At 50.4% G+C, this 72,089-nt stretch overlaps 1 protein-coding gene across 2 annotated transcripts; it reads left to right on the forward strand.

Moving 5' to 3' along the window:
• Nucleotides 1-12,147: 12,147 nt before the first annotated feature.
• On the forward strand, nt 12,148-55,807 carry LOC141078994 (uncharacterized). Of its 2 annotated transcripts, none has more exons than XM_073565259.1 (10): nt 12,148-13,819; nt 13,895-14,011; nt 14,315-14,437; nt 15,892-15,995; nt 16,132-16,190; nt 16,286-16,455; nt 28,180-28,314; nt 28,456-28,498; nt 29,008-29,045; nt 55,367-55,807. In XM_073565259.1, exons 1-10 carry the CDS (start codon nt 12,292-12,294, stop codon nt 55,480-55,482), a joined length of 2,433 nt encoding a protein of 810 aa, XP_073421360.1. In that variant the 5' UTR covers nt 12,148-12,291; the 3' UTR covers nt 55,483-55,807. The 2 variants fall into 2 exon arrangements, with proteins under 2 accessions (XP_073421360.1, XP_073421361.1); XM_073565260.1 differs by lacking the exon at nt 55,367-55,807 and adding an exon at nt 31,110-31,490.
• Nucleotides 55,808-72,089: the final 16,282 nt, after the last annotated feature.

Below are 72,089 nucleotides of genomic sequence, written 5' to 3' on the forward strand. Positions count from 1 at the left end.
CATGAAGCCACATGTAAGTTACGCCATGCCTGTGTGTACTTAACCAGTGACCTGTAGAGGTCCCTAGTACGTACACAAATTAGGAGGGGAAGGGATTGTCATGATTTGTAGTCTTGCCCTGTCCTGTATTTTGTATAATAGGTCATTTAACTTTCCTCTGATTCATTTGCTGTAAATTAACCATGTCTCCTTCCCCCAATACTTTGCAATGTCTTGTGATGTACCTGGACCATAATCTAATTTAGGCTTGTGTCAACAGCTAGTGGAACTTTGGCTATTGTTTTCCTAAGCAGAAGATAACCTACAATACACATCCTGTAGACTAAGTGGAGCCCTTACATTTCTAGAATCTTCTGATGGACCAAACCATTGAATAGTAGGTGTGACCCCTACCCCCCTTCAGATGGACTGATCCCAGGAGCCCTGACAATACATTCTTGCTTTAAGATCAGATGTGAGTTGGATGCTAAAAGAGAAGGATGAGGCTGTCTGAGGAAGCTTCGGCCTCTGTGTGATCGTGGTGGATTTCTGGGACTCTTAAAGGACTATGGTTTTGTGATCTGGCACAAGGATTGTCGGGAGGTGCCCCCGAATCAGTTTCCTGTGGACTTATTTTGGGACTCTGCAAATTACCTTCGTGTTGTTCCTGTTTTTTGGTCAATAAATCTGTTGGATTATTCCCAGGCCTGTTGTCCCTCCTTGCTCTGGAGAATACTCCCGTCACAGACGACCAGCTGTCTTTCCCTCAACCACTCCTTTTTAGGATCTCCGGGTACTGTCTCCCGGTACAACCTTCCTCGTTCCCAGAACACCCTCTCCTTATCAGACTTGGAGGTGGGCGTCTCGGCGAGACCTCTCAATTTCTCCAGGCTGGCATCTGAGTGCAGAGCAGCCTGGAACTCCATGCTGGAGGCTGCCAGAAGTGACGTCAGGGTCCCCTCTTTACTGGGACCCTCTGGAACCGGCTCTGGGTTCACCTCTGGTTCAGTCTCTCCTGTAGCAGCAGAGGGTCCAGAAGACAGTGCGTTACCTGCGATCTGGGCACTCTGACTGCGTGTGACAGCTGCTATGTATGCTGTCTCCCTGGGGATTTCTGCAGACCCACCAGCCGGTGCTGCCCTGGGCTCTCCCTCCCCATCCACCCCCAACACTTTAGGAGCAGTGCTACTTATGAGCCAGTTACCTTCCTCGGTGGCACTGGTCAGCTGCATGGCATTACCTTCCTCATGGTCCCCATGCACCTCCCCATTCTCTTGAGCACCGTTGCTTGCTCCTGCCAGGGGTTCCTCAGCCGTCTCACTCCGCAGAGTGACGGGGCTGAGCACCTCGGTACCTGTGGACACATCTACCGTTTCAAAGAAAGGGTTAACGTGTTCAGTCGGCACAGATACATCAACATCATCATTCCTAGGAAAAGAATGGTTATCAGTTTGCTTTGGTACATTCACATCAGCATCAGCATCATACCTTGGGAAAGAATGGTTGTTAGTTGCATCATTACTCATCAAGGCATTAGCAGGTAACACATTCAGTTTCCCATCATCAACATCATCAGGGTTAACGTTACCCTTATTATCAGTTTGGGGAAGGGTGTCAGGGACATAGTATGCCACCATCCTCCCCAAGTCAGTCCCCAATAAAACATCAGTGGGCAAATTTTCAGACACTCCCACCTCCCTCAACCCGCTCCCGGCACCCCAATCAAGAAAAACTCGTGCCACTGGCAAGGGACAACGGGTGCCTCCAATCCCGGTGACAGTCAGGGTTTTCCCCTCAACAAACTCTTCAGGGGCCGCCAGTCCAGGACGGATGAGGGTTCGTTCAGCCCCGGTGTCCTTGAGGCCTGTAGCAAGACGGGCCCCCACCTGAACAGGTTGAACGTTGTCGTCAGCCCTCCCAACCACACCTCCCACCAAAAGAACAGAGGCGTTGGGCCCGGGGGCCTTGGCTGGGGGGTTCTTCGGCCTATCCGGACAGGTGTAAGAGAAGTGACCAGGCCGCTTGCAGTGGTGACACAGGCGACTGTCAGTAGCCGGCCTGTTGTTGGCAACAGGGACAGGGCCTCCGGAGGGACGGCTAGCTGGGGCATTGGGGTTGGTTGCTGGCTTACCCCCTTTCCAGCTGGTGGCGACTGGCCTCCGCGTCTCGGGCTTCCGGTTGGCCTCGTGGTTGTCGGCGATCTGCGCCGCTTTGTCCGCGTTCGTTGGTTCGCAGTCCAGGATGAACTGTCGGACCTCAGCTGGGCAGAGATGCAGGAACTGGTCTTTGATCATCAGGTCCCGTAGCTGCTCAAAGGTTTCAACGGACAGTCCATGGATCCACTGGTCAAAGTGGGTCCTGAGTCCTTGCACCACATCACTGTAGCTATCATGTGGGCCACGTTGGAGGTGCCGGAACTTCTTTCGGTATACCTCAGGTGTCAGCCGGTATTTGGCGATCAGCGCCTGCTTTATGGCGTCATAGTCATCGGCTTCTGGCGGAAGAGAAGCAAATGCCTCCAGGGCTTTGCCTTTTAGCCCTGGGGTCAAGTACCTTGCCCATTGGTCTCTAGGCAGCTGGTACTGTCTGCAGGCTTTCTCAAAGGCTCGCAGAAATGTGTCCAAGTCCCCATCCTTTTCCATCACGGGAAAATGCTCTGGCCGGGGTTTAGGAGTCTGGACGCTGCTGGGCTCACTGCTTCGGGCTGTGGGGGCATTCCCACCCCGCTGGAGTACCTCCAGTTCATGGGCCCCCTGCGCCTGGCGCTCGGCTCTCTCAGCCTCAGCTTGGCGCTCACGTTCGGCTTGGGCCTCCTGCCGATATTGCTGGATCAGCCTCACCCGCCCATCCCTGTCTTCGGCGGGGAGTGCGTCCAAGGCCATTTGCAGATAGGGGTCCACCCCGTTCTGGTTGAATGTGGGGCCAGCGCTCAGGAGTGGAGCCTCTGCTGCAGCCCCATGGCAACTTGGGCCAACTTCTGCGCTCGCTGGATTCTGGTCGTTGTCCAGCTGCACTAGAGCCGCGATCATTTGATCTTTGGTTCCGCCTGCGGCGTCTATTCCTCGGTACGTGCATAACCCAGCAAGGGTGTCCTTTTTCTGCTTCTGATACCACTCCACTGTCATCGCCGCCATGGTTGCCAAATAAAAGATAGAAAAAGAAAAACGAAGAAACGGGAGGGGGATACTTGCAAGTACACACTAATGTCTCAGGACTAGTAACCACTGAGTCTGTTCTCCAAAACCTATGATGCAGGATTCCCGCAGGAACCGTGCAGGTCTTTAGTGAGAGGAATGATTGCTCAAACCAAATCACTAATGCTCTAGGATTATCCCACCGCTCTGCCACCAATATGTGACGAACAGCCCACGGCCGTTCGTCCACTTACGGGCGACGACTAACGGGGGTCCCGCTGCCACCAAAACGCGACGGACAGCGGACCCTGTGTCACCACTATGTCACAATCCCACCACTGACACCGGTGTATCAGCGGACGGAGGGACGTGACACAATGCCGGCACACGGCTATCACAGGCGCAGTGGGGCTTATCTTAGTTATCCCACCACTGGCACCATGTGACAAAAATATCCAGCAAGCTAATCTCGCTCTACAATTTGCCGCAGGGGGAGTTTAATTTGGATGCCCCACCACTGCTATCAATCTTCCAAGTACTGCGGGGATTTGTGTATATCCCACTTTCTCAGTTCCACCTTGGAACGCGCAGCTCTCCGGCGCCCCCCTTACCCTCAGGTCAGTCAGGGAACTGCACCTAGGATAATTGGTCGTCGGACGGGCTGCCTGTTGTGAACCGGCAATTAGGCTTCTGCAGTAAGGGAATTATCAATGCTGTGGCCGCAGACCCTTATTCAGCAATATAAGACCCTTCTGTACTGCCAGCAAGCCGTAATAGCCGTACACAACGCGCTGCCACCAGTCACGGTTACTTAATTCACAGTGTTAAATTAAGAGGGTCCGTGGCAAACCCCTTGAATTAGTAGCGATTATCTATCAAAGGCGTATAGTTCGATTCTTAGAGCATGGAGACAGATCTAAATAATTTCATTTATTTTCCGAAAGAGGACAGTGATTACAGATAAAAGTTGCTATAAAATTGAGACATAAAATATGTACAGTACAGGTACAAAATAAAAGTGGAGAAAACAAAGAGAGTACACTCACAGTTCCATATTGTTCCTTAGGCAGACCATGCGGCTAAGGTGGGTGGAGGCGGAGCTGCACTTCTCCGCTCATTGGGGTCCTTCTAGCACGACGACTTGAGCTGTTCTGCGCTGGTTCTGCCAGGGAATGCCTTATAGACTTTCCTATGTGACATCACAGAGAGGTGCATTCTGGGTTGATCCCACCTCTCTTATCCAAGTTATGTTTTGGCTACAAAACTTAGATTAGCTATAACTTTATGGGAGAAGCTGGTATGGACTCATCAGTGGTATCATGTTTCCCAGCGTAATGAGCCTATCAAGAAAACATCAAACATATATGGGATATGACCGTCCATTTGGGCGCAAATCATATCTCAGGTTCTGGACATCCGAGAGTTTTGCAACAGGCACCACAGCGAAGCTGGGTCTGCTCGGATCGCAGAAATATGATTTTTATATTTCTGCTGGGTATGGTTTTCGCGGGACAATCCCTTATTGTTTTATTCAAACTCCTGGTTTCAAACAAAGAGTTTAGTTCCCGCACTTTTTTTTCTCTTTCAGCTGAGAGAAGCCAAATGGTGTGAGGAAGATGGTCTAGCTAATTAACATTCCTGCTCTTCCAGAGGAAGTGGCAGGGTTGATAAAACCTGGGGGGAAGGAATTCCTACTACTGACAGTTTACAATGTCCTAGGATGGAGGATTTGTTAGCACATTGCAACAGAAAACATATCTTCGGGCATTGTACATCACAGTACCGTCCTCTGTATGTGTGAGACAGGGCAGCCCCACACTGTACCGTCCTCTGTATGTGTGAGACAGGGCAGCTCCACACTGTACCGTCCTCTGTATGTGTGAGACAGGGCAGCCCCAAACTGTACCGTCCTCTGTGTGTGTGAGACAGGGCAGCCCCACACTGTACCGTCCTCTGTATGTGTGTGAGACAGGGCAGCCCCACACTGTACCGTCCTCTGTATGTGTGAGACAGGGCAGCCCCACACTGTACCGTCCTCTGTGTGTGTGAGACAGGGCAGCCCCACACTGTACCGTCCTCTGTGTGTGTGAGACAGGGCAGCCCCACACTGTACCGTCCTCTGTATGTGTGAGACAGGGCAGCCCCACACTGTACCGTCCTCTGTATGTGTGAGACAGGGCAGCCCCACACTGTACCGTCCTCTGTATGTGTGAGACAGGGCAGCTCCACACTGTACCGTCCTCTGTATGTGTGAGACAGGGCAGCCCCACACTGTACCGTCCTCTGTATGTGTGAGACAGGGCAGCCCCACACTGTACCGTCCTCTGTATGTGTGAGACAGGGCAGCCCCACACTGTACCGTCCTCTGTATGTGTGAGACAGGGCAGCCCCACACTGTACCGTCCTCTGTATGTGTGAGACAGGGCAGCCCCACACTGTACCGTCCTCTGTATGTGTGAGACAGGGCAGCCCCACACTGTACCGTCCTCTGTATGTGTGAGACAGGGCAGCCCCACACTGTACCGTCCTCTGTATGTGTGAGACAGGGCAGCCCCACACTGTACCGTCCTCTGTATGTGTGAGACAGGGCAGCTCCACACTGTACCGTCCTCTGTATGTGTGAGACAGGGCAGCCCCACACTGTACCATCCTCTGTATGTGTGAGACAGGGCAGCTCCACACTGTACCGTCCTCTGTATGTGTGAGACAGGGCAGCCCCACACTGTACCGTCCTCTGTATGTGTGAGACAGGGCAGCCCCACACTGTACCGTCCTCTGTATGTGTGAGACAGGGCAGCCCCACACTGTACCGTCCTCTGTATGTGTGAGACAGGGCAGCCCCACACTGTACCGTCCTCTGTATGTGTGAGACAGGGCAGCCCCACACTGTACCGTCCTCTGTATGTGTGAGACAGGGCAGCCCCACACTGTACCGTCCTCTGTATGTGTGAGACAGGGCAGCTCCACACTGTACCGTCCTCTGTATGTGTGAGACAGGGCAGCCCCACACTGTACCGTCCTCTGTATGTGTGAGACAGGGCAGCTCCACACTGTACCGTCCTCTGTATGTGTGAGACAGGGCAGCTCCACACTGTACCGTCCTCTGTGTGTGTGAGACAGGGCAGCCCCAAACTGTACCGTCCTCTGTGTGTGTGAGACAGGGCAGCCCCACACTGTACCGTCCTCTGTATGTGTGAGACAGGGCAGCCCCACACTGTACCGTCCTCTGTATGTGTGAGACAGGGCAGCCCCACACTGTACCGTCCTCTGTGTGTGTGAGACAGGGCAGCTCCACACTGTACCGTCCTCTGTGTGTGTGAGACAGGGCAGCCCCACACTGTACCGTCCTCTGTGTGTGTGAGACAGGGCAGCCCCACACTGTACCGTCCTCTGTGTGTGTGAGACAGGGCAGCCCCACACTGTACCGTCCTCTGTGTGTGTGAGACAGGGCAGCCCCACACTGTACCGTCCTCTGTGTGTGTGAGACAGGGTAGCCCCACACTGTACCGTCCTCTGTATTTGTGAGACAGAGCAGCCCCACACTGTACCGTCCTCTGTATGTGTGAGACAGGGCAGCCCCACACTGTACCGTCCTCTGTATGTGTGAGACAGGGTAGCCCCACACTGTACCGTCCTCTGTGTGTGTGAGACAGGGCAGCCCCACACTGTACCGTCCTCTGTATGTGTGAGACAGGGCAGCCCCACATTGTACCGTCCTCTGTATGTGTGTGAGACAGGGCAGCTCCACACTGTACCGTCCTCTGTATGTGTGAGACAGGACAGCCCCACACTGTACCGTCCTCTGTATGTGTGAGACAGGGCAGCCCCACACTGTACCGTCCTCTGTATGTGTGAGACAGGGTAGCCCCACACTGTACCGTCCTCTGTATGTGTGAGACAGGGCAGCTCCACACTGTACCGTTCTCTGTATGTGTGAGACAGGGCAGCCCCACACTGTACCGTCCTCTGTGTGTGTGAGACAGGGCAGCCCCACACTGTACCGTCCTCTGTATGTGTGAGACAGGGCAGCTCCACACTGTACCGTCCTCTGTGTGTGTGAGACAGGGCAGCCCCACACTGTACCGTCCTCTGTATGTGTGAGACAGGGCAGCCCCACACTGTACCGTCCTCTGTGTGTGTGAGACAGGGCAGCCCCACACTGTACCGTCCTCTGTATGTGTGAGACAGGGCAGCCCCACACTGTACCGTCCTCTGTATGTGTGAGACAGGGCAGCTCCACACTGTACCGTCCTCTGTATGTGTGAGACAGGGCAGCCCCACACTGTACCGTCCTCTGTGTGTGTGAGACAGGGCAGTCCCACACTGTACCGTCCTCTGTATGTGTGAAACAGGGCAGCCCCACACTGTACCGTCCTCTGTGTGTGTGAGACAGGGCAGCCCCACACTGTACCGTCCTCTGTATGTGTGAGACAGGGCAGCCCCACACTGTACCGTCCTCTGTATGTGTGAGACAGGGCAGCCCCACACTGTACCGTCCTCTGTGTGTGTGAGACAGGGCAGCCCCACACTGTACCGTCCTCTGTGTGTGTGAGACAGGGCAGCCCCACACTGTACCGTCCTCTGTATGTGTGAGACAGGGCAGCCCCACACTGTACCGTCCTCTGTGTGTGTGAGACAGGGCAGCCCCACACTGTACCGTCCTCTGTATGTGTGAGACAGGGCAGCCCCACACTGTACCGTCCTCTGTATGTGTGAGACAGGGCAGCCCCACACTGTACCGTCCTCTGTATGTGTGAGACAGGGCAGCCCCACACTGTACCGTCCTCTGTGTGTGTGAGACAGGGCAGCCCCACACTGTACCGTCCTCTGTATGTGTGAGACAGGGCAGCCCCACACTGTACCGTCCTCTGTATGTGTGAGACAGGGCAGCCCCACACTGTACCGTCCTCTGTATGTGTGAGACAGGGCAGCCCCACACTGTACCGTCCTCTGTATGTGTGAGACAGGGCAGCCCCACACTGTACCGTCCTCTGTGTGTGTGAGACAGGGCAGCCCCACACTGTACCGTCCTCTGTGTGTGTGAGACAGGGCAGCCCCACACTGTACCGTCCTCTGTATGTGTGAGACAGGGCAGCCCCACACTGTACCGTCCTCTGTGTGTGTGAGACAGGGCAGCCCCACACTGTACCGTCCTCTGTGTGTGTGAGACAGGGCAGCCCCACACTGTACCGTCCTCTGTGTGTGTGAGACAGGGCAGCCCCACACTGTATCGTCCTCTGTGTGTGTGAGACAGGGCACCCCACACTGTACCGTCCTCTGTATGTGTGAGACAGGGCAGCCCCACACTGTACCGTCCTCTGTATGTGTGTGAGACAGGGCAGCCCCACACTGTACCGTCCTCTGTATGTGTGAGACAGAGCAGCCCCACACTGTACCGTCCTCTGTGTGTGTGAGACAGGGCAGCCCCACACTGTACCGTCCTCTGTATGTGTGAGACAGGGCAGCCCCACACTGTACCGTCCTCTGTGTGTGTGAGACAGGGCAGCCCCACACTGTACCGTCCTCTGTATGTGTGAGACAGGGCAGCCCCACACTGTACCGTCCTCTGTATGTGTGAGACAGGGCAGCCCCACACTGTACCGTCCTCTGTATGTGTGAGACAGGGCAGCCCCACACTGTACCGTCCTCTGTGTGTGTGAGACAGGGCAGCCCCACACTGTACCGTCCTCTGTGTGTGTGAGACAGGGCAGCCCCACACTGTACCGTCCTCTGTGTGTGTGAGACAGGGCAGCCCCACACTGTACCGTCCTCTGTATGTGTGTGAGACAGGGCAGCCCCACACTGTACCGTCCTCTGTATGTGTGAGACAGGGCAGCCCCACACTGTACCGTCCTCTGTATGTGTGAGACAGGGCAGCCCCACACTGTACCGTCCTCTGTATGTGTGAGACAGGGTAGCCCCACACTGTACCGTCCTCTGTATGTGTGAGACAGGGCAGCCCCACACTGTACCGTCCTCTGTATGTGTGAGACAGGGCAGCCCCACACTGTACCGTCCTCTGTGTGTGTGAGACAGGGCAGCCCCACACTGTACCGTCCTCTATGTGTGAGACAGGGCAGCCCCACACTGTACCGTCCTCTGTATGTGTGAGACAGGGCAGCCCCACACTGTACCGTCCTCTGTATGTGTGAGACAGGGCAGCCCCACACTGTGCCGTCCTCTGTATGTGTGAGACAGAGCAGCCCCACACTGTACCGTCCTCTGTGTGTATGAGACAGGGCAGCCCCACACTGTACCGTCCTCTGTATGTGTGAGACAGGGTAGCCCCACACTGTACCGTCCTCTGTATGTGTGAGACAGGGCAGCCCCACACTGTACCGTCCTCTGTATGTGTGGAGACAGGGCAGCCCCACACTGTACCGTCCTCTGTATGTGTGAGACAGGGCAGCCCCACACTGTACCGTCCTGTGTGTGAGACAGGGCAGCTCCACACTGTACCCTCCTCTGTATGTGTGAGACAGGGCAGCCCCACACTGTACCCTCCTCTGTATGTGTGAGACAGGGCAGCCCCACACTGTACCGTCCTCTGTATGTGTGAGACAGGGCAGCCCCACACTGTACCGGCCTCTGTATGTGTGAGACAGGACAGCCCCACACTGTACCGTCCTCTGTATGTGTGAGACAGGGCAGCCCCACACTGTACCGTCCTGTGTGTGAGACAGGGCAGCTCCACACTGTACCGTCCTGTGTGTGAGACAGGGCAGCCCCACACTGTACCGTCCTGTGTGTGAGACAGGGCAGCTCCACACTGTACCGTCCTCTGTATGTGTGAGACAGGGCAGCCCCACACTGTACCGTCCTCTGTATGTGTGAGACAGTGCAGCCCCACACTGTACCGTCCTCTGTATGTGTGAGACAGGGCAGCCCCACACTGTACCGTCCTCTGTATGTGTGAGACAGGGTAGCCCCACACTGTACCGTCCTCTGTGTGTGTGAGACAGGGCAGCCCCACACTGTACCGTCCTCTATGTGTGAGACAGGGCAGCCCCACACTGTACCGTCCTCTGTATGTGTGAGACAGGGCAGCCCCACACTGTACCGTCCTCTGTATGTGTGAGACAGGGCAGCCCCACACTGTACCGTCCTCTGTATGTGTGAGACAGGGCAGCCCCACACTGTACCGTCCTCTGTATGTGTGAGACAGGGCAGCCCCACACTGTGCCGTCCTCTGTATGTGTGAGACAGGGCAGCCCCACACTGTACCGGCCTCTGTATGTGTGAGACAGGGCAGCCCCACACTGTACCGTCCTCTGTATATGTGTGAGACAGGGCAGCCCCACACTGTACCGTCCTCTGTATGTGTGAGACAGGGCAGCCCCACACTGTACCGTCCTCTGTATGTGTGAGACAGGACAGCCCCACACTGTACCGTCCTCTATGTGTGAGACAGGGCAGCTCCACACTGTACCCTCCTCTGTATGTGTGAGACAGGGCAGCCCCACACTGTACCCTCCTCTGTATGTGTGAGACAGGGCAGCCCCACACTGTACCCTCCTCTGTATGTGTGAGACAGGGCAGCCCCACACTGTACCCTCCTCTGTATGTGTGAGACAGGGCAGCCCCACACTGTACCCTCCTCTGTATGTGTGAGACAGGGCAGCCCCACACTGTGCCGTCCTCTGTATGTGTGAGACAGAGCAGCCCCACACTGTACCGTCCTCTGTATGTGTGAGACAGGGCAGCCCCACACTGTACCGTCCTCTGTATGTGTGAGACAGGGCAGCCCCACACTGTACCGTCCTCTGTGTGTGTGAGACAGGGCAGCCCCACACTGTACCGTCCTCTGTATGTGTGAGACAGGGTAGCCCCACACTGTACCGTCCTCTGTATGTGTGAGACAGAGCAGCCCCACACTGTACCGTCCTCTGTATGTGTGAGACAGGGCAGCCCCACACTGTACCGTCCTCTGTATGTGTGAGACAGGGCAGCCCCACACTGTACCGTCCTCTGTGTGTGTGAGACAGGGCAGCCCCACACTGTACCGTCCTCTGTATGTGTGAGACAGGGCAGCCCCACACTGTACCGTCCTCTGTATGTGTGAGACAGGGCAGCCCCACACTGTACCGTCCTCTGTATGTGTGAGACAGGGCAGCCCCACACTGTACCGTCCTCTGTATGTGTGAGACAGGGCAGCCCCACACTGTACCGTTCTCTGTATGTGTGAGACAGGGCAGCCCCACACTGTACCGTCCTCTGTATGTGTGAGACAGGGCAGCCCCACACTGTGCCGTCCTCTGTATGTGTGAGACAGGGCAGCCCCACACTGTACCGGCCTCTGTATGTGTGAGACAGGGCAGCCCCACACTGTACCGTCCTCTGTATATGTGTGAGACAGGGCAGCCCCACACTGTACCGTCCTCTGTATATGTGTGAGACAGGGCAGCCCCACACTGTACCGTCCTCTGTATGTGTGAGACAGGGCAGCCCCACACTGTACCGTCCTCTGAATGTGTGAGACAGGACAGCCCCACACTGTACCGTCCTCTATGTGTGAGACAGGGCAGCCCCACACTGTACCCTCCTCTGTATGTGTGAGACAGGGCAGCCCCACACTGTACCGTCCTCTGTATGTGTGAGACAGGGCAGCCCCACACTGTACCCTCCTCTGTATGTGTGAGACAGGGCAGCCCCACACTGTACCCTCCTCTGTATGTGTGAGACAGGGCAGCCCCACACTGTACCCTCCTCTGTATGTGTGAGACAGGGCAGCCCCACACTGTACCGTCCTCTGTGTGTGTGAGACAGGGCAGCCCCACACTGTACCCTCCTCTGTATGTGTGAGACAGGGCAGCCCCACACTGTACCCTCCTCTGTATGTGTGAGACAGGGCAGCCCCACACTGTACCCTCCTCTGTATGTGTGAGACAGGGCAGCCCCACACTGTACCGGCCTCTGTATGTGTGAGACAGGGCAGCCCCACACTGTACCGTCCTCTGTGTGTAAGGATCTGCAGTGTCACAGTGTCGCCCCCCGGGTGTCAGCCTTCACTGCCGTCCTGTGGACCCCCCGGGGGGAGTCATTACAGGGACGTCTGCGGTCATCTGCCCTCCATTATGCTCGGGGAGTCTCCTCACAGGTGGGGCCAGCCCTCGTATGAGACGTGGTTGGAGATCAGGCATGTCGCCCCTAGAGGGGACCGAGCATCGTGTGACTTGTAATGAGGACGACTGATCCTCCAGAATTTGATTTTCACAGTATTTTTCTTCTTTCAGCCGCTGGAATCATCCAGAAATCTGCAACTCAGCGACATCTGAACAAGAGGACACCTCACATGGACACGACATACGTCTCCAGCACCCGAGGGGGCGACCGGACCCTCCTATCTGTCACCAATGACAGCATCGCGTCCAACATCACCGAGATTCCCACTACCTATGTGACTGTCACTGGGGACATCACTGCGGTCTCGGCGAGCGCAGTGCGGGGGGACGGGAACACCACAGAGAGGAACATGACTGCCGCCTCGGTGCCAGTCAGGTACCCATCATATGTGGTGACCACGTACTCATCCACCACATCGCACCACGAGCCCAGTCCCACCTTCTCAATCACCGTTGTTCCCACTACATCGCCCAAGACTCTCGGGGTCACCACCAACACCTCATCCATCCATCTGTGGATTTCCTCGTCTTCTGTTCCGCCATCAGCTGCCACCAGCGCAGCAGCTTTATCACCTCCCGGAGGATTGTCTGCACAGTCCCGGCAGCCGCCATCACTGAGCTCCTCATCATCCCCCATCTCCACATTAGTCTCCTTAGCTTCACCGCCAAACACTGACACCACCGAGACCCTTTACTCTTCGACCACCATGTCCTCCACCCCATGGTCAGCTGCCTCATCCACAACACTGCCACCATCGCTCCACCCAGAATCCACACCAGTAACCGAGAAGACCCCCGTGACCTCTGTATCGCCAAGTAATGAAGTGTCCACCGCTAACTATACCATAGCCGTCAGTCCAGAGACCCCTCAAGTGCTCACGGAGAAGAGGTCACATGATGAGACACAAGATGTCACCACAACAGTGAAATCAGTGACGACTGGAACTGAAGCGATGTCCTCAGAGAAGTCAAAAGGGGTCACAGTGGGAAGTCATCTCATGGGGACCCCAACACAGACCGGAGGTAACGCTTCATCTTCTACATCCCAGAACATCCCACTGACTCCAACCCAGCGGGACACCACACAGAAGATGTCACATGACACTATGGAGACACCGAGGGATGGAAGCTCAACAATGGCCACTACTGATCGGGTACTCATGACCCAGACCGCCCAAATGCACCCCAAAACTGAGGCGCCAGCACCAAACACCACAGTCAGCACAAAGGACACAAAGACCCTTCCTTACCCTCCTCCGAGCACTACACCTGCAGTGAGGTATTCCGCCACCACTGTACCAACCCTTCCCACCACCACACTCCCGAGGAGTACTCCCACCACCACATCCCCGAGGAGTACTCCCACCACCACGCCTCCGAGGAGTACTCCCACCACCACACCTTCGAGAAGTACTCCCACCACCACGCCTCCGAGGAGTACTCCCACCACCACACCTCCGAGGAGTGCTTCCACCAGGACTCCTTCTAGGAATACTCCCACCACCACACCTCCGAGGAGTGCTCCCACCAGGACTCCTTCTAGGAATACTCCCACCAGGACTCCTCCGACTCCCCCCGCTGCAGGTGAGACCAGCGCTGCACCATTTGCATGCTCTGTACACCCCGTATCACTGTGTAACCCTGTTCTTATATTTCCAGTTAGTCTCTGCGCCTCTGGTCCTTGTCACAATGGGGGTCTGTGTGTCGAGAGCAGCGACCTGACGAGCTTCACATGTGATTGTCTGGTGGGGTGGAGTGATGATCTCTGCAGCACCGGTGAGCTCTGGAGTGTGATTCATGGGAAACCATCAGAGGACCCTGCAGGATTAGAAAAATATGGTGCTTTTTCTCTGGAAACAGCGCCACCCCCTTGCACAGGATGTGCCTGGTACTGCGGCACAGCCCTATTGACTTTAATGGTGCTGCAGTACCAGACATGTGCTGTGGACAAAGGAGGGGGGGCACACATTTATCAGCCATGTTTTCCTAATCTTGGAAAAGCCCTCTTACCCCAGCGAGAGTGCAGACCCCTCCACATGTACTGATGGCGGAGCCTCACTGCTCCTGTTTGTCTTTCAGATGTGGATGAATGTCTCTCCAACCCCTGCCCAGTGTTGAGCACATGCGTCAATTCGAGGGGCTCCTTCGGCTGCCAGTGTCCTCTGGGGTACCTCCTAGAGAAAGGCGCCGGCTGCGTTCTCGGTGAGTGGTATGGATAGGAGTAAGCGATGCAGCTCTGGGTGTGGCCGGAGTGAATGCAGCTCTGGGTGAGGCCGTAGTGAATGCAGCTCTGGGTGAGGCCGTAGTGAATGCAGCTCTGGGTGTGGCTGGAGTGAATGCAGCTCTGGGTGTGGCCGTAGTGAATGCAGCTCTGGGTGAGGCCGGAGTGAATGCAGCTCTGGGTGTGGCCTGAGTGAATGCAGCTCTGGGTGTGGCCTGAGTGAATGCAGCTCTGGGTGTGGCCTGAGTGAATGCAGCTCTGGGTGTGGCCTGAATGAATGCAGCTCTGGGTGTGGCCGGAGTGAATGCAGATCTGGGTGTGGCCTGAGTGAATGCAGCTCTGGATGTGGCCGGAATAAATGCAACTCTGGGTGTGGCCGGAGTGAATGCAGCTCTGGGTGAGGCCGGAGTGAATGCAGCTCTAGGTGTGGCTGAGTGAATGCAGCTCTGGGTGTGGCCAGAATGAATGCAGCTCTGGGTGTGGCCGGAGTGAATGCAGCTCTGGGTGTGGCCGGAGTGAATGCAGCTCTGGGTGTGGCCGGAGGGATTGCAGCTCTGGATGTGGCCGGAGTGAATGCAGCTCTGGGTGTGGCTGGAGTGAGTGCAGCTCTAGGTGTGGCCGGAGTGAGTGCAGCTCTGGGTGTGGCTGGAGTGAGTGCAGCTCTGGGTGTGGCCGGAGTGAATGCAGCTCTGGATGTGGCCGGAGTGAATGCAGCTCTGGGTGTGGCAGGAGTGAATGCAGCTCTGGGTGTGGTCGGAGGGATTGCAGCTCTGGATGTGGCCGGAGTGAATGCAGCTCTGGGTGTGGCTGGAGTGAGTGCAGCTCTGGGTGTGGCTGGAGTGAGTGCAGCTCTAGGTGTGGCCGTAGTGAGTGCAGCTCTGGGTGTGGCTGGAGTGAGTGCAGCTCTGGGTGTGGCCAGAGTGAATGCAGCTCTTGGTGTGGCCGGAGTGAGTGCAGCTCTGGGTGTGGCCGGAGTGAATGCGGCTCTGGATGTGGCCGGAGTGAATGCAGCTCTGGGTGTGGCCGGAGTGAATGCAGCTCTGGGTGTGGTCGGAGGGATTGCAGCTCTGGATGTGGCCGGAGTGAATGCAGCTCTGGGTGTGGCCGGAGTGAGTGCAGCTCTGGGTGTGGCCGGAGTGAATGCAGCTCTGGGTGTGGTCGGAGGGATTGCAGCTCTGGATGTGGCCGGAGTGAATGCAGCTCTGGGTGTGGCCGGAGTGAGTGCAGCTCTGGGTGTGGCCGGAGTGAATGCAGCTCTGGGTGTGGCCGGAGTGAGTGCAGCTCTGGGTGTGGCCGGAGTGAGTGCAGCTCTGGGTGTAGCCGGAGTGAATGCAGCTCTGGGTGTGGCCGGAGTGAGTGCAGCTCTGGGTGTGGCCGGAGTGAGTGCAGATGGAAGGTTGTTTGCCCCCTCTGGACGTTGCTCCGTTATCTGCAGTCAGGACGTTTCTGGGACACGTCGAGATCCCCTGGAGCTTCCTCAGTGGTGCGGACATGAAAGACAGCGGATTACATCATGTCGAGGAGGACATCGCCGGCATAGTGAGTATGGGGGTGGCCATCTTAGGTGGGTGTGGTCACCATAGTAAGGCTGGGGGAGGGGCTTAGCATGGGTCTTGCAGACAGCAGGGGGTTAATCCCGTCTTTTGGGGGACTGACTCTAATCTGCTAATTACAGCTGCGCTCCTCGTTCTCCGCCATCTCCGGCTATTACCAGTCCACAGTCACCAGTGACAGGTAAGACGCGCCTGTGATCAGGTCACACTGGGGTGCCGGACAGCGGAGGATTCTGGGAGATTCTGTGCGTGACTTCTTCTCGTTTTCTTCCGCAGTCACACCGGTCGGAACGACTTCTTCCTGCAGAATCTTTTCTCTCTGGAGTCCAACGTGACGATGTTCGATCTATTGCGCAGTCTGCAGAGCTACGCCAAAGTGTGTGAGAGCTCGGCGCCGCCGCCCCGGTCCTGCCCGCTGGCGCTGCACCTCCAGCACCGAATACGGGGTAAAGCTCTGTATAATGTAGCTGGCGGGCAGAAGGTGGAGTATACTGTACTGTATACGCTGTAGTGTGCGGTATATATGGCACAAGGCGTCGTGTACTGTATATACGGTGTCCAGTGTGGTGTTCTGTACGGTGTATGTGGCACAAGGCGTCGTGTACTGTATATACGGTGTCTGGTGTGGTGTTCTGTACGGTGTATGTGGCACAAGGCGTCGTGTACTGTATATACGGTGTCCAGTGTGGTGTACTGTACGGTGTATGTGGCACAAGGCGTCGTGTACTGTATATACGGTGCCTGGTGTGGTGTTCTGTACGGTGTATGTGGCACAAGGCGTCGTGTACTGTATATACGGTGCCTGCTGTGGTGTTCTGTACGGTGTATGTGGCACAAGGCGTCGTGTACTGTATATACGGTGTCCGGTGTGGTGTACTGTACGGTGTATGTGGCACAAGGCGTCGTGTACTGTATATACGGTGCCTGGTGTGGTGTTCTGTACGGTGTATGTGGCACAAGGCGTCGTGTACTGTATATACGGTGCCTGCTGTGGTGTTCTGTACGGTGTATGTGGCACAAGGCGTCGTGTACTGTATATACGGTGTCCAGTGTGATGTACTGTACGGTATATATGGCACAAGGCGTCGTGTACTGTATATACGGTGTCTGGTGTGGTTTTCTGTACGGTGTATGTGGCACAAGGCGTCGTGTACTGTATATACGGTGTCCAGTGTGGTGTACTGTACGGTGTATGTGGCACAAGGCGTCGTGTACTGTATATACGGTGCCTGGTGTGGTGTTCTGTACGGTGTATGTGGCACAAGGCGTCGTGTACTGTATATACGGTGCCTGGTGTGGTGTTCTGTACGGTGTATGTGGCACAAGGCGTCGTGTACTGTATATACGGTGTCCGGTGTGGTGTACTGTACGGTGTATGTGGCACAAGGCGTCGTGTACTGTATATACGGTGCCTGGTGTGGTGTTCTGTACGGTGTATGTGGCACAAGGCGTCGTGTACTGTATATACGGTGCCTGCTGTGGTGTTCTGCACGGCGTATGTGGCACAAGGCGTCATGTACTGTATATACGATGCCTGCTGTGGTGTTCTGTACGGTGTATGTGGCACAAGGCGTCGTGTACTGTATATACGGTGTCCGGTGTGGTGTACTGTACGGTGTATGTGGCACAAGGCGTCGTGTACTGTATATACGGTGTCCGGTGTGGTGTTCTGTACGGTGTATGTGGCACAAGGCGTCGTGTACTGTATATACGGTGCCTGCTGTGGTGTTCTGTACGGTGTATGTGGCACAAGGCGTCGTGTACTGTATATACGATGCCTGCTGTGGTGTTCTGTACGGTGTATGTGGCACAAGGCGTCGTGTACTGTATATACGGTGTCCGGTGTGGTGTTCTGTACGGTGTATGTGGCACAAGGCGTCGTGTACTGTATATACGGTGCCTGCTGTGGTGTTCTGTACGGTGTATGTGGCACAAGGCGTCATGTACTGTATATACGATGCCTGGTGTGGTGTTCTGTACGGGGTATGTGGCACAAGGCGTCGTGTACTGTATATACGGTGTCCGGTGTGGTGTTCTGTACGGCGTATGTGGCACAAGGCGTCGTGTACTGTATATACGGTGTCCGGTGTGATGTTCTGTACGGCGTATGTGGCACAAGGCGTCGTGTACTGTATATACGGTGTCCGGTGTGGTGTTCTGTACGGCGTATGTGGCACAAGGCGTCGTGTACTGTATGTACAGTGTCCGGTGTGGTGTTCTGTACGGCGTATGTGGCACAAGGCGTCAGGTACTGTATGTACGGTGTCCGGTGTGGTGTTCTGTACTGTGTATGTGGCACAAGGCATCGTGTACTGTATATACGGTATCCGGTGTGGTGTTCTGTACGGCGTATGTGGCACAAGGCGTCAGGTACTGTATGTACGGTGTCCGGTGTGGTGTTCTGTACGGCGTATGTGGCACAAGGCGTCGTGTACTGTATATACGGTGCCCGGTGTGATGTTCTGTACGGCGTATGTGGCACAAGGCGTCGTGTACTGTATATACGGTGTCCGGTGTGGTGTTCTGTACGGTGTATGTGACACAAGGCGTCGTGTACTGTATGTACGGTGTCCGGTGTGGTGTTCTGTACGGCATATGTGGCACAAGGCGTCGTGTACTGTATGTACGGTGTCAGGTGTGATGTTCTGTACGGCGTATGTGGCACAAGGCGTCGTGTACTGTATATACGGTGTCCGGTGTGATGTTCTGTACGGCGTATGTGGCACAAGGCGTCGTGTACTGTATATACGGTGTCCGGTGTGGTGTTCTGTACGGTGTATGTGGCACAAGGCGTCGTGTACTGTATGTACGGTGTCCGGTGTGGTGTTCTGTACGGCGTATGTGGCACAAGGCGTCAGGTACTGTATATACGGTGTCCGGTGTGGTGTTCTGTACGGCGTATGTGGCACAAGGCGTCATGTACTGTATATACGGTGTCCGGTGTGGTGTTCTGTACGGCGTATGTGGCACAAGGCATCGTGTACTGTATGTACGGTGTGGTGTTCTGTACGGTGTATGTGGCACAAGGCGTCAGGTACTGTATATACGGTGTCCGGTGTGGTGTTCTGTACGGCGTATGTGGCACAAGGCGTCGTGTACTGTATATACGGTGTCCGGTGTGGTGTTCTGTACGGTGTATGTGACACAAGGCGTCGTGTACTGTATGTACGGTGTCCGGTGTGGTGTTCTGTACGGCATATGTGGCACAAGGCGTCGTGTACTGTATGTACGGTGTCAGGTGTGATGTTCTGTACGGCGTATGTGGCACAAGGCGTCGTGTACTGTATATACGGTGTCCGGTGTGATGTTCTGTACGGCGTATGTGGCACAAGGCGTCGTGTACTGTATATACGGTGTCCGGTGTGGTGTTCTGTACGGTGTATGTGGCACAAGGCGTCGTGTACTGTATGTACGGTGTCCGGTGTGGTGTTCTGTACGGCGTATGTGGCACAAGGCGTCAGGTACTGTATATACGGTGTCCGGTGTGGTGTTCTGTACGGCGTATGTGGCACAAGGCGTCATGTACTGTATATACGGTGTCCGGTGTGGTGTTCTGTACGGCGTATGTGGCACAAGGCATCGTGTACTGTATGTACGGTGTCCGGTGTGGTGTTCTGTACGGCGTATGTGGCACAAGGCGTCGTGTACTGTATATACGGTGTCCGGTGTGGTGTTCTGTACGGCGTATGTGGCACAAGGCGTCGTGTACTGTATATACGGTGTCCAGTGTGGTGTTCTGTACGGCGTATGTGGCACAAGGCGTCGTGTACTGTATATACGGTGTCCGGTGTGGTGTTCTGTACGGCGTATGTGGCACAAGGCGTCGTGTACTGTATATACGGTGTCCGGTGTGGTGTTCTGTACGGTGTATGTGGCACAAGGCGTCGTGTACTGTATATACGGTGTCTGGTGTGGTATTCTGTACGGTGTATGTGGCACAAGGCGTCGTGTACTGTATATACGGTGTCCGGTGTGGTATTCTGTACGGTGTATGTGGCACAAGGCGTCGTGTACTGTATATACGGTGTCCGGTGTGATGTTCTGTACGGCGTATGTGGCACAAGGCGTCGTGTACTGTATATACGGTGTCCGGTGTGGTTTTCTGTACGGTGTATGTGGCACAAGGCGTCATGTACTGTATATACGGTGTCCGGTGTGATGTACTGTACGGTGTATGTGGCACAAGGCGTCGTGTACTGTATATACGGTGTCCGGTGTGGTGTTCTGTACGGTGTATGTGACACAAGGCATTGTGTATAGTATATACGGTGTCCGGTGTGGTGTACTGTATGACATATATGGCACAAGACGTCATGTACGGCGCAGGATGTCGTGTACAGTATATACGGCGTGGGGTGTAGTATACGGCATATACGAAGTGTCGTGTACGGTACATACGGCATGGGGTGTCGTGTACGGTATATACAGGGTGTTGTGTACGGTGTATATGGCGTGAAGTGTAGTGAACGGTATATACGGGCTGTCATGTGCGGTATATACTGGGTGTCGTATACGGCGTGGGGTGTCGTGTACGGTATATACAGCGTGGGGTGTCGTGTACGGTATATATGGCTGGTGTTGTGTACGACATATATACGGTGTGTCATGTACAGTGTATACGGTTCGGGGTGTCGTGTACGGTATATACAGCGTTGGGTGTCGTGTATGGTATATACAGTGTAAGGTGTCGTGTACAGTATGTACGGGGTGTTGTGTATGGTATATACGACGTGAGTTGTAGTGTACGGTATGTACAGGGTGTCATGTGCGGTATATACAGCGTGGGGTGTCGTGTACGGTATATACAGCGTGGGGTGTCGTGTACGGTATGTACAGCGTGGGGTGTTGTGTACGGTATATATGGCGGGTGTAGTGTATGGTATATACAGTGTGGGGTGTCTTATACGGTATATACAGCGGGTGTAGTGTGCGGTATATACGGGGTGTCGTATATGGCGTGGGGTGTCGTGTACGGTATATACAGCGTTGGGTGTCGTGTATGGTATATACAGTGTAAGGTGTCGTGTACAGTATGTACGGGGTGTTGTGTATGGTATATACGACGTGAGGTGTAGTGTACGGTATGTACAGGGTGTCATGTGCGGTATATACAGCGTGGGGTGTCGTGTACGGTATATACAGCGTGGGGTGTCGTGTACGGTATGTACAGCGTGGGGTGTTGTGTACGGTATATATGGCGCGTGTAGTGTATGGTATATACAGTGTGGGGTGTCTTATACGGTATATACAGCGGGTGTAGTGTGCGGTATATACGGGGTGTCGTATATGGCGTGGGGTGTCGTGTACGGTATATACAGCGTTGGGTGTCGTGTATGGTATATACAGCGTGGGGTGTCTTATACGGTATATACAGCGGGTGTAGTGTGCGGTATATACGGGGTGTCGTATACAGCATGGGGTGTCGTGTACGGTATATACAGCATTGGGTGTCGTGTATGGTATATACAGTGTGAGGTGTCGTGTACAGTATGTACGGGGTATTGTGTATGGTATATACGGCGTGAGGTGTCTTATACGGTATATACAGCGGGTGTAGTGTGCGGTATATACGGGGTGTCGTATACAGCATGGGGTGTCGTGTACGGTATATACAGCATTGGGTGTCGTGTATGGTATATACAGTGTGAGGTGTCGTGTACAGTATGTACGGGGTATTGTGTATGGTATATACGGCGTGAGGTGTAGTGTGCGGTATATACGGGGTGTCGTATGTGACGGGAGTATTCTCCAGAGCAAGGAGGGACAACAGGCCTGGGAATAATCCAACAGATTTATTGACCAAAAAACAGGAACAACACGAAGGTAATTTGCAGAGTCCCAAAATAAGTCCACAGGAAACTGATTCGGGGGCACCTCCCGACAATCCTTGTGCCAGATCACAAAACCATAGTCCTTTAAGAGTCCCAGAAATCCACCACGATCACACAGAGGCTGAAGCTTCCTCAGACAGCCTCATCCTTCTCTTTTAGCATCCAACTCACATCTGATCTTAAAGCAAGAATGTATTGTCAGGGCTCCTGGGATCAGTCCATCTGAAGGGGGGTAGGGGTCACACCTACTATTCAATGGTTTGGTCCATCAGAAGATTCTAGAAATGTAAGGGCTCCACTTAGTCTACAGGATGTGTATTGTAGGTTATCTTCTGCTTAGGAAAACAATAGCCAAAGTTCCACTAGCTGTTGACACAAGCCTAAATTAGATTATGGTCCAGGTACATCACAAGACATTGCAAGTATTGGGGGAAGGAGACATGGTTAATTTACAGCAAATGAATCAGAGGAAAGTTAAATGACCTATTATACAAAATACAGGACAGGGCAAGACTACAAATCATGACAATCCCTTCCCCTCCTAATTTGTGTACGTACTAGGGACCTCTACAGGTCACTGGTTAAGTACACACAGGCATGGCGTAACTTACATGTGGCTTCATGCAGCCACGAATTGGCATCGTAGCTTTCCCACATCATTGCCCAGGAGAACAGCTGCAGGCAGACCACCCATCACCCCAACCAAACATCGCCTGACCCCAAAACCAAAGTTCAGATCCACAGTGGCTGTGGGAATAGTCCTCCATTGTCCACCAGCCAGTTCAATGACAATTCCAGGTCCTCTATTGATTGCCTCAGGCCGAACCACTCGGGGATCAGCCAGCGTGAGGAAAGCTCCTGAGTCACAAAATCCAACAAGTCTTTGTCCATCCAGCACGACCTCCTGCAAGTGCTTACCTCGATGAGCTGAAGTCGTCATAGCTGCGGGTCGCACACCATAAACTCCTAGTGGTGCAACATGGGTGGGTGAGGCACTAGGCCAGTCCTCACTTAGTGGTGACACGTCTTCCTCCATGGCACTTGGCTGTAGATAATTAATAATATGATTGGGTACAGGATCAATCCTCATTTGAACAGCTGGGCAGGAGGCTTGCAGATGCCCAGGCTGCCCACATCGATAGCATCTGTGCTGTGTCTCACTCCATCCAATGCGTCCTCTTGGGCGAGGAGTAAGGGAACCTGCCGGTCGGCTCCCACCTGAAGGTGCTGTAGGGGTTTGAGGACGATTCCTCCATGAGCTGGCTGGACATGAGGCCTGCAGATGCCCCGGATGCCCACAACCATAACACCTGCGCTCTGCTACTTCCTCTCCTCGTCGTATTCCAGAAAACGCAGTGGAAGCAACAGGAGGCACATTAACACAGGTATCAACACGAGGTGGTGGCTCAGAGGAACGGGGAACAATGGGGACAGAAGAACTGGGGGCCACCGGTGTTGTGGAGCTGGTAGGCCTCTCTCCATCCTCCAACAGAACTCTCCACCGAGGCTTGATGGTGAGAGCCTCATCAGCGAGAGATGCAGCTTCTTCCACTGTAGCAGGTTTCCTCTCACGCACCCATTCCCTGATCTCAGCGGGGCACTGGGCAAAAAATTGTTCTTTTAGGATAACCTGGAGACAGGTGTTCCAGGTTAAGGCCTCCTCTGCCTCCAGCCAGCGATTACATATTTGTTTGAGTCTGTGGGCATACATCTTGAAAGACACTTCCTCATTACAGGCTAAAGTACGAAACTGGGTCCTGTAAGTGTCTGGGGTCACAGCATAATGTTCTAGAACAGTCCGTTTAATCTCTGCATACTCACAGTTCCACCGAGGGTCCATAGCTCTATAGGCTGCGGCAGCTCCACCCTCTAAGAGCCCCACAAGATGTCGGACGCGCTCCCTTTCCGGGACTTCCATTAATCGACACTGATGCTCAAAGTCCAGGAAGAAGCCCTCAATGTCACCGGAAGCCTCATTAAACGGCTTGAAGTCTTTGCGGGACACTCTGGGGAGTTCCCTCATGGGGGATGCTGTGGGTACAGTCTGTCTGGAGCTTCTCGCTGCCTCCAAAGCGATCTCCCTCTCCAGCATTGCCCTCTCCTCCATCCTGCGCTGCCTCTCCTTGGCTGTGCGCATGACCTCCCTCTTATCTTCTATGGTAGCCTCTTCTCCCAGTAAGGCCATCTCCTCCTCGTACCACACAACCCACTGACTTTTTTGGGTATTTACCTCCGACTGCCGCCTTTCCTCTCTTTGCTGTGAGGATCCTTCCTCAGCATCATCTTGCAGGCGAACTGCTTCCAAAGCCTCAATCAGCTGCTCCTTGGAGAGTCCCTTGCAGCTGACTCCCAGTTCACGGGCCTTTGTTTGTAGGTTCTTTGCAGTCCAGTTCTTGTACTCTGAGGCTCTGGTTCCAGAAGTTGATGGGCCGTTCTCCTCCATTCATTCTGCTCCGATCCCACCGCTGCCAACCAGTTTGTGACGGGAGTATTCTCCAGAGCAAGGAGGGACAACAGGCCTGGGAACGATCCAACAGATTTATTGACCAAAAAACAGGAACAACACGAAGGTAATTTGCAGAGTCCCAAAATAAGTCCACAGGAAACTGATTCGGGGGCACCTCCCGACAATCCTTGTGCCAGATCACAAAACCATAGTCCTTTAAGAGTCCCAGAAATCCACCACGATCACACAGAGGCCGAAGCTTCCTCAGACAGCCTCATCCTTCTCTTTTAGCATCCAACTCACATCTGATCTTAAAGCAAGAATGTATTGTCAGGGCTCCTGGGATCAGTCCATCTGAAGGGGGGTAGGGGTCACACCTACTATTCAATGGTTTGGTCCATCAGAAGATTCTAGAAATGTAAGGGCTCCACTTAGTCTACAGGATGTGTATTGTAGGTTATCTTCTGCTTAGGAAAACAATAGCCAAAGTTCCACTAGCTGTTGACACAAGCCTAAATTAGATTATGGTCCAGGTACATCACAAGACATTGCAAAGTATTGGGGGAAGGAGACATGGTTAATTTACAGCAAATGAACCAGAGGAAAGTTAAATGACCTATTATACAAAATACAGGACAGGGCAAGACTACAAATCATGACATCGTATACTGCGTGGGGTGTCGTGTCGTGTACGGTATATACAGCATTGGGTGTCGTGTATGGTATATACAGTGTGAGGTGTCGTGTACAGTGTGATGTACCATGTCGGCAAGATATGTTTTCTGTTGCAATGTGCTAACAAATCCTCCATCCTAGGACATTGTAAACTGTCAGTAATAGGAATTCCTTCCCCCCAGGTAGTATCAACCCTGCCACTTCCTCTGGAAGAACAGGAATGTTAATTAGCTAGACCATCTTCCTCACACCATTTGGCTTCTCTCAGCTGAAAGAGAAAAAAAGTGCGGGAACTAAACTCTTTGTTTGAAACCAGGAGTTTGAATAAGACAATAAGGGATTGTCCCGCGAAAACCATACCCAGCAGAAATATAAAAATCATATTTCTGCGATCCGAGCAGACCCAGCTTCGCTGTGGTGCCTGTTGCAAAACTCTCGGATGTCCAGAACCTGAGATATGATTTGCGCCCAAATGGACGGTCATATCGCATAGATGTTTGATGTTTTCTTGATGGGCTCATTACGCTGGGAAACATGATACCACTGATGAGTCCATACCAGCTTCTCCCATAAAGTTATAGCTAATCTAAGTTTTGTAGCCAAAACATAACTTGGATAAGAGAGGTGGGATCAACCCAGAATGCACCTCTCCGTGATGTCACATAGGAAAGTCTATAAGGCATTTCCTGGGCAAACCAGCTCAGAACAGCTGCAGAATCCGTGCTGACAAGAACTCCAGATGAGTGGAGACGTGTGGCTCCTCCCCCCTTAAAGCCGCATGGTCTGCCTAAGGAACAATATGGAACTGTGAGTGTAATCTCTTCGTTTTCTCCACTTTTATTTTATACCTGTACTGTACATATTTTATGTCTCAATTTTATAGCAACTTTTATCTGTAATCACTGTCCTCTTTCGGAAAATAAATGAAATTATTTAGATCTGTCTCCATGCTCTAAGAATCGAACTATACGCCTTTGATAGATAATCGCTACTAATTCAAGGGGTTTGCCACGGACCCTCTTAATTTAACACTGTGAATTAAGTAACCGTGACTGGTGGCAGCGCGTTGTGTATGGCTATTACGGCTGGCTGGCAGTCTAGAAGGGTCTTATATTGCTGAGTAAGGGGCTTCAGCCACAGCATTGATAATTCCCTTACTGCAGAAGCCTAATTGCCGGTTCACAACAGGCAGCCCGTCCGGCGACTAATTATCCTAGGTGCAGTTCCCTGACTGACCTGAGGGTAAGGGGGGCGCCGGAGAGCTGCGAGTTCCAAAGTGGAACTGGGAAAGTGGGATATACACAAATCCCCGCAGAACTTGGAAGATTGATAGCAGTGGTGGGGCATCCAAATTAAACTCCCCCTGCGGCAAATTGTAGAGCGAGATTAGCTTGCTGGATATTTTTGGTCACATGGTGCCAGTGTTGGGATAGCTAAGATAAGCCCCACTGCGCCTGTGATAGCCGTGTGCCGGCATTGTGTCACGCCCCTCCGTCCGCTGATACACCCGTGTCAGTGGTGGGACTGTGACATAGTGGTGACACAGGGTCCGCTGTCCGTCGCGTTTTGGTGGCAGCGGGACCCCCGTTAGTCGTCGCCCGTAAGTGGACGAACGGCCGTGGGCTGTTCGTCACATACAGTATGTACGGGGTATTGTGTATGGTATATACGACGTGAGGTGTAGTGTACGGTATGTACGGGGTGTCATGTGCGGTATATACAGCGTGGGGTGTCATACGGTATATACAGCAGATGTAGTGTACGGTATATACGGGGTGTCGTATACGGCGTGGGGTGTCGTGTCGTGTACGGTATATACAGCATGGGGTGTCGTGTATGGTATATACAGTGTGAGGTGTCGTGTACAGTATGTACGGGGTGTCATGTGCGGTATATACAGCGTGGGGTGTCATACGGTATATACAGCAGATGTAGTGTACGGTATATACGGGGTGTCGTATACTGCGTGGGGTGTCGTGTCGTGTACGGTATATACAGCATTGGGTGTCGTGTATGGTATATACAGTGTGAGGTGTCGTGTACAGTATGTACGGGGTATTGTGTATGGTATATACGACGAGAGGTGTAGTGTACGGTATGTACGGGGTGTCATGTGCGGTATATACAGCGTGGGGTGTCATACGGTATATACAGCAGATGTAGTGTACGGTATATACGGGGTGTCGTATACGGCGTGGGGTGTCGTGTCGTGTACGGTATATACAGCATGGGGTGTCGTGTATGGTATATACAGTGTGAGGTGTCGTGTACAGTATGTACGGGGTGTCATGTGCGGTATATACAGCGTGGGGTGTCATACGGTATATACAGCAGATGTAGTGTACGGTATATACGGGGTGTCGTATACTGCGTGGGGTGTCGTGTCGTGTACGGTATATACAGCATTGGGTGTCGTGTATGGTATATACAGTGTGAGGTGTCGTGTACAGTATGTACGGGGTGTTGTGTATGGTATATACGACGTGAGGTGTCGTGTACAGTATGTACGGGGTATTGTGTATGGTATATACGACGTGAGGTGTAGTGTACGGTATGTACGGGGTGTCATGTGCGGTATATACAGCGTGGGGTGTCATACGGTATATACAGCAGATGTAGTGTACGGTATATACGGGGTGTCGTATACGGCGTGGGGTGTCGTGTCGTGTACGGTATATACAGCATGGGGTGTCGTGTATGGTATATACAGTGTGAGGTGTCGTGTACAGTATGTACGGGGTGTCATGTGCGGTATATACAGCGTGGGGTGTCATACGGTATATACAGCAGATGTAGTGTACGGTATATACGGGGTGTCGTATACTGCGTGGGGTGTCGTGTCGTGTACGGTATATACAGCATTGGGTGTCGTGTATGGTATATACAGTGTGAGGTGTCGTGTACAGTATGTACGGGGTGTTGTGTATGGTATATACGACGTGAGGTGTAGTGTACGGTATGTACGGGGTGTCATGTGCGGTATATACAGCGTGGGATGTCATACGGTATATACAGCAGATGTAGTGTACGGTATATACGGGGTGTCGTATACGGCGTGGGGTGTCGTGTACGGTATGTACAGCGTGGGGTGTCGTGTACGGTATATACGGGGTGTCATGTACAGTGTATACGGCACGGGGTGTCCGGTATATACGGTGCGGCGTGTTGCTCATGGACGGCGTGTACCACGTATAGCACGCTCTTTCTGTGTGTTGCAGCCCTCAGCCTGTGTCATGTGAGGAGCCCGGGATGTGACAATGAGACGGCCGTCTGCGCCGATCCCGCCGGTGTCGCCGTCTGCCAGTGTAAGCCGGGGTACTTCAAATACAGCAAAACTGACCATTCGTGTCGAGGTGAGACCCCAATATCTAAGCCCCCACATCTGTGTTCTGGGCTGGGGTTCTTGTGTGGTTGGTCTGGGACTAGTACTGATACTCGGGGTGATACTGATACTCGGGGCACGGGCTGATCTAATGCTTTGTTTCCTTCCTCAGCCTGTGACGATGGCTACAGACTGGACAATGGCGCCTGTGTGAGGTGAGGAGGGGACGGCGCGGCCGTGAGGGTGGGGTCATGTGATGGCGAGGGTCTGCGTCATTCTACACTTTCTACCAGTCACTTTCTCCAGGATGGAAACTTCTTTACAATGGTCTTTGAGAACATTGAGTCTGGGCCATGAAAGCTCCCGGCCCACGGGGCCCACACAGGGTCTGCTGCAATCTATTCTACCTCTGGGGGTTGTTGATGTCTGTGATGTTGGAAATGGCAAGGAATTGGAAGACTGTCTAGAGTTGCGGAACGTTCCATCACACGATGGTTTAGCCTCATTTACTGCACCGGCCCTTTAATGTCCGTGACTGACACCGAGGGCAACATTTATGGACACAAATGCAGCAGCCAATCACATCACAGCTTTCATTTTCTAATCATCCCCAGATTGACAAGAGCTGGAATCTGATTGGTTACTCTGTGCGTTACTCACCGGTGCCCTGTAAATCCCCAGGTTTTCTCTGTGCAGTAAACACCGTCTTGTCTTTGTTTTCCAGGTGTCTCTTTGGCCTCGGAGGATTCAACTGCTCAAACCGTAAGTCAAGTGAACAATGTGTGATGGGGAGTCGGGGGGATACGGTGTGTGTCAGGGGACATTGTGTGCCGGGGTGTCAGGGGGATAACGTCTGTGTCACAGGGGACACTGTGTGTACCGGGTTGTCGGAGGCACACTGTGCATACCGGGGTGTCGGAGGGACACAGTGTGTTCTGGGTTGTCGGAGGGACACAGTGTGTTCTGGGTTGTCGGGGGGACACTGTGTGTTCCGGGGAGTCGGAGGGATACTGTGTGTTCGGGGGTGTCGGAGGGACACTGTGTGTTCCGAGGTGTCGGAGGGACACTGTGTGTGCCGGGGTGTCGGAGGGACACTGTGTGTACTGGGTGTCAGAGGGACACTGTGTGTTCCGGGGTGTCGGAGGGACACTGTGTGTGCTGGGGTGTCGAAGGGACACCTTGCGCCGGGTGTCGGAGGGACACTGTGTGTTCCGGGGTGTTGGAGGGACACTGTGTGTTCCAGGGTGTTGGAGGGACACCATGTGTGCCGGGGTGTCGAAGGGATACTGTGTGTGCGGGGGTGTCGGAGGGACACTGTGTGTGCCGGGGTGTCGGAGGGTCACTGTGTGTTCCGGGGTCTCGGAGGGACTCTGTGTGTTCCAGGGTGTCGGAGGGATACTGTGTGTTCCGGGGTGTCGGAGGGACACTGTGTGTTCCGGGGTCTCAGAGGGACACTGTGTGTGCGGGGGTGTCGGAGGGACACTGTGTGTGCCGGGTGTCGGAGGGACATAGTGTGTTCTGGGGTGTCGGAGGGACACTGTGTGTTCCGGGGTGTCGGAGGGATACTGTGTGTGCGGGGGTGTCAGAGGGACACTGTGTGTTCCGAGGTGTCGGAGGGACACTGTGTGTTCTGGGGTGTCGGAGGGATACTGTGTGTGCGGGGGTGTCGGAGGGACACTGTGTGTTCCGGGGTGTCGGAGGGACACTGTGTGTTCCGGGGTCTCGGAGGGACACTGTGCGTTCCAGGGTGTCGGAGGGATACTGTGTGTTCCGGGGTCTCGGAGGGACACTGTGTGTTCCGTGGTGTCGGAGGGATACTGTGTGTGCGGGGGTGTCGGAGGGACACTGTGTGTTCCGGGGTGTCGGAGGGACACTGTGTGTTCCGGGGTGTCGGAGGGACACTGTGTGTTCCGGGGTGTCGGAGGGACACTGTGTGTTCCGGGGTGTCGGAGGGACACTGTGTGTTCCGGGGTGTTGGAGGGACACTGTGTGTTCCGGGGGTGTCGGAGGGACACTGTGTGTTCCGGGGGTGTTGGAGGGACACTGTGTGTTCCGGGGTGTTGGAGGGACACTGTGTGTTCCGGGGTGTTGGAGGGACACTGTGTGTTCCGGGGTGTTGGAGGGACACTGTGTGTTCCGGGGTGTTGGAGGGACACTGTGTGTTCCGGGGTGTTGGAGGGACACTGTGTGTTCCGGGGTGTTGGAGGGACACTGTGTGTTCCGGGGTGTTGGAGGGACACTGTGTGTTCCGGGGTGTCGGAGGGACACTGTGTGTTCCGGGGTCTCGGAGGGACACTGTGTGTTCCGTGGTGTCGGAGGGATACTGTGTGTGCGGGGGTGTCGGAGGGACACTGTGTGTTCCGGGGTGTCGGAGGGACACTGTGTGTTCCGGGGTGTTGGAGGGATACTGTGTGTGCGGGGGTGTCGGAGGGACACTGTGTGTTCCGGGGTGTCGGAGGGACACCGTGTGTTCCGGGGTGTCGGAGGGACACTGTGTGTTCCGGGGTGTTGGAGGGATACTGTGTGTGCGGGGGTGTCGGAGGGACACTGTGTGTTCCGGGGTGTCGGAGGGACACTGTGTGTTCCGGGGTGTCGGAGGGACACTGTGTGTTCCGGGGTGTTGGAGGGATACTGTGTGTGGGGGGTGTCGGAGGGACACTGTGTGTTCCGGGGTGTCGGAGGGACACCGTGTGTTCCGGGGTCTCGGAGGTGTGAGGAACTGAAATACTTTCCCAGCACAGATGACTAGTTACCCCAATTTATGTTGTATTTACATGCAATGACCTTATCTGGTGGGGGAATATGTGTCTTTCTTTCTCTCGGCAGGGGGCCACTTGGGTTCACACCACTCCAGACTGGCCGAGACTTCACTGGCTGTGAATTCAATGTATATTGGTTAGGGGGTTGGGAGGAGAGATGAGAGACATGATGGGGGAGAGCAGTTGTGTCTGGGGATCTGAAGCGAAAGGAGCAGAGTTAAGGCCGCTCCTGGAACCCATGAATGGACTATCGAACTTGGAATTCCCCTAGGAATAATCCCATGGACTATTTTTACTGACTTGTTGCTGATCCGGTGGACTGGGGGCATTACATTGGGGTCATCTACCTGGACTTACTGAAATGCTTGTATGGATACAAATAAAACTTGTTGCATCGTTAACCTGCCTGTTATAATACTGAATAAAATATTGTATGGTTTTAAATTTATTTACTGGAACTCTTCTTTCGGCTGTGACATATGTAAGTCCGAATTGTGGTTAAAATTAACAGAAATAAACCCGTGACATAGATCCCTCTGTGTGTAATGACTCTATAGAATAGAGGAGAGGCACTTTTTGAATTGAAGAACTGAAATAAATTCACTTTTTGATGATATTCTAATTTTGAGAGAAGCTCCTGTATATCCATCAGGGTGTCGTACTAACGCTCTCTATATAACCGATAGATTTAGATTATTACTAAATCAGAGTGCACAATCACATAAAAACAAAAAAATCACAGATAATTGCACATAATCACCCCGGGTTGTCACATAGACATATAAGGAGATCCAAAAAGGCTCTCTGTATAACGGGGGGTTGTAGACGAGCTCTCTGTATAACGGGGGTTGTAGACGAGCTCTCTGTATAACGGGGGGTTGTAGATGAGCTCTCTGTATAACGGGGGGTTGTAGACGAGCTCTCTGTATAACGGGGGGTTGTAGATGAGCTCTCTGTATAACGGGGGGGTTGTAGATGAGCTCTCTGTATAACGGGGGGTTGTAGATGAGCTCTCTGTATAACGGGGGGTTGTAGACGAGCTCTCTGTATAACGGGGGGTTGTAGACGAGCTCTCTGTATAACGGGGGGTTGTAGATGAGCTCTCTGTATAACGGGGGGTTGTAGACGAGCTCTCTGTATAACGGGGGGTTGTAGATGAGCTCTCTGTATAACGGGGGGGTTGTAGATGAGCTCTCTGTATAACGGGGGGTTGTAGACGAGCTCTCTGTATAACGGAGGTTGTAGACGAGCTCTCTGTATAACGGGGGGTTGTAGACGAGCTCTCTGTATAACGGGGGGTTGTAGACGAGCTCTCTGTATAACGGGGGGTTGTAGACGAGCTCTCTGTATAGCGGGGGGTTGTAGACAAGCTCTCTGTATAGCGGGGGGTTGTAGACGAGCTCTCTGTATAACGGGGGGTTGTAGACAAGCTCTCTGTATAGCGGGGGGTTGTAGATGAGCTCTCTGTATAACGGAGGTTGTAGACGAGCTCTCTGTATAACGGGGGGTTGTAGACGAGCTCTCTGTATAACGGGGGGTTGTAGACAAGCTCTCTGTATAACGGGGGGTTGTAGACGAGCTCTCTGTATAACGGAGGTTGTAGACGAGCTCTCTGTATAACGGGGGGTTGTAGACGAGCTCTCTGTATAACGGGGGGTTGTAGATGAGCTCTCTGTATAACGGGGGGTTGTAGACGAGCTCTCTGTATAACGGGGGGTTGTAGGCGAGCTCTCTGTACAACGGAGGGTTGTAGAAGAGCTCTCTGTATAACGGGGGGTTGTAGACGAGCTCTCTGTATAACGGGGGGTTGTAGATGAGCTCTCTGTATAACGGGGGGTTGTAGATGAGCTCTCTGTATAACGGGGGGTTGTAGACGAGCTCTCTGTATAACGGGGGGTTGTAGATGAGCTCTCTGTATAACGGGGGGTTGTAGAAGAGCTCTCTGTATAACGGGGGGTTGTAGATGAGCTCTCTGTATAACGGAGGTTGTAGACGAGCTCTCTGTATAACGGGGGGTTGTAGATGAGCTCTCTGTACAACGGGGGGTTGTAGATGAGCTCTCTGTATAACGGGGGGTTGTAGACGAGCTCTCTGTATAACGGGGGGTTGTAGACAAGCTCTCTGTATAACGGGGGGTTGTAGACGAGCTCTCTGTATAACGGGGGGTTGTAGATGAGCTCTCTGTATAACGGGGGGTTGTAGATGAGCTCTCTGTATAACGGGGGGTTGTAGACGAGCTCTCTGTATAACGGGGGGTTGTAGATGAGCTCTCTGTATAACGGGGGGTTGTAGAAGAGCTCTCTGTATAACGGGGGGTTGTAGATGAGCTCTCTGTATAACGGAGGTTGTAGACGAGCTCTCTGTATAACGGGGGGTTGTAGATGAGCTCTCTGTACAACGGGGGGTTGTAGATGAGCTCTCTGTATAACGGGGGGTTGTAGACGAGCTCTCTGTATAACGGGGGGTTGTAGATGAGCTCTCTGTATAACGGGGGGTTGTAGATGAGCTCTCTGTATAACGGGGGGTTGTAGACGAGCTCTCTGTATAACGGGGGGTTGTAGATGAGCTCTCTGTACAACGGAGGGTTGTAGAAGAGCTCTCTGTATAACGGGGGGTTGTAGACGAGCTCTCTGTATAACGGGGGGTTGTAGATGAGCTCTCTGTATAACGGGGGGTTGTAGATGAGCTCTCTGTATAACGGGGGGTTGTAGATGAGCTCTCTGTATAACGGGGGGTTGTAGACGAGCTCTCTGTATAACGGGGGGTTGTAGATGAGCTCTCTGTACAACGGAGGGTTGTAGAAGAGCTCTCTGTATAACGGGGGGTTGTAGACGAGCTCTCTGTATAACGGGGGGTTGTAGATGAGCTCTCTGTATAACGGGGGTTGTAGACGAGCTCTCTGTATAACGGGGGGTTGTAGATGAGCTCTCTGTATAACGGGGGGTTGTAGAGAGCTCTCTGTATAACGGGGGGTTGTAGATGAGCTCTCTGTATAACGGGAGGTTGTAGACGAGCTCTCTGTATAACGGGGGGGTTGTAGATGAGCTCTCTGTATAACGGGGGGTTGTAGACGAGCTCTCTGTATAACGGGGGGGTTGTAGATGAGCTCTCTGTATAACGGGGGGGTTGTAGATGAGCTCTCTGTATAACGGGGGGATGTAGACGAGCTCTCTGTATAACGGGGGTTGTAGACGAGCTCTCTGTATAACGGGGGGTTGTAGACGAGCTCTCTGTATAACGGGGGGGTTGTAGACGAGCTCTCTGTATAACGGGGGGTTGTAGACGAGCTCTCTGTATAACGGGGGGTTGTAGATGAGCTCTCTGTATAACGGGGGGGTTGTAGATGAGCTCTCTGTATAACGGGGGGATGTAGACGAGCTCTCTGTATAACGGGGGTTGTAGACGAGCTCTCTGTATAACGGGGGGTTGTAGGTGAGCTCTCTGTATAACGGGGGGTTGTATACGAGCTCTCTGTATAGCGGGGGGGTTGTAGATGAGCTCTCTGTATAACGGGGGGGTTGTAGATGAGCTCTCTGTATAACGGGGGGGTTGTAGATGAGCTCTCTGTATAACGGGGGGATGTAGACGAGCTCTCTGTATAACGGGGGTTGTAGACGAGCTCTCTGTATAACGGGGGGTTGTAGGTGAGCTCTCTGTATAACGGGGGTTGTATACGAGCTCTCTGTATAGCGGGGGGTTGTAGACGAGCTCTCTGTATAACGGGGGGTTGTAGACGAGCTCTCTGTATAACGGAGGTTGTAGACGAGCTCTCTGTATAACGGGGGGTTGTAGACGAGCTCTCTGTATAACGGGGGGTTGTAGACAAGCTCTCTGTATAGCGGGGGGTTGTAGACAAGCTCTCTGTATAGCGGGGGGTTGTAGACGAGCTCTCTGTATAACGGGGGGTTGTACACAAGCTCTCTGTATAGCGGGGGGTTGTAGACGAGCTCTCTGTATAGCGGAGGGTTGTGGACGAGCTCTCTGTATAACGGGGGGTTGTAGGTGAGCTCTCTGTATAACGGGGGGTTGTAGATGAGCTCTCTGTATAACGGGGGGTTGTATACGAGCTCTCTTTATAACGGGGGGTTGTATACGAGCTCTCTTTATAACGGGGGGTTGTAGACGAGCTCTCTGTATAGCGGGGGGATGTAGACGAGCTCTCTGTATAACGGGGGGTTGTAGACAAGCTCTCTGTATAACGGTTGGTTGTAGGTGAGCTCTCTGTATAACGGGGGGTTGTATACGAGCTCTCTGTATAACGGGGGGTTGTAGACGAGCTCTCTGTATAGCGGGGGGTTGTAGACGAGCTCTCTGTATAGAGGGGGGTTGTAGACGAGCTCTCTGTATAACGGGGGGTTGTATACGAGCTCTCTGTATAGAGGGGGGTTGTAGACGAGCTCTCTGTATAGCGGGGGGTTGTAGACGAGCTCTCTGTATAACGGGGGGTTGTAGATGAGCTCTCTGTATAACGGGGGTTGTAGGTGAGCTCTCTGTATAACGGGGGTTGTAGACGAGCTCTCTGTATAACGGGGGGATGTAGACGAGCTCTCTGTATAACGGGGGGTTGTAGACGAGCTCTCTGTATAACGGGGGGTTGTAGGTGAGCTCTCTGTATAATGGGGGTTGTAGACGAGCTCTCTGTATAACGGGGGGTTGTAGATGAGCTCTCTGTATAACGTGGGGTTGTAGGTGAGCTCTCTGTATAACGGGGGTTGTAGACGAGCTCTCTGTATAACGGGGGGATGTAGACGAGCTCTCTGTATAACGGGGGGTTGTAGACGAGCTCTCTGTATAACGGGGGGTTGTAGGTGAGCTCTCTGTATAATGGGGGGTTGTAGACGAGCTCTCTGTATAACGGGGGGTTGTAGACGAGCTCTCTGTATAACGGGGGGTTGTAGACTAGCTCTCTGTATAACGGGGGGTTGTAGGTGAGCTCTCTGTATAGCGGGGGGTTGTAGACGAGCTCTCTGTATAACGGGGGGTTGTAGACGAGCTCTCTGTATAACGGGGGTTGTAGACGAGCTCTCTGTATAACGGGGGGTTGTAGACGAGCTCTCTGTATAACGGGGGGTTGTAGACGAGCTCTCTGTATAACGGGGGGTTGTAGACGAGCTCTCTGTATAACGGGGGGTTGTAGACGAGCTCTCTGTATAACGGGGGGTTGTAGGTGAGCTCTCTGTATAGCGGGGGGTTGTAGGTGAGCTCTCTGTATAACGGGGGGTTGTAGACGAGCTCTCTGTATAGCGGGGGGTTGTAGGTGAGCTCTCTGTATAACGGGGGGTTGTAGACGAGCTCTCTGTATAATGAGGGGTTGTGTCATGGAGGGTCTCATTACTTCATTTCGTTGCCAGCTACGTTACTCTCGGTCTTAGATATGGGGGTAATCTGGATGCATTGAGGGGAACAGTGCAAGGTCAGTGTGGAGTCGGGGGTCTCATGAGGGAGGGTGGGAATTTGCCGCTGACAGGAAAAGATTATTTACTATGAAAGAAGAAGAATCCATGAGAGCAGACGTTGGCGCACCATCTCGGGGCACCAGGACTATGTCCATATACCATACATGAGATGGGTTGTCTGGTCACTGCACACAGCGTGGCCCGCAGGGTGTACTTTCTGCAAGAGTGACACCTGGTGGATACTCAGTGCATTGGCAGGAGACCCCAATACACACAAAACAAACCATGCCCCCAGTATAATAATGTATCCGGGACAGAGCGCCCCCAGTATAATAATGTATCCGGCACAGAGCGCCCCCAGTATAATAATGTATCCTGCACAGAGCGCCCCCAGTATAATAATGTATCCGGGACAGAGCGCCCCCAGTATAATAATGTATCCTCCGCCGAGCGCCCCCAGTATAATAATGTATCCTGCACAGAGCGCCCCCAGTATAATAATGTATCCTGCACAGAGCGCCCCCGGTATAATAATGTATCCTCTGCCGAGCGCCCCCAGTATAATAATGTATCCTGCACAGAGCGCCCCCAGTATAATAATGTATCCGGCACAGAGCTCCCCCGGTATAATAATGTATCCGGCACAGAGAGCCCCCAGTATAATAATGTATCCTGCGTAGAGCTCCCCAGTATAATAATGTATCCTGCACAGAGCGCCCCCGGTATAATAATGTATCCTGCGCAGAGCGCCCCCAGTATAATAATGTATCCTCCACAGAGCGCACCCAGTATAATAATGTATCCGGCACAGAGCGCCCCCAGTATAATAATGTATCCGGCACAGAGCGCCCCCAGTATAATAATGTATCCTCCACAGAGCGCCCCCAGTATAATAATGTATCCTGCACAGAGCGCCCCCAGTATAATAATGTATCCTGCGCAGAGCGCCCCCAGTATAATTATCCGGCACAGAGCGCCCCCAGTATAATAATGTATCCAGCGCAGAGAGCCCCCAGTATAATAATGTATCCTGCACAGAGCGCCCCAGTGTAATATTGTATCCTGCGCAGAGCGCCCCAGTGTAGTAATGTATCCTGCGCAGAGCGCCCTGTTGTGAGTTCATTTTCCCCTTCGTCACTGAGGTCTTGTGAACTCCCTATTCTGGTAAAGGAAGGTAATGAGCCTGATTATCAGGCACCTGAGTCTAATGAGGATGACTGGCTGAGTGGAGTCACGGACTGGATATAAGGCTGCCGACGCCCTTCTGCCCTGCGGGTGATTTCTCTGTGGACTTCTAGGACACCAGTCTGATTCCTGCTCCCCTAAAGCTAAGTTTTTTGCTTTGCCTGTTGCATTTGTGTTTTGTTTTTGTTTTCCTTGCTGTTCTGGATTCTGCCATTCCCTGCTGGGGTGAGCTGAATCTCCTTTTGCCTGTTGATCTGTCTTCAGAATATTCCTGAGTACTGACATAGCTTTTTGAAGCCTAGCGTCTTCAGGGCCTTTTTCACTGTCAGTCTGTTGGCTCTTATTTTCATAAGGTTTTTCACGGATTGCAGACAGCAGCCTTCCTGTCCTTTCCTATGTAGTTAGCTTGGGCCCCGTCTTTGCTCAGTCTATCTTTCTGTCTGTGTTAGTGTTCTTTCTTCTTGCCTCACCGTCATTATATGTTGGGGGCTGCCTTTTGCTTTGGGGTCTGCTCTGGGGCAGTTTAGATTTCCCTTTCTGTCTTTAGGTTATATAGTCCTCCGGCTGTGATCGAGGGGTCTAGGGCATCATAGGAACCCCCCACGGCTACTGCTAGTTGTGTTGATAGGTTCAGGGGTCTGCAATCCGATAGCTGCCAAGTTCTCTGGTTTTCTGGACTTAGCTGGCATTTCTGTTTTTGCCTCCTACGGTAACTCATTCATAACAGAATCACCCGCCATACCGCAGATTCTAGGGTACTCAATAGCAGGAAAGAATTGTGCAAAAAAAAGAAAAAAAAAAAGGTGTGTGTATATTCTTTCCTCTATATCTCTGAGGCCGTAGGGGGAATTTTTTTTTTTCTCTCAATGGAGATAAAGCAATTGTCTGATCGTGTGGAGCAGCTCGCTGCGGAAGTGCGGGGAATTTCCGTTTACCTTGCTCATTCGCATGCTTTTGAACCAAAGATCCCTACTCCTGATGTATTTTTTGGGGATCGATCTAAATTTTTGAGTTTCAAAAATAATTGTAAATTATTTTTTGCCTTGAAGCCTAACTCGTCAGGGAGCTCTGCTCAGCAGGTTAAAATCGTCATCTCTTTGCTGCGTGGCGATCCCCAGGATTGGGCGTTTTCTTTGAAACCAGATGATCCTATTCTGACTAATGTGAACGCATTCTTTCAAGCTTTGGGGTTGTTGTATGATGAACCTAATGCTATTGATCAGTCTGAAAAGACCCTGTTGGCATTGAACCAGGGTCGAGATTCTGCAGAGTTGTACTGTCAAAAGTTCCGAAAGTGGGCGGTCCTTACTACCTGGAATGATAATGCCTTGGCTGCTCTCTTTCGGAAGGGTTTGTCAGAAGCCGTAAAAGATACTATGGTGGGATTTCCTGTTCCCTCTGGTCTGAACAATTCTATGTCTTTAGCCATTCAGGTTGGTCGGCGTTTGCGTGAACGCAGGATTGCACGAGAGGTGTTGCCACCGGTTGAACAGACGTCTGAACCTATGCAATGTGATAGAGTTTTGTCTAAGGCGCAACGTCAGGAGTTCAGAAGGCGTAATAAGCTGTGTTTTTTTTGTGGAGATGCCTCGCATATTATTTCTGTTTGTCCTAAACGAGAGAAACGCTTTGCACACACGTTTTCTGTTGGTGGTGTTCAACCTAAGTTTCTTCTGGCAATTACTCTGATCTGCTCCCTGTCCACATTTTCCGCCAAGGCTTTTGTGGATTCGGGAGCAGCGCTAAGCCTAATGGACTTGGATTTTGCTAAACGTTGTGGATTTCCAATGACACCTCTGCAGACGCCTATCCCTTTGAGGGGGATTGATGCTACTCCTTTGGCTAAAAATAAACCTCAGTTTTGGATCCAGGTGGTCATGCGGGTCGCCCCAGACCATCAAGAAAATTGCAGATTTTTGGTGTTGCATGGTCTGCATGATGCCATTGTTCTGGGGTTTCCCTGGTTGCAAATTCATAATCCAGTTTTGGATTGGAAATCTGTGTCTGTGGTGAGTTGGGGTTGTCGGTGTGCCTTTAGTGAGGCTCCGGTTTTATCCACCTCTCCTCAGTCGCATGATGTTCCTGACTATTTGGCGGACTTTTATGATGTATTTAGTGAGAATGAGTCTGCATCCTTGCCTCCTCATAGGAGTTATGACTGTGCAATTGAACTAAGCCCGGGGTGTAAATTTCCCAAGGGTCGGCTCTTCAATTTATCTGTACCCGAGCACGAGGCTATGCGGTCCTATATTAAGGAGGCGTTGGAGAAGGGTCATATTAGACCATCCTCGTCACCCTTAGGTGCCGTTTTTTTTTTTGTGGCCAAAAAGGATGGTTCTTTAAGGCCTTGTATTGATTATCGTGCCCTCAACAAAATTACTGTTAAATATCAGTATCCGTTACCCCTGATTTCGGATCTATTCTCTACAGTTAGAGGTGCTTGCTGGTTTACCAAGCTTGACCTCAGGGGGGCGTATAATCTTATCCGCATTAAGCAGGGGGATGAATGGAAGACGGCGTTTAATACTCTGGAGGGACATTTTGAGTACCTGGTGATGCCTTTTGGGCTCACTAATACCCCTTCTGTCTTCCAGTGCTTCATGAACGATATTTTGCGAGACTTTATCGATAAGTTTTTGATTATCTATCTGGATGATATTTTGATCTTCTCCAAGGATTGGGATTCTCATGTGGAACATATTCGGACTGTGTTCCGGATCTTGAGGGAGAATTCCCTGTATGTCAAAGGATCGAAATGCCTTTTTGGAGTACAGAGGATTTCATTTTTGGGATTTATTTTGTCTCCGTCAACTATTGAAATGGACCCGGCCAAGGTACAGGCCGTTTATGATTGGGTTCAGCCCACTTCTTTGAAGGCCCTCCAGAAGTTTTTGGGTTTTGCTAATTTTTATCGGAAATTTATAGCAAAATTTTCTAGTATTGCCAAGCCATTGACTGATCTGACTAAGAAGGGTGCTGATGTGTTGAATTGGTCTCCGGAGGATGTTGCTTCCTTTCAAGAGCTGAAGCGAAGATTTACCTCCGCCCCGGTTTTGCGGCAACCTGATGTCTCACTCCCGTTCCAGGTAGAGGTGGATGCTTCTGAGATTGGTGCAGGAGCTGTTTTGTCCCAAAAGGATCCTGTAACATCTAAAATGAATCCCTGTGCTTTCTTTTCCCGAAAGTTCTCTCCATCTGAACGTAACTATGATGTGGGGAATCGGGAACTGTTGGCCATGAAATAGGCATTTGAGGAGTGGAGACATTGGTTGGAGGGAGCTAAACATCAAGTTGTGGTCCTCACTGACCACAAGAATTTGATTTACCTAGAGTCGGCTAAACGCTTGAACCCTAGACAGGCTAGGTGGGCCTTGTTTTTTACACGTTTTGATTTTGTGGTCTCTTTTCTTCCTGGAACTAAGAATGTCAAGGCAGACGCCCTCTCTAGGAGTTTCTTTGCTGATTCTCCTGTGGTGACCAAGCCTGCTACCATCTTAGGCGAAGGGGTAGTTCTTTCTGCCATCTCGCCCGATTTGAGACTTGCGCTGCAAGAGTTCCAGGAGGACAAACCTGAGCGTTGTCCCAGTGGAAAGTTGTATGTTCCTGACCAGTGGAAGAAGAGAGTGATGTCTGAAGTTCATTGCTCTGCATTGGCTGGTCATCCAGGTATTTTTGGTACTAGAGATCTGGTGAGTCGCTCTTTTTGGTGGCCCACCTTGTCTCATGATGTCAGGAATTTTGTGCAGTCCTGTGGGACTTGCTCCTGGTCTAAATCTTGTTCTCGCTCTAGTGGGTTGTTGATGCCTTTGCCGGTCCCCAGGAGGCCATGGACCCATATTTCAATGGATTTCATCTCTGATATGCCGGTCTCTCAAAGAATGACTGTTATTTGGGTGATTTGTGATAGGTTCTCTAAGATGGTTCATCTTGTACCACTCCCTAAGCTGCCATCTTCCTCTGAGTTGGTGCCCCTGTTTTTGCAACAGGTGGTTCGCTTACACAGGATTCCTGAGAACATTGTATCTGACAGAGGAGTTCAGTTTGTGTCTAGATTTTGGAGGACTTTCTGTTCCAAGCTGGGAATTCAGTTGTCCTTCTCCTCTGCTTTTCACCCCCAGACCAATGGGCAGACAGAGAGAACAAACCAGACCTTGGAATCGTATTTGAAATGTTTTATTTCCGCTGATCAGGATGATTGGGTTTCATTTTTGCCCTTGGCCGAATTTGCTTTAAATAGTAGAGCTCTCCTGCAGTGTGGTAGGTGTGCCGGTTGCAACGTCCCTCCAATATTTGGGCATCAGAATATCCAATAAGCTGACAGACTATGAGAGCCTAAATTTTGTTCCGCTGTTGGACAGGATCAAACAGAAGGTTAAGGCCTGGGCAAAGTTACACCTCTCTGTTGTGGGAAGAGTGAATCTGCTGAAGATGGTAGTTATGCCGCAACTATTATATGTCCTTCATAACTCCCCTATCTGGCTTCCCCAGAACAGGTTTCATAAAATTAATATGATTTTTAGAGAGCTCATCTGGCTGAAACAAGGAGCGAGAATTAAACTTGAACACTTGCAAAAACCTAAGGAAGAGGGGGGACTTGCGTTGCCCAACCCATGGCTTTATTTTCTGTCTTCTCAATGCCAGCATGTAGCGGGAGGAATGGAGGGCGAGTTGGTGGATCTGGTGGGAGGTCGGAAGATCCTTCAATTCTTAGTGGGGCGGGGATCACTGGTGTCGAGTCTGGAGTCGGGTAGATTTCGATCCCTTGCACTCAGGTTCCCTACGGTGCTTCTAATGGTTAGGGTATGGGACAAGCTGAGGCAGCTGAGAGGAATACGTGGTCTTACAAAGTACTCCCCCATATGGGACAATCAGCATTTGCCATGCATGAAAACGCTCAGAGGCTTTGCTCACTGGAGGCGGATTGGCATATGGTGGGTGTCGCAGCTGGTGGAGGGAGGGGTCATTAAACTTTTGAGCAATTGGGACGGGAATTTCCCCTCCAACGCTCTATGTTTTATCAATATTTGCAGCTGCGTCACGCGTATATGGTACAGAGCAAAAAAGTTGACCTAACCGTGCACCACGACGTCATTGTCCATAGGCTTGGTATGCAGGGGTCCACCAGGGGACTGATTTCGATGGTGTATGGTGGCTTACTTGGACAGGTCCTGTCAAGGCATCCTATTGGTGCACTGACAAAGTGGGAACAACAGCTGGGTACGATATCAGCGGAACAGTGGGACTCGATTCTACAGATGATTCCCAGATTATCCCTTAGTGAGCCTGGACGCCTGTCTCAGCTATATCTCCTCTATAGGACATACAGGTCTCCCGAATGGTTGTTCAGTAGAGGGTTGCGGTTGGATTCGAGGTGCCCCAGGTGCACGATGGATAATGCGGACATTTTACATATGATGTGGACATGCTCTTGCCTGCAGATATTCTGGATCGTGGTCCTTAGCCTTATACACTTGGTCACGGGACAGGATATTCCCAGGGACCCCACGGTTTGTGTTCTGGGTTATGTCGATGAGGTGGGAGGGGATCAATACCTTAAAATTGCTGTGGCCAGAATGTTATTTGTGGCCCGAAAGCTGATAGCTTATCACTGGATTTCTGCCAAAATCCCCTCAAGAAAAGAATACATTAATAGGTTGAACCAAATATTATATAGGGAAAAATTTGTGTACCTCAGGAGGGGTGTGCCGCATATTTTTGGGAAAATTTGGGAGGGATGGTTGAAGGTTCCCGGCCTGGCTGCCACGAATCTCCTAGATTAATGGGTGGGCCCTGGAGGTGGTCTCCTGTCGGTTGCTAATTGTCATTTCTCCTATGATATGGTTGTGTGATGGAATTGGGTTTATTCGATATGCACCAGTTCATATGCCATCGGACAAAGGGAGGGGGGTGTTATGGGGGAAGGGAATGTTTGACAACATGTTGTAAGTTGTACATGCCTGTCATTTCTAAAACTTTTAATAAAAACTATCTGATTAAAAAAAAAAAATAATAGAGCTAGTTCTGCCACTTTGATGTCACCTTTTTTTTGTAACTTTGGGTTTCATCCTCGATTTTCTTCAGGGCAGGTGGAGCCTTCTGCCTGCCCAGGTGTTGACACTGTGGTGGAGAGAATGCACCAGATCTGGGACCAAGTGGTGGATAAGTTATCTCTCTCCCAGAAAAAGGCCCAGCGGTTTTCCAACCGACATAGGACCATTGGTCCCCAGTTTAAGATTGGTGATATGGTGTGGTTATCATCAAAAAATATTGCTATGAAGGTGGCTTCTCCTAAGTTTAAGCCTAGATTTATTGGACCTTACAAGATTTTGGAGATTATTAATCCGGTCTCTTTTCGTTTGGCTCTTCCTGTCACATTTAAAATCCATAATGTGTTCCATAAGTCCTTGTTGAAGAGGTTTGTTGAACCAGTTGTTCCTGGGGTGGCACCTCCAGACCCTGTATTGGATGAAGGTAACATGGAATATGAGGTAGAGAAAATAATGGATTCCCGTTTGGCTAGACGGAGACTCCAGTATTTGGTTAAGTGGAAGGGTTATGGTCAGGAGGATAATTCCTGGGTCTCTGCCTCTGATATTCATGCCAAAAGATTGGTGCGTGCCTTTCATCGGGCTCACCCTGATCGCCCTGGTGGCGTGGTTGAGGGTTCGGTGACCCCTCCTCAAGGGGGAGGTACTGTTGTGAGTTCATTTTCCCCTTTGTCACTGAGGTCTTGTGAACTCCCTATTCTGGTAAAGGAAGGTAATGAGCCTGATTATCAGGCACCTGAGTCTAATGAGGATGACTGGCTGAGTGGAGTCACGGACTGGATATAAGGCTGCCGACGCACTTCTGCCCTGCGGGTGATTTCTCTGTGGACTTCTAGGACACCAGTCTGATTCCTGCTCCCCTAAAGCTAAGTTTTTTGCTTTGCCTGTTGCATTTGTGTTTTGTTTTTGTTTTCCTTGCTTTTCTGGATTCTGCCATTCCCTGCTGGGGTGAGCTGAATCTCCTTTTGCCTGTTGCTCTGTCTTCAGAATATTTCTGAGTACTGACATAGCTTTTTGAAGCTTAGCGTCTTCAGGGCCTTTTTCACTGTCAGTCTGTTGGCTCTTATTTTCATAGGGTTTTTCACGGATTGCAGACAGCAGCCTTCCTGTCCTTTCCTATGTAGTTAGCTTGGGCCCCGTCTTTGCTCAGTCTATCTTTCTGTCTGTGTTAGTGTTTTCATCTTGCTTTTCATCACCGTCATTATATGTGGGGGGCTGCCTATTGCTATGGGGTCTGCTCTGGGGCAGTTTAGATTTCCCCTTTCTTTCTTTAGGCCTATTTAATTCTCCGGCTGTGATTGAGGGGTCTAGGGCATTGTAGGAACCCCCCACGGCTACTGCTAGTTGTGTTGATAAGTTCAGGGTGTGACGGGAGTATTCTCCAGAGCAAGGAGGGACAACAGGCCTGGGAAGGATCCAACAGATTTATTGACCAGAAAACAGGAACAACACGAAGGTAATTTGCAGAGTCCCAAAATAAGTCCACAGGAAACTGATTCGGGGGCACCTCCCGACAATCCTTGTGCCAGATCACAAAACCATAGTCCTTTAAGAGTCCCAGAAATCCACCACTGTCACACAGAGCCCGAGGCTTCCTCAGACAGCCTCGTCCTTCTCTTTTAGCATCCAACTCACATCTGATCTTAAAACAAGAATGTATTGTCAGGGCTCCTGGGATCAGCCCATCTGAAGGGGGGTAGGGGTCACACCTACTATTCAATGGTTTGGTCCATCAGAAGATTCTAGAAATGTAAGGGCTCCACTGAGTCTACAGGGTGTGTATTGTAGGTTATCTTCTGCTTAGGAAATCAATAGCCAAAGTTCCACTAGCTGTTGACACAAGCCTAAATTAGATTATGGTCCAGGTACATCACAAGACATTGCAAAGTATTGGGGGAAGGAGACATGGTTAATTTACAGCAAATGAACCAGAGAAAAGTTAAATGACATATTATACAAAATACAGGACAGGGCAAAACTACAAATCATGACACAGGGGTCTGCAATCCGATAGCTGCCAACTTCTCTGGTTTTCTGGACTTAGCTAGCATTTCTGTTTTTGCCTCCTACAGTGACTCAATCATAACAGCGCCCCCAGTATTATAATGTATCCAGCGCAGAGCGCCCCCAGTATAATAATGTATCCAGCGCAGAGCGCCCCCAGTATAATAATGTATCCTGCACAGAGCGCCCCCCCGGTATAATAATGTATCCGGCACAGAGCGCCCCCAGTATAATAATGTATCCTGCACAGAGCGCCCCCAGTATAATAATGTATCCTGCACAGAGCGCCCCCGGTATAATAATGTATCCAGCGCAGAGCGCCCCCGGTATAATAATGTATCCTGCACAGAGCGCCCCCAGTATAATAATGTAACCTGCACAGAGCGCCCCCGGTATAATAATGTATCCTGCACAGAGCGCCCCCAGTATAATAATGTATCCTGCGCAGAGCGCCCCCAGTATAATGTATCCTGCACAGAGCGCCCCCGGTATTATTATTATTATTATTATTATTATTATTTATTGTTATAGCGCCATTTATTCCATGGCGCTTTACATGTAAGGAGGGGTATACATAAACAAGTACAATAATCTTAAACAATACAAATCATAACTGGTACAGGAGGAGAGAGGACCCTGCCCGCGAGGGCTCACAATCTACAAGGGATGGGTGATAATACAGTAGGCGAGGGTAGAGCTGGTCGTGCAGCGGTTTGGTCGATCGGTGGTTACTGCAGGTTGTAGGCTTGTCGGAAGAGGTGGGTCTTCAGGCTCTTTTTGAAGGTTTCGATTGTAGGTGAGAGTCTGATATGTTGTGGTAGAGAGTTCCAGAGTAGGGGTAATGCGCGAGAGAAATCTTGTATGCGATTGTGGGAAGAGGAGATAAGAGGGGAGTAGAGAAGGAGATCTTGTGAGGATCGGAGGTTGCGTGCAGGAAAGTACCGGGAGACGAGGTCACAGATGTATGGAGGAGACAGGTTGTGGATGGCTTTGTATGTCATGGTTAGGGTTTTGTAATGGAGTCTCTGGGCAATTGGGAGCCAGTGAAGGGATTGACAGAGGGGAGAAGCTGGGGAATAGCGGGGGGACAGGTGGATTAGTCGGGCAGCAGAGTTTAGAATAGATTGGAGGGGTGCGAGAGTGTTTGAGGGGAGGCCACAGAGCAGGAGGTTGCAGTAGTCAAAGCGAGAGATGATGAGGGCATGGACTAGGGTTTTTGCAGATTCTTGGGTGAGGAATGAACGGATTCGTGAAATATTTTTGAGTTGAAGTCGGCAGGAAGTGGAAAGGGCTTGGATATGTGGTTTGAAGGAGAGATTAGCGTCAAGGATTACTCCGAGGCAGCGAGCTTGTGGGACTGGGGAGAGTGGGCAGCCATTTACTGTAATTGATAGGTTCGTAGGGGGGGTCACGTGAGATGGGGGAAAGATGATGAATTCTGTTTTGTCCATGTTGAGTTTCAGAAATCTAGCGGAGAAGAAGGATGAAATAGTGGACAGACATTGAGGGATTCTGGTTAGTAGGGAGGTGATATCTGGTCCAGAGATGTAGATCTGTGTGTCATCAGCGTAGAGATGATACTGAAAGCCATGAGATTCTATGAGCTGTCCCAGGCCAAAGGTGTAAATAGAGAACAGCAGGGGCCCAAGGACTGAACCTTGTGGGACTCCGACAGATAGGGGGTGAGGTGAGGAGATGGTGTGTGAGTGGGAGACGCTGAATGTCCGGTCTGTTAGGTATGATGAGATCCAGGATAGGGCCAAGTCTGTGATGCCGAGGGATGAGAGGGTCTGTAATAATAGGGAATGGTCCACTGTGTCAAAGGCAGCCGACAGGTCCAGGAGGAGGAGGACAGAGTAGTGTCGCTTGCTCTTGGCGGTTAAGAGGTCATTGGTGACCTTAGGAAGGGCAGTTTCAGTGGAGAGGTGTGACCGGAAGCCAGATTGTAAGCGGTCGAAGAGGGAGCAAGAAGATAGATGGGAGGACAGTTCAAGGTAGACGTGTTGTTCCAGTAGCTTGGAGGCGTAGGGGAGAAGTGATATAGGGCGATAGCTAGATACAGAGGATGGGTCAAGAGAGGGCTTTTTGAGGATAGGTGTGATGGAGGCATGTTTAAAGCTTGAGGGGAAAACACCAGTTGTTAGTGATAGGTTGAAGAGATGGGTTAGGGTTGGGATGAAGACTGTGGTGAGGTTTGGTATGAAGTGGGATGGGATCGGGTCGAGTGCACAGGTGGTGAGATGTGATCTTGAGAGTAGAGTGGAGAGTCGATCTTCTGTAATGGTGGAGAAGTTGGTTTTGAAGGTGGAGGGCTGGGAAGTCGGGAGGAAGGGTTCTGGGGGTTGTTGACCAAAACTTTCTCTGATGTTATCAATCTTCTGCTTGAAAAATGAGGCAAAGTCTTCAGCTGAGATGAGTGGGGAGGGAGGAGGTGCTGGGGGGCGGAGGAGAGAATTGAAGGTGTTGAATAACTGTTTAGGGTTGTGAGACAGGGAGGATATGAGAGATGAGAAGTAGGTTTGTTTAGCTGTGGCGAGTGTGGTCTTGAAAGTAGTGAGGGACTGTTTGAATGCGATGAAGTGCTCGTTGGAGTGGGATCTTTTCCATCTGCGCTCAGCAGCCCTGGAAGCTCGCCTCAGCTCTTTGGTCAGGCTGGTGTGCCAGGGCTGTCTGATTTTGCGAGCTTTGGTATGTGTAAGTGGGGCAGCGGATTCCAAAGCTACAGCTATTGTGGTGTTATATAGAGCGGCAGCGTCATCCGCATTGTGTAAGGAACTTATATCTGTGAGAGGGAGAAGGGATTCAGAGAATGAGTGTAGGTCAAGGTGTTTAAGATTTCTGCGAGGGTGTGAAAGTTTGTGGGGTGGGGATTGTAGACATGGAGTGAAGAGGGAAGAGAATGTGAGAAGGTTGTGATCAGAGAGAGGAAGAGGTGAGTTAGAGAGGTTAGATAGGGAGCAGAGGCGGGTGAAGATGAGGTCCAGTGTGTGGCCATCTTTGTGGGTGGCTGTAGATGACCATTGAGTGAGGCCGAAGGAGGAAGTGAGAGATAGGAGTTTAGTGGCAGCTGAGAGGGAAGTGTCAATGGGGATGTTGAAGTCGCCCATGATGATAGTAGGGATGTCCGCAGAAAGGAAATGAAGTAACCAGGTGGTGAAGTGGTCAAAGAAGGTGGTGGCTGGCCCTGGGGGGCGGTAGATGACAGCCAGTTGGAGGTTGGAGGGGGAGTAGATGCGCACAGAGTGCACCTCAAAGGAAGGGAGGGTAACAGAGGGTGGCAGTGGGATTGGGGTGAAGAAGCAGGTATCTGACAGGAGAAAACCAACTCCTCTGCCATGTTTGCTGCTGGGGCGGGGGGGGGTGAGAAAGGTGGAAGCCACCATTTGAAAGTGCAGCAGGAGAGGCTGTGTCAGAAGGGGTGAGCCAGGTTTCGGTGATGGCGAGGAAGGAAAGTTTGGTAGTAACAAAAAGATCATGGATGTAGGAAAGCTTGTTGCAGACAGAGCGAGCGTTCCACAGAGCTCCTGTTAGTGGGACTGGGGAAGCGGGGGCTGGGTGAATGGGTATAAGGTTGGAGAGGTTACGGAAGGTTGTGATAGAGCGTGGATGGGAGGTAGAAATGACTGTGGGAATGTGGTGAGGAGGACCAGGATTTGGGGAGATATCACCAGCAGTGAGAAGGAGCAGAGAAAGTGTTAGCAGGTGGGAGCAGGAGAGGGAATGAGGGGGCTGTCTGTGTTTGGAGACAGAGGATTGTATGGTAAGGAACAGTTTTGAGGAGGAGGTGAGGTGGATGGGGAGGATTGAAGAAGAGATGAACAGTTCCTTACTAGGAGTAGGGATTAGGGGAATTAGCAGAAAGTGAAGGATTATAGGGGTGAAAGTGAAAACAAACAGAAACATTGTTTACAGTGACTGTGTACAGTTACCTTCAGTTCCAATTCTGGTTTTAATTCTTAAATTAATCTTCACACTTCTAGAACACACTTATAGGAAATCACACTGCAGACTTGTGCTCTGCAATATATGTACAACTAAGTGCAGTCAGGTGTGAAGCAGAGAGGAGTGGTCTCTGCTCTTCTTGGTCAGACAATTAAGAGTGGACCAGATGCATATGATCAAGCCAGAGCAAACAAGGTCATAAATAACACTGGGGTAAGCTGGGGTTAGCTGAAAGGCATACCATGTGAATGCTAGGTGCAGAGGCAAGTCTATGTGCAAAGCTGGGTGATGCACTATGTGCACTTCATAGACAGACAGCAGGAGAGCAGGAGAGCTGGGTGGATGGACATACCTGTCGGAAGAATAGAGATGCTTGTTAGAGTGCGATGGTGGCAGGTAGCAGGGCACAGTCTGTATAATAATGTATCCTGCGCAGAGCGCCCCCAGTATAATAATACATACCCCCTGTTCTGTCCAGCCATATAATTGCTGTCTGGAAAGTTTAGTCATTTTTTATGTCTTCGATTATTACAGACATTGTATTTTTGTGTGTATTAATCTAATATATAAAGCTCAAAGTGTGTATGTGTGTGTATGTTTGTATGTCCGGGATTGGCATCCGCACCGTCGCAGCTACAGCCACAAAATTTGGCACAGTCACACGTCTGGACCCCGAGAGCGTCCTAAGCTATGTTGTGAGGCGAAATTTTAACCCCGCGCGTTCCAGTTCACCAAACAATTTTGCCCCTATCTACATACTGGGGGGAAAAGTGTGTGCACGTCAAGCCCTGCCCCTCATTGTGATGTCATAATGGTTGACTGTGGAATGGAGGATGTGTGATGAGTGTATGGGCACTGGACTATGGGATGGAGGATGTGTGATGGGTATATGGGCACTGGACTATGGGATGGAGGATATGTATGATGGGTATATGGGCACTGGACTATGGGATGGAGGATATGTATGATGGGTATATGGGCATGGGACTATGGGATGGAGGATGTATGATGGGTATATGGGCACTGGACTATGGGATGGAGGATGTGTGATGGGTATATGGGCACGGGACTATGGGATGGAGGATGTATGATGGGTATATGGGCACTGGACTATGGGATGGAGGATATGTATGATGGGTATATGGGCATGGGACTATGGGATGGAGGATATGTATGATGGGTATATGGGCACGGGACTATGGGATGGAGGATGTGTGATGGGTATATGGGCACTGGACTATGGGATGGAGGATATGTATGATGGGTATATGGGCATGGGACTATGGGATGGAGGATATGTATGATGGGTATATGGGCACTGGACTATGGGATGGAGGATATGTATGATGGGTATATGGGCACGGGACTATGGGATGGAGGATATGTATGATGGGTATATGGGCACTGGACTATGGGATGGAGGATATGTATGATGGGTATATGGGCACTGGACTATGGGATGGAGGATATGTATGATGGGTATATGGGCACAGGACTATGGGATGGAGGATGTATGATGGGTATATGGGCACTGGACTATGGGATGGAGGATATGTATGATGGGTATATGGGCACGGGACTATGGGATGGAGGATGTGTGATGGGTATATGGGCACGGGACTATGGGATGGAGGATGTATGATGGGTATATGGGCACTGGACTATGGGATGGAGGATATGTATGATGGGTATATGGGCACGGGACTATGGGATGGAGGATATGTATGATGGGTATATGGGCACGGGACTATGGGATGGAGGATGTATGATGGGTATATGGGCACTGGACTATGGGATGGAGGATATGTATGATGGGTATATGGGCACGGGACTATGGGATGGAGGATATGTATGATGGGTATATCGGCACGGGACTATGGGATGGAGGATATGTGTGATGGGTATATGGGCACTGGACTATGGGATGGAGGATATGTATGATGGGTATATGGGCACGGGACTATGGGATGGAGGATATGTATGATGGGTATATGGGCACGGGACTATGGGATGGAGGATGTATGATGGGTATATGGGCACTGGACTATGGGATGGAGGATATGTATGATGGGTATATGGGCACGGGACTATGGGATGGAGGATGTATGATGGGTATATGGGCACTGGACTATGGGATGGAGGATATGTATGATGGGTATATGGGCACGGGACTATGGGATGGAGGATATGTATGATGGGTATATGGGCACTGGACTATGGGATGGAGGATATGTATGATGGGTATATGGGCACTGGACTATGGGATGGAGGATATGTATGATGGGTATATGGGCACGGGACTATGGGATGGAGGATGTATGATGGGTATATGGGCACTGGACTATGGGATGGAGGATATGTATGATGGGTATATGGGCACGGGACTATGGGATGGAGGATATGTATGATGGGTATATGGGCACTGGACTATGGGATGGAGGATGTGTGATGGGTATATGGGCACTGGACTATGGGATGGAGGATGTGTGATGGGTATATGGGCATGGGACTATGGGATGGCGGATATGTATGATGGGTATATGGGCATGGGACTATGGGATGGAGGATATGTATGATGGGTATATGGGCACGGGACTATGGGATGGCGGATATGTATGATGGGTATATGGGCATGGGACTATGGGATGGAGGATATGTATGATGGGTATATGGGCACGGGACTATGGGATGGAGGATATGTATGATGGGTATATGGGCACTCGACTATGGGATGGAGGATGTATGATGGGTATATGGGCACTGGACTATGGGATGGAGGATGTGTGATGGGTATATGGGCACGGGACTATGGGATGGAGGATGTATGATGGGTATATGGGCACTGGACTATGGGATGGAGGATATGTATGATGGGTATATGGGCATGGGACTATGGGATGGAGGATATGTATGATGGGTATATGGGCACGGGACTATGGGATGGAGGATGTGTGATGGGTATATGGGCACTGGACTATGGGATGGAGGATATGTATGATGGGTATATGGGCATGGGACTATGGGATGGAGGATATGTATGATGGGTATATGGGCACTGGACTATGGGATGGAGGATATGTATGATGGGTATATGGGCATGGGACTATGGGATGGAGGATATGTATGATGGGTATATGGGCACTGGACTATGGGATGGAGGATATGTATGATGGGTATATGGGCACAGGACTATGGGATGGAGGATGTATGATGGGTATATGGGCACTGGACTATGGGATGGAGGATATGTATGATGGGTATATGGGCACGGGACTATGGGATGGAGGATGTGTGATGGGTATATGGGCACGGGACTATGGGATGGAGGATGTATGATGGGTATATGGGCACTGGACTATGGGATGGAGGATATGTATGATGGGTATATGGGCACGGGACTATGGGATGGAGGATATGTATGATGGGTATATGGGCACGGGACTATGGGATGGAGGATGTATGATGGGTATATGGGCACTGGACTATGGGATGGAGGATATGTATGATGGGTATATGGGCACGGGACTATGGGATGGAGGATATGTATGATGGGTATATCGGCACGGGACTATGGGATGGAGGATATGTGTGATGGGTATATGGGCACTGGACTATGGGATGGAGGATATGTATGATGGGTATATGGGCACGGGACTATGGGATGGAGGATATGTATGATGGGTATATGGGCACGGGACTATGGGATGGAGGATGTATGATGGGTATATGGGCACTGGACTATGGGATGGAGGATATGTATGATGGGTATATGGGCACGGGACTATGGGATGGAGGATATGTATGATGGGTATATCGGCACGGGACTATGGGATGGAGGATATGTGTGATGGGTATATGGGCACTGGACTATGGGATGGAGGATATGTATGATGGATATATGGGCACTGGACTATGGGATGGAGGATATGTATGATGGGTATATGGGCACGGGACTATGGGATGGAGGATATGTATGATGGGTATATGGGCACTGGACTATGGGATGGAGGATATGTATGATGGGTATATGGGCACTGGACTATGGGATGGAGGATGTATGATGGGTATATGGGCACTGGACTATGGGATGGAGGATATGTATGATGGGTATATGGGCACTGGACTATGGGATGGAGGATGTGTGATGGGTATATGGGCACTGGACTATGGGATGGAGGATGTGTGATGGGTATATGGGCACGAGACTATGGGATGGCGGATATGTATGATGGGTATATGGGCATGGGACTATGGGATGGAGGATATGTATGATGGGTATATGGGCACGGGACTATGGGATGGAGGATATGTATGATGGGTATATGGGCACTCGACTATGGGATGGAGGATGTATGGTGGGTATATGGGCACGGAACTATGGGATCGTGGATATGTATGATGGGTATATGGGCACGGGACTATGGGATGGAGGATGTATGATGGGTATATGGGCACGGGACTATGGGATGGAGGATGTATGATGGGTATATGGGCACGGGACTATGGGATGGAGGATGTATGATGGGTATATGGGCACGGGACTATGGGATGGAGGATATGTATGATGGGTATATGGGCACGGGACTATGGGATGGAGGATATGTATGATGGGTATATGGGCATGGGACTATGGGATGGAGGATGTGTATGATGGGTATATGGGCACGGGACTATGGGATGGAGGATAATTATAATTTGTTATAATTAACCACAGTTAGTTACTATGCCCGGGCAGCGCCGGACTCTTCAGCTAGTCCTTCATATATTTCACACTGTAAGGTAACGGCACCACCTGCTGGCCGTTTAATGCATAGATTTAATTTGCAATGTATTGTGGGATTGTTCCTGTTACATCATAGTCTTGTTTATGACACTGTGAGGGGAACAGCAGCCATTATTCCTCTACATGTCTTAGGAGAAACTACGCCATTCGTTTTCTTCATGCTTGTTAAACAGCGTGCTCTAAGCATAGTTGGTAAGCACTATCTAGGTGTTATAATCCTGTGTTTATATCGTTTGTTGTATTAAATAGGTAATCATCAGCTTTGTATTACCTCATGGTACCTATGTATTACCTCATGTTACTGTGTATTACCTCATGTTACTGTGTATTACCTCATATCAATGTGTATTACCTCATATCACTGTGTATTACCTCATGTTACTGTGTATTACCTCATGGTACCTATGTATTACCTCATATCACTGTATTACCTCATGTTACTGTGTATTACCTCATGTTACTGTGTATTACCTCACGGTACCTATGTATTACCTCATGTTACTGTGTATTACCTCATGTTACTGTGTATTACCTCATATCACTGTGTATTACCCCATATCACTGTGTATTACCTCATATCACTGTGTATTACCTCACGTTACTGTGTATTACCTCACGGTACCTATGTATTACCTCACGGTACCTATGTATTACCTCACGGTACCTATGTATTACCTCACGGTACCTATGTATTGCAGACTATCTATATTTTATGCTCTGTGCAGTTATATATTCTGACTGGCTCCTGTTATTGCACGCTATAGTTTCACCCTTTCCTGTCACATCTGCAATCCATAAAAGAAGGTTACACTTGCAGCCTCTTTTCTTAAAGAAGACGGGGGGTTTAGCTGCATGTCTCACCCTGCTGACATGTATGAGAACAGTGTATCTCTCTCGCCTCAGTCCTGTGATGATGATTTGCTCTCTGTTGCTGACTTTTCTTGGTATGATTTTCTTCTCTCCGCAGCGTACCAGCTCATCACTGTGATCATAGCGGCAGCCGGTGGAGGACTTCTTCTCGTTCTGACCATTACGCTGGCGGTGACTTGTTGCAGGTCTGTGCTCCTTCCTGAACTCCAGTAAATCTGCAGAGCATTGTGTCTGCAGATTGTTGCACCCTGATCATTTACCCCTTGCAGACAATTCCCGGCTGTGTACACGATGTTCACTAGAGGCTCGGCACACACGGAACCGGTGGCCCCTTCACACACTGCACTGTATTTACATCCTAATCTTCCCTCTTTCATGGTGAACACGGGGGCAGCAGAAATGGGCGAAGGCATCATCCAATCATCCAGTGCCAATCAGCCGACTACAGGCAATGATCACAAGTGATCCTAATGGAGGAAACCCCCACAGATCACCATCAGAGACCCTCACAGACCCGTCAGACTCCGGGACTCACAGTACTAATGCTACATACAAAATATACACTGTGTATATACTGTATATACATGTGCCGTGTCTCTGGTACACTGTGTATATACTGTATATACATCTGCTGTGTCTCTGGTACTCTGTGTATATACTGTATATACATGTGCCGTGTCTCTGGTACACGGTGTATATACTGTATATACATGTGCGGTGTCTCTGGTACACTGTGTATATACTGTATATACATGTGCGGTGTCTCTGGTACTCTGTGTATATACTGTATATACATGTGCTGTGTCTCTGGTACACTGTGTATATACTGTATATACATGTGCCGTGTCTCTGGTACACTGTGTATATACTGTATATACATGTGCCGTGTCTCTGGTACTCTGTGTATATACTCTATATACATGTGCTGTGTCTCTGGTACTCTGTGTATATACTGTATATACATGTGCCGTGTCTCTGGTACACGGTGTATATACTGTATATACATGTGCCGTGTCTCTGGTACACTGTGTATATACTGTATATACATGTGCCGTGTCTCTGGTACTCTGTGTATATACTCTATATACATGTGCCGTGTCTCTGGTACTCGGTGTATATACTGTATATACATGTGCCGTGTCTCTGGTACACTGTGTATATACTGTATATACATGTGCCGTGTCTCTGGTACTCTGTGTATATACTCTATATACATGTGCCGTGTCTCTGGTACTCGGTGTATATACTGTATATACATGTGCCGTGTCTCTGGTACTCTGTGTATATACTCTATATACATGTGCCGTGTCTCTGGTACTCTGTGTATATACTGTATATACATGTGCTGTGTCTCTGGTACACGGTGTATATACTGTATATACATGTGCTGTGTCTCTGGTACTGTGACGAACAGCCCACCGCCGTTCGTCCACTTACGGGCGACACTAACGGGGGTCCCGCTGCCACCAAAACGCGACGGACAGCGGACCCTGTGTCACCACTATGTCACAGTCCCACCACTGACACGGGTGTATCAGCGGACGGAGGGGCGTGACACAATGCCGGCACACGGCTATCACAGGCGCAGTGGGGCTTATCTTAGTTATCCCAACACTGGCACCATGTGACCAAAAATATCCAGCAAGCTAATCTCGCTCTACAATTTGCCGCAGGGGGAGTTTAATTTGGATGCCCCACCACTGCTATCAATCTTCCAAGTACTGCGGGGATTTATGTATATCCCACTTTCCCAGTTCCACTTTGGAACTCACAGCTCTCCGGCGCCCCCCTTACCCTCAGGTCAGTCAGGGAACTGCACCTAGGATAATTGGTCGCCGGACGGGCTGCCTGTTGTGAACCGGCAATTAGGCTTCTGCAGTAAGGGAATTATCAATGCTGTGGCTGCAGACCCTTATTCAGCAATATAAGACCCTTCTGTACTGCCAGCAAGCCGTAATAGCCGTACACAACGCGCTGCCACCAGTCACGGTTACTTAATTCACAGTGTTAAATTAAGAGGGTCCGTGGCAAACCCCTTGAATTAGTAGCGATTATCTATCAAAGGCGTATAGTTCGATTCTTAGAGCATGGAGACAGATCTAAATAATTATTTCATTTATTTTCCGAAAGAGGACAGTGATTACAGATAAAAGTTGCTATAAAATTGAGACATAAAATATGTACAGTACAGGTATCAAATAAAAGTGGAGAAAACAAAGAGATTACACTCACAGTTCCATATTGTTCCTTAGGCAGACCATGCGGCTTTAAGGGGGGAGGAGCCACACGTCTCCACTCATCTGGAGTTCTTGTCAGCACGGATTCTGCAGCTGTTCTGAGCTGGTTCTGCCAGGGAATGCCTTATAGACTTTCCTATGTGACATCACAGAGAGGTGCATTCTGGGTTGATCCCACCTCTCTTATCCAAGTTATGTTTTGGCTACAAAACTTAGATTAGCTATAACTTTATGGGAGAAGCTGGTATGGACTCATCAGTGGTATCATGTTTCCCAGCGTAATGAGCCCATCAAGAAAACATCAAACATCTATGCGATATGACCGTCCATTTGGGCGCAAATCCTATCTCATGTTCTGGACAGGGTAGAACTTCGAAACATACGCGGTATCGAAGCTGGGACCGCTCAGGTTACAAAAATATGATTTTCATATCTCTGCTTGGTACGGTTTTCGCAGGGCAGGCTCTTATAGTTTTATTCAAACCTCTTTGTTTCAAACAAAGAACCATCCCGCACTTTTTTCTCTCAGCTGTGGAGAGGAAACAAATGGTTGTAACAGCAGGGGGTCTCCTATTACTAGTGCGAACACAGGCTGTAGAGGAGGGGGGTGGCACTGCTCTGTGTGTGTGTGAAGGGAGGAGGGGTGAAGCTGCAGAGCTAGCAGCCTGGATTGTCATATGTGCCGGATCTTTCTGGAAAGTTACAACAGAAAACATCATATTTTGTAGACAAAACCCCATACCTCACAGACATTGTACATCACACCTCCCCCCTTAAGAGGGCGCTAAGGAGGCATTACCTCTCGGTAATCGGCCATGCGCACCTCAGCGGGTTCGCCCCGGCGGGACAACCCATCGGCATTGCCGTTTTCACTGCCCTTCCTGTGTTTTACAGTAAAATCGTACTGTTGAAGGGCAAGGCTCCAGCGGAGCAATCTTCCATTGGTTCCCGACACGGTGTGCAACCAGCTCAGTGGGTTGTGGTCGGTTACCACCGTGAAGGCGCGCCCATACAGGTAGGGCTGCAAACGCTGCAGTGCCCACACCATGGCCAGACACTCCTTCTCGATGGTCGAGTATGCCACTTCCCTCGGCAAAAGTTTCCGGCTCAGGTACAACACGGGGTGCTCTTGGTCCCCCGAGTCGACCTGGCTAAGCACAGCACCGAGGCCAAACTCGCTGGCGTCGGTCTGTACCAGAAACGGGCGACTGCTGTCGACTGCTCTCAACACTGGAGAGTTGCACAGGGCTGCTTTCAAAGCTTGGAAAGCCGCCTCACAGTCATCTGTCCAGTTGACTGTTTGGGGTAGCCTCTGCTTGGTGAGGTCAGTCAAGGGTTTGGCAAGGGCGCTATAGTCCTGTACGAACCGCCTATAGTACCCTGCAGTGCCCAAGAAGGACTTCACCTGTTTCTTGGTCCTGGGGGTGGGCCAGGACACGATTGCGTCCACTTTTTCTGGCTCCGGACTCATGGAACCCCCGCCTACCCGGTGCCCCAGGTAGTGGACCTTGCGCATGCCTATCTGGCACTTCCCCGGCTTGATGGTCAGGCCTGCCTGGTGAAGACGCTTGAGCACCTCCTGGAGGTGCTGAAGGTGTTCCTCCCAGGTGGAACTGAAGACGGCAATATCGTCTAAGTACGCCACGGCGTACTCCTCCAGTCCCCGAAGCAGGTGGTTGACCATCCGCTGGAAAGTGGCAGGGGCATTCTTCATGCCGAAGGGCATGACCGTGGACTCGTACAGTCCAAAGGGGGTGATAAAGGCGGATTTCTCCTGCGCCTCAGGGCTCAGGGGAATCTGCCAGTATCCCCGACTCAAATCCATGATGGATATGTAGTTGGCGTTTGTCAACCGCTCGAGCAGATCCTCGATGCGCGGCATCGGGTGGGCATCAGAGGTTGTGATGGCGTTGAGCCCCCTGTAGTCCACGCAGAACCGGGTGGTTCGATCCTTTTTAGGCACGAGGACTACAGGTGAAGCCCACGCACCTTTTGACCGTCGAATCACTCCCAGCCTTAACATCTCATCGACCTCTCGGCGCATGACTTGTTGCACCGTTTCAGAGATCCGATAAGGTGTTCGCCGTAATGGGGCGTGATTCCCGGTGTCCACCTCATGAACCGCTAACTCCGTCCTCCCAGGACGGTTGGTGAACACGGGCCGGAAGAGTTCCAGGGTGGCCATCAACTGCAACCGCTGGGACACGGTGAGCGAACCACTTATCTCCATGTCCTCAATGGACCCATTGGCCTTGGCCTGGGCCAGCATGTCCAGGAGGGAATCTTCCTCCCCATCCTCTGGCAGATTGCAGACCGGTAGGACGCAAGCTTCACGTTCGTAGTGCGCCTTCAGCATGTTGACGTGAAAGGCCTTGCGCCTACCCCGAGCATGGTCAAGCGTGACCACGTAGGTGACCGGGTTGAGCTGTTGGTGGACGACGTACGGGCCTTCCCAGGCTGCCTGAAGCTTATCCGTTGGTACAGGGACCAGCGCCCACACCTTTTGACCCACCTGGTAGGTCCGCTCCCGGGCGTTCTGGTCGTACCAGTGCTTCTGGTCAGCCTGAGCCTGCGTCATGTTGTCATGCACCAACTGCGTCAAGGTCTGCATCTTGTCACGGAAGCGCATGACATAATCCACGATGGACACTTCTGTGGGGTTTGGCTCATCTTCCCAGGATTCTCTTATCAACCCAAGGGGTCCCCGGACTCGCCTGCCATACAGGAGCTCGAAGGGGGAGAACCCGGTCGAGGCCTGCGGAACTTCTCTGTAAGCGAACAGCAGGTGTGGGAGGTACCGCTCCCAGTCGCGCCCTTGGGTCTCAACCAGTATGCGGAGCATCTGTTTGAGGGTACCGTTGAAACGTTCACACAAACCATTAGTCTGTGGGTGATACGGACTCGATACCAGCTGCGTCACCTGCATTTTCTCACAGAGAGCCTCCATTAGGCGAGACATGAATTGGGGCCCTTGATCGGTAAGCATCTCCCTGGGAAATCCTACTCTTGAAAAGATGGTCACCAGTGCGTCAGCCACCTTATCTGCCCTGGTTGAAGACAGAGCTACTGCCTCTGGGTACCGGGTAGCGTAGTCTACCACGGTGAGAATGTATCGCTTTCCGGAGCTGCTGGGGACGGACAGCGGTCCTACAATGTCCACCGCGATTCTCTGGAAAGGCTCCTCTATCACCGGCAAAGGAATAAGGGGAGCCTTAAGAGCAGGCCCCGCCTTACCCACTTTTTGACAGGTGGCACAGGAGCGGCAGTAGTGTGTTACATCTGTCCCCATCTTGGGCCAATAGAAGTGTTGAGACAGCCGTGCCTTTGTTTTGCTGATCCCCAAGTGTCCAGCGAGTGGAATCTCATGGGCAATCCGCAACAACTCAGTTCTGAACTGATAGGGGACGACCAGCTGTCTTTCCCTCAACCACTCCTTTTTAGGATCTCCGGGTACTGTCTCCCGGTACAACCTTCCTCGTTCCCAGAACACCCTCTCCTTATCAGACTTGGAGGTGGGCGTCTCGGCGAGACCTCTCAATTTCTCCAGGCTGGCATCTGAGTGCAGAGCAGCCTGGAACTCCATGCTGGAGGCTGCCAGAAGTGACGTCAGGGTCCCCTCTTTACTGGGACCCTCTGGAACCGGCTCTGGGTTCACCTCTGGTTCAGTCTCTCCTGTAACAGCAGAGGGTCCAGAAGACAGTGCGTTACCTGCGATCTGGGCACTCTGACTGCGTGTGACAGCTGCTATGTATGCTGTCTCCCTGGGGATTTCTGCAGACCCACCAGCTGGTGCTGCCCTGGGCTCTACCTCCCCATCCACCCCCAACACTTTAGGAGCAGTGCTACTTATGGGCCAGTTACCTTCCTCGGTGGCACTGGTCAGCTGCATGGCATTACCTTCCTCATGGTCCCCATGCACCTCCCCATCCTCTTGAGCACCGTTGCTTGCTCCTGCCAGGGGTTCCTCAGCCGTCTCACTCCGCAGAGTGACGGGGCTGAGCACTTCGGTACCTGTGGACACATCTACCGCTTCAAAGAAAGGGTTAACGGGTTCAGTCGGCACAGATACATCAACATCCTCATCATCCTTCCTAGGAGAAGAATGGTTATCAGTTTGCTTTGGTACATTCACATCAGCATCAGCATCGTACCTGGGGAAAGAATGGTTGTTAGTTGCATCATTACTCATCAAGGCATTAGCAGGTAACACATTCAGTTTCCCATCATCAACATCATCAGGGTTAACGTTACCCTTATTATCAGTTTGGGGAAGGGTGTCAGGTACATAGTATGCAACCATCCTCCCCAAGTCAGTCCCCAATAAAACATCAGTGGGCAAATTTTCAGACACTCCCACCTCCCTCAACCCGCTCCCGGCACCCCAATCAAGAAAAACTCGTGCCACTGGCAAGGGACAACGGGTGCCTCCAATCCCGGTGACAGTCAGGGTTTTCCCCTCAACAAACTCTTCAGGGGCCGCCAGTCCAGGACGGATGAGGGTTCGTTCAGCCCCGGTGTCCTTGAGGCCTGTAGCAAGACGGGCCCCCACCTGAACAGGTTGAACGTTGTCGTCAGCCCTCCCAACCACACCTCCCACCAAAAGAACAGAGGCATTGGGCCCGGGGGCCTTGGCTGGGGGGTTCTTCGGCCTATTCGGACAGGTGTAAAAGAAGTGACCAGGCCGCTGGCAGTGGTGACACAGGCGACTGTCAGTAGCCGGCCTGCTGTTGGCAACAGGGACTGGGCCTCCGGAGGGACGGCTAGCTGGGGCATTGGGGTTGGTTGCTGGCTTACCCCCTTTCCAGCTGGTGGCGACTGGCCTCCGCGTCTCGGGCTTCCGGTTGGCCTCGTGGTTGTCGGCGATCTGCGCCGCTTTGTCCGCGTTCGTTGGTTCGCGGTCCAGGATGAACTGTCGGACCTCAGCTGGGCAGAGATGCAGGAACTGGTCTTTGATCATCAGGTCCCGTAGCTGCTCAAAGGTTTCAACGGACAGTCCATGGATCCACTGGTCAAAGTGGGTCCTGAGTCCTTGCACCACATCACTGTAGCTATCGTGTGGGCCACGTTGGAGGTATCGGAACTTCTTTCGGTATACCTCAGGTGTCAGCCGGTATTTGGCGATCAGCGCCTGCTTTATGGCGTCATAGTCGTCATCGGCTTCTGGCGGAAGAGAAGCAAATGCCTCCAGGGCTTTGCCTTTTAGCCCTGGGGTCAAGTACCTTGCCCATTGGTCTCTAGGCAGCTGGTACTGTCTGCAGGCTTTCTCAAAGGCTCGCAGAAATGTGTCCAAGTCCCCATCCTTTTCCATCACGGGAAAATGCTCTGGCCGGGGTTTAGGAGTCTGGACGCTGCTGGGCTCACTGCTTCGGGCTGTGGGGGCATTCCCACCCCGCTGGAGTACCTCCAGTTCATGGGCCCTCTGCGCCTGGCGCTCGGCTCTCTCAGCCTCCGCTCGGCGCTCAGCTCTCTCAGCCTGGGCTTGACGCTCGGCTTGGGCCTCCTGCCGATATTGCTGGATCAGCCTCACCCGCCCATCACTGTCTTCGGCGGGGAGTGCGTCCAAGGCCATTTGCAGATAGGGGTCCACCCCGTCCTGGTTGAATGTGGGGCCAGCGCTCAGGAGTGGAGCCTCTGCTGCAGCCCCATTGCCACTTGGGCCAACTTCTGCGCTCGCTGGATTCTGGTCGTTGTCCAGCTGCACTAGAGCCGCGATCATTTGAGCTCTGTTTTTGTTCGTGGCGTCAAGGCCTTGGTACGTGCATAACCCAGCAAGAACTTCCTTTGTCTGCCGGTTGTACCAAGGTTCTCCTTTTGCCGCCATGGTTGCCAAATAAAAGATAGAAAAAGAAAAACGAAGAAATGGGAGGGGGATACTTGCAAGTACACACTAATGTCTCAGAACTAGTAACCACTGAGTCTGTTCTCCAAAACCTATGATGCAGGATTCCCGCAGGAACCGTGCAGGTTTTTAGTGAGAGGAATGATTGCTCAAACCAAATCACTAATGCTCTAGGATTATCCCACCGCTCTGCCACCAATATGTGACGAACAGCCCACCGCCGTTCGTCCACTTACGGGCGACACTAACGGGGGTCCCGCTGCCACCAAAACGCGACGGACAGCGGACCCTGTGTCACCACTATGTCACAGTCCCACCACTGACACGGGTGTATCAGCGGACGGAGGGGCGTGACACAATGCCGGCACACGGCTATCACAGGCGCAGTGGGGCTTATCTTAGTTATCCCAACACTGGCACCATGTGACCAAAAATATCCAGCAAGCTAATCTCGCTCTACAATTTGCCGCAGGGGGAGTTTAATTTGGATGCCCCACCACTGCTATCAATCTTCCAAGTACTGCGGGGATTTATGTATATCCCACTTTCCCAGTTCCACTTTGGAACTCACAGCTCTCCGGCGCCCCCCTTACCCTCAGGTCAGTCAGGGAACTGCACCTAGGATAATTGGTCGCCGGACGGGCTGCCTGTTGTGAACCGGCAATTAGGCTTCTGCAGTAAGGGAATTATCAATGCTGTGGCTGCAGACCCTTATTCAGCAATATAAGACCCTTCTGTACTGCCAGCAAGCCGTAATAGCCGTACACAACGCGCTGCCACCAGTCACGGTTACTTAATTCACAGTGTTAAATTAAGAGGGTCCGTGGCAAACCCCTTGAATTAGTAGCGATTATCTATCAAAGGCGTATAGTTCGATTCTTAGAGCATGGAGACAGATCTAAATAATTATTTCATTTATTTTCCGAAAGAGGACAGTGATTACAGATAAAAGTTGCTATAAAATTGAGACATAAAATATGTACAGTACAGGTATCAAATAAAAGTGGAGAAAACAAAGAGATTACACTCACAGTTCCATATTGTTCCTTAGGCAGACCATGCGGCTTTAAGGGGGGAGGAGCCACACGTCTCCACTCATCTGGAGTTCTTGTCAGCACGGATTCTGCAGCTGTTCTGAGCTGGTTCTGCCAGGGAATGCCTTATAGACTTTCCTATGTGACATCACAGAGAGGTGCATTCTGGGTTGATCCCACCTCTCTTATCCAAGTTATGTTTTGGCTACAAAACTTAGATTAGCTATAACTTTATGGGAGAAGCTGGTATGGACTCATCAGTGGTATCATGTTTCCCAGCGTAATGAGCCCATCAAGAAAACATCAAACATCTATGCGATATGACCGTCCATTTGGGCGCAAATCCTATCTCATGTTCTGGACAGGGTAGAACTTCGAAACATACGCGGTATCGAAGCTGGGACCGCTCAGGTTACAAAAATATGATTTTCATATCTCTGCTTGGTACGGTTTTCGCAGGGCAGGCTCTTATAGTTTTATTCAAACCTCTTTGTTTCAAACAAAGAACCATCCCGCACTTTTTTCTCTCAGCTGTGGAGAGGAAACAAATGGTTGTAACAGCAGGGGGTCTCCTATTACTAGTGCGAACACAGGCTGTAGAGGAGGGGGGTGGCACTGCTCTGTGTGTGTGTGAAGGGAGGAGGGGTGAAGCTGCAGAGCTAGCAGCCTGGATTGTCATATGTGCCGGATCTTTCTGGAAAGTTACAACAGAAAACATCATATTTTGTAGACAAAACCCCATACCTCACAGACATTGTACATCACAGGTACTCTGTGTATATACTCTATATACATGTGCTGTGTCTCTGGTACTCTGTGTATATACTGTATATACATGTGCTGTGTCTCTGGTACACGGTGTATATACTGTATATACATGTGCTGTGTCTCTGGTACTCTGTGTATATACTCTATATACATGTGCTGTGTCTCTGGTACTCTGTGTATATACTGTATATACATGTGCCGTGTCTCTGGTACTCTGTGTATATACTGTATATACATGTGCGGTGTCTCTGGTACACTGTGTATATACTGTATATACATGTGCTGTGTCTCTGGTACTCTGTGTATATACTCTATATACATGTGCTGTGTCTCTGGTACTCTGTGTATATACTGTATATACATGTGCTGTGTCTCTGGTACTCTGTGTATATACTGTATATACATGTGCTGTGTCTCTGGTACACGGTGTATATACTGTATATACATGTGCCGTGTCTCTGGTACTCTGTGTATATACTGTATATACATGTGCGGTGTCTCTGGTACACTGTGTATATACTGTATATACATGTGCGGTGTCTCTGGTACACTGTGTATATACTGTATATACATGTGCTGTGTCTCTGGTACACTGTGTATATACTGTATATACATGTGCGGTGTCTCTGGTACACTGTGTATATACTGTATATACATGTGCGGTGTCTCTGGTACACTGTGTATATACTGTATATACATGTGCCGTGTCTCTGGTACACTGTGTATATACTGTATATACATGTGCCGTGTCTCTGGTACACGGTGTATATACTGTATATACATGTGCCGTGTCTCTGGTACACGGTGTATATACTGTATATACATGTGCGGTGTCTCTGGTACACTGTGTATATACTGTATATACATGTGCCGTGTCTCTGGTACACTGTGTATATACTGTATATACATGTGCGGTGTCTCTGGTACTCTGTGTATATACTGTATATACATGTGCGGTGTCTCTGGTACACTGTGTATATACTGTATATACATGTGCCGTGTCTCTGGTACACGGTGTATATACTGTATATACATGTGCCGTGTCTCTGGTACACTGTGTATATACTGTATATACATGTGCGGTGTCTCTGGTACACTGTGTATATACTGTATATACATGTGCGGTGTCTCTGGTACACTGTGTATATACTGTATATACATGTGCGGTGTCTCTGGTACACTGTGTATATACTGTATATACATGTGCGGTGTCTCTGGTACACTGTGTATATACTGTATATACATGTGCGGTGTCTCTGGTACACTGTGTATATACTGTATATACATGTGCGGTGTCTCTGGTACACTGTGTATATACTGTATATACATGTGCGGTGTCTCTGGTACACTGTGTATATACTGTATATACATGTGCGGTGTCTCTGGTACACTGTGTATATACTGTATATACATGTGCGGTGTCTCTGGTACACGGTGTATATACTGTATATACATGTGCGGTGTCTCTGGTACACTGTGTCTATACTGTATATACATGTGCTGTGTCTCTGGTACACGGTGTATATACTGTATATACATGTGCCGTGTCTCTGGTACACGGTGTATATACTGTATATACATGTGCGGTGTCTCTGGTACACTGTGTATATACTGTATACACATGTGCTGTGTCTCTGGTACACGGTGTATATACTGTATATACATGTGCTGTGTCTCTGGTACTCTGTGTATATACTGTATATACATGTGCGGTGTCTCTGGTACACTGTGTATATACTGTATATACATGTGCCGTGTCTCTGGTACTCTGTGTATATACTGTATATACATGTGCCGTGTCTCTGGTACACTGTGTATATACTGTATATACATGTGCCGTGTCTCTGGTACTCTGTGTATATACTGTATATACATGTGCCGTGTCTCTGGTACTCTGTGTATATACTGTATATGCATGTGCCGTGTCTCTGGTACACTGTGTATATACTGTATATACATGTGCCGTGTCTCTGGTACTCTGTGTATATACTGTATATACATGTGCCGTGTCTCTGGTACTCTGTGTATATACTGTATATACATGTGCCGTGTCTCTGGTACACTGTGTATATACTGTATATACATGTGCCGTGTCACTGGTACTCTGTGTATATACTGTATATACATGTGCCGTGTCTCTGGTACACTGTGTATATACTGTATATACATGTGCCGTGTCTCTGGTACACGGTGTATATACTGTATATACATGTGCTGTGTCTCTGGTACACTGTGTATATACTGTATATACATGTGCCGTGTCTCTGGTACTCTGTGTATATACTGTATATACATGTGCCGTGTCTCTGGTACACTGTGTATATACTGTATATACATGTGCCGTGTCTCTGGTACTCTGTGTATATACTGTATATACATGTGCCGTGTCTCTGGTACTCTGTGTATATACTGTATATGCATGTGCCGTGTCTCTGGTACACTGTGTATATACTGTATATACATGTGCCGTGTCTCTGGTACTCTGTGTATATACTGTATATACATGTGCCGTGTCTCTGGTACTCTGTGTATATACTGTATATACATGTGCCGTGTCTCTGGTACACTGTGTATATACTGTATATACATGTGCCGTGTCACTGGTACTCTGTGTATATACTGTATATACATGTGCCGTGTCTCTGGTACACTGTGTATATACTGTATATACATGTGCTGTGTCTCTGGTACACGGTGTATATACTGTATATACATGTGCTGTGTCTCTGGTACACTGTGTATATACTGTATATACATGTGCCGTGTCTCTGGTACACTGTGTATATACTGTATATACATGTGCCGTGTCTCTGGTACTCTGTGTATATACTCTATATACATGTGCCGTGTCTCTGGTACTCGGTGTATATACTGTATATACATGTGCCGTGTCTCTGGTACACTGTGTATATACTGTATATACATGTGCCGTGTCTCTGGTACTCTGTGTATATACTCTATATACATGTGCCGTGTCTCTGGTACTCGGTGTATATACTGTATATACATGTGCCGTGTCTCTGGTACTCTGTGTATATACTCTATATACATGTGCCGTGTCTCTGGTACTCTGTGTATATACTGTATATACATGTGCTGTGTCTCTGGTACACGGTGTATATACTGTATATACATGTGCTGTGTCTCTGGTACTCTGTGTATATACTCTATATACATGTGCTGTGTCTCTGGTACTCTGTGTATATACTGTATATACATGTGCTGTGTCTCTGGTACACGGTGTATATACTGTATATACATGTGCTGTGTCTCTGGTACTCTGTGTATATACTCTATATACATGTGCTGTGTCTCTGGTACTCTGTGTATATACTGTATATACATGTGCCGTGTCTCTGGTACTCTGTGTATATACTGTATATACATGTGCGGTGTCTCTGGTACACTGTGTATATACTGTATATACATGTGCTGTGTCTCTGGTACTCTGTGTATATACTCTATATACATGTGCTGTGTCTCTGGTACTCTGTGTATATACTGTATATACATGTGCTGTGTCTCTGGTACACGGTGTATATACTGTATATACATGTGCCGTGTCTCTGGTACTCTGTGTATATACTGTATATACATGTGCGGTGTCTCTGGTACACTGTGTATATACTGTATATACATGTGCGGTGTCTCTGGTACACTGTGTATATACATGTGCGGTGTCTCTGGTACACTGTGTATATACTGTATATACATGTGCTGTGTCTCTGGTACACTGTGTATATACTGTATATACATGTGCGGTGTCTCTGGTACACTGTGTATATACATGTGCGGTGTCTCTGGTACACTGTGTATATACTGTATATACATGTGCCGTGTCTCTGGTACACTGTGTATATACTGTATATACATGTGCCGTGTCTCTGGTACACTGTGTATATACATGTGCGGTGTCTCTGGTACACTGTGTATATACTGTATATACATGTGCTGTGTCTCTGGTACACTGTGTATATACTGTATATACATGTGCGGTGTCTCTGGTACACTGTGTATATACATGTGCGGTGTCTCTGGTACACTGTGTATATACTGTATATACATGTGCCGTGTCTCTGGTACACTGTGTATATACTGTATATACATGTGCCGTGTCTCTGGTACACGGTGTATATACTGTATATACATGTGCCGTGTCTCTGGTACTCTGTGTATATACTGTATATACATGTGCGGTGTCTCTGGTACACTGTGTATATACTGTATATACATGTGCCGTGTCTCTGGTACACTGTGTATATACTGTATATACATGTGCGGTGTCTCTGGTACTCTGTGTATATACTGTATATACATGTGCGGTGTCTCTGGTACACTGTGTATATACTGTATATACATGTGCCGTGTCTCTGGTACACGGTGTATATACTGTATATACATCTGCCGTGTCTCTGGTACATGGTGTATATACTGTATATACATGTGCCGTGTCTCTGGTACACTGTGTATATACTGTATATACATGTGCCGTGTCTCTGGTACTCTGTGTATATACTGTATATACATGTGCGGTGTCTCTGGTACTCTGTGTATATACTGTATATACATGTGCGGTGTCTCTGGTACACTGTGTATATACTGTATATACATGTGCCGTGTCTCTGGTACACTGTGTATATACTGTATATACATGTGCCGTGTCTCTGGTACATGGTGTATATACTGTATATACATGTGCCGTGTCTCTGGTACACTGTGTATATACTGTATATACATGTGCGGTGTCTCTGGTACACTGTGTATATACTGTATATACATGTGCGGTGTCTCTGGTACACTGTGTATATACTGTATATACATGTGCGGTGTCTCTGGTACACTGTGTATATACTGTATATACATGTGCGGTGTCTCTGGTACACTGTGTATATACTGTATATACATGTGCGGTGTCTCTGGTACACTGTGTATATACTGTATATACATGTGCGGTGTCTCTGGTACACTGTGTATATACTGTATATACATGTGCGGTGTCTCTGGTACACTGTGTATATACTGTATATACATGTGCGGTGTCTCTGGTACACTGTGTATATACTGTATATACATGTGCGGTGTCTCTGGTACACGGTGTATATACTGTATATACATGTGCGGTGTCTCTGGTACACGGTGTATATACTGTATATACATGTGCGGTGTCTCTGGTACACTGTGTCTATACTGTATATACATGTGCCGTGTCTCTGGTACACGGTGTATATACTGTATATACATGTGCGGTGTCTCTGGTACACTGTGTATATACTGTATACACATGTGCTGTGTCTCTGGTACACGGTGTATATACTGTATATACATGTGCTGTGTCTCTGGTACTCTGTGTATATACTGTATATACATGTGCGGTGTCTCTGGTACACTGTGTATATACTGTATATACATGTGCCGTGTCTCTGGTACTCTGTGTATATACTGTATATACATGTGCCGTGTCTCTGGTACACTGTGTATATACTGTATATACATGTGCCGTGTCTCTGGTACTCTGTGTATATACTGTATATACATGTGCCGTGTCTCTGGTACTCTGTGTATATACTGTATATGCATGTGCCGTGTCTCTGGTACTCTGTGTATATACTGTATATACATGTGCCGTGTCTCTGGTACTCTGTGTATATACTGTATATACATGTGCCGTGTCTCTGGTACTCTGTGTATATACTGTATATACATGTGCCGTGTCTCTGGTACACTGTGTATATACTGTATATACATGTGCCGTGTCACTGGTACTCTGTGTATATACTGTATATACATGTGCCGTGTCTCTGGTACACTGTGTATATACTGTATATACATGTGCCGTGTCTCTGGTACACGGTGTATATACTGTATATACATGTGCTGTGTCTCTGGTACACTGTGTATATACTGTATATACATGTGCCGTGTCTCTGGTACTCTGTGTATATACTGTATATACATGTGCCGTGTCTCTGGTACACTGTGTATATACTGTATATACATGTGCCGTGTCTCTGGTACTCTGTGTATATACTGTATATACATGTGCCGTGTCTCTGGTACTCTGTGTATATACTGTATATGCATGTGCCGTGTCTCTGGTACACTGTGTATATACTGTATATGCATGTGCCGTGTCTCTGGTACTCTGTGTATATACTGTATATACATGTGCCGTGTCTCTGGTACTCTGTGTATATACTGTATATACATGTGCCGTGTCTCTGGTACACTGTGTATATACTGTATATACATGTGCCGTGTCACTGGTACTCTGTGTATATACTGTATATACATGTGCCGTGTCTCTGGTACACTGTGTATATACTGTATATACATGTGCTGTGTCTCTGGTACACGGTGTATATACTGTATATACATGTGCTGTGTCTCTGGTACACGGTGTATATACTGTATATACATGTGCCGTGTCTCTGGTACACTGTGTATATACTGTATATACATGTGCCGTGTCACTGGTACTCTGTGTATATACTGTATATACATGTGCCGTGTCTCTGGTACACTGTGTATATACTGTATATACATGTGCCGTGTCTCTGGTACACGGTGTATATACTGTATATACATGTGCCGTGTCTCTGGTACACTGTGTATATACTGTATATACATGTGCCGTGTCTCTGGTACACGGTGTATATACTGTATATACATGTGCCGTGTCTCTGGTACACTGTGTATATACTGTATATACATGTGCCGTGTCTCTGGTACACGGTGTATATACTGTATATACATGTGCCGTGTCTCTGGTACTCTGTGTATATACTGTATATACATGTGCCGTGTCTCTGGTACACTGTGTATATACTGTATATACATGTGCCGTGTCTCTGGTACACTGTGTATATACTGTATATACATGTGCCGTGTCTCTGGTACACGGTGTATATACTGTATATACATGTGCCGTGTCTCTGGTACTCT

The sequence above is a fragment of the Dendrobates tinctorius genome, unplaced genomic scaffold, assembly GCF_039654945.1.
Source record: "Dendrobates tinctorius isolate UK_male_01 unplaced genomic scaffold, ASM3965494v1 ptg000618l, whole genome shotgun sequence".
Classification (NCBI taxonomy): Eukaryota; Metazoa; Chordata; class Amphibia; order Anura; family Dendrobatidae; genus Dendrobates; species Dendrobates tinctorius.

What these genes read in the sequence shown, in the direction of transcription:
- LOC141078994 (XM_073565259.1), top strand. Translation starts at nt 12,292, where the DNA reads ATGAGGACGACTGATCCTCCAGAATTTGATTTTCACAGTATTTTTCTT. An exon ending in CCTCCAGCACCGAATACGGG is followed by an intron (nt 16,456 to 28,179) that starts GTAAAGCTCTGT and finishes TGTGTGTTGCAG; the next exon opens with CCCTCAGCCTGTGTCATGTG. An exon ending in AACTGACCATTCGTGTCGAG is followed by an intron (nt 28,315 to 28,455) that starts GTGAGACCCCAA and finishes TTCCTTCCTCAG; the next exon opens with CCTGTGACGATGGCTACAGA.